At 41.2% G+C, this 72,089-nt stretch overlaps 2 protein-coding genes across 2 annotated transcripts in view; one reads left to right on the plus strand and one right to left on the minus strand.

Annotated features, from left to right (window-relative positions):
• The first annotated feature begins 2,877 nt into the window (after window positions 1-2,877).
• LOC117505888 (fibroblast growth factor receptor substrate 2-like) lies at window positions 2,878-24,839 on the plus strand. The gene is made up of 6 exons (XM_034165423.1): window positions 2,878-2,983; window positions 3,082-3,173; window positions 10,067-10,253; window positions 11,146-11,289; window positions 18,047-18,210; window positions 23,060-24,839. The coding sequence occupies exons 2-6, from the start codon at window positions 3,108-3,110 to the stop codon at window positions 24,149-24,151; spliced, it is 1,653 nt and encodes a 550-aa protein (XP_034021314.1). The 5' UTR covers window positions 2,878-2,983; window positions 3,082-3,107; the 3' UTR covers window positions 24,152-24,839.
• A 47,199-nt stretch (window positions 24,840-72,038) lies between these two features.
• LOC117505889 (nuclear pore complex protein Nup160-like) overlaps window positions 72,039-72,089 on the minus strand; it is a 160,270-nt gene continuing 160,219 nt past the window's right edge. Inside the window, 1 exon segment of the mRNA XM_034165424.1 lies at window positions 72,039-72,089. This exon segment is cut by the window's right edge and continues 169 nt beyond it. Coding sequence (XP_034021315.1) covers window positions 72,080-72,089 — 10 coding nt within the window. The 3' untranslated portion in view covers window positions 72,039-72,079.

The following is a 72,089-nucleotide window of genomic DNA, read 5'->3' on the forward strand; positions in this document are numbered from 1 at the left end:
TGACCAGGGAGGGATTAACTGGCAAGGCCATTCCTTATATTCATGCCAAATTTGGAGGTAAAATTTCAAAAAATGCAACCAGTAAAGTTGTTTTGTGGAATTTAGTGTTTGACCTTCCTGTGACCTTCCCCTTTGAGCTTGAGTTTGACCCTTTTGTGTGCGGAAAGGTATCTTCCTAGGACTGCTATATGTGAACTTGCAAGAGTCTGCGATGTAAACTGTGTGCTGCAGAGCAATTTAAAGATTAAAAATGCAATGATTACAAACAAACAAAGCATACATACTGAAGAACATATCTTGCAAAACTTAATTTTGGCAAGATAACAAAGCACTGGAAGTGAGAACACAGAGCCGCTGCATCTACGCTCTACTGCCATCTTACTACTCAAGTGACCGAAAGGCAAGTCTTACCTGCTGCCATGGAGCCTTCCATGACCTAATATCTGTCTGTGGTGCAAATTTTGTCAAAATCTGTGCAGTATTTTGATGTAGTCCTGCTAACAGACAGACAAATAAATAAATAAACACCAATGATTTTATTACACCCTCGGCATACGTAAAAACACAGACGCTACAGTTCCATCATGTGAGAGGCTGTTGCCTCAACATCTGTGATCAGTACGAAAATAATCTGTGTACGTTCCATGAAATATGCAGGACTGGTGATGACAGTGTATCTCAAACTGACAGAGACGTGTTGTCTGTGTGTGTGAAAACTGTGTGCAGGGTTTGATTTAACGCTGTCCCTCTTCAGAAAAACACATTTACTATAAATTAATAACCGACCATGCAAGGAAGGTAAATGGGGTGTATTCAGTTGTACACCGCGTTTAAACATCACAATTCACTGACTGAGTGAAGTCTTCAACAGATAAGGGGATCCAAATCCTTCACCTCTGGAGTCCCGGGGATGTCAGATATCCATTTCAGTTCCCGTTATAAAGCACAGGAACAACGCTTCTCAGTGTGTAACAGTTTAACGCTGTAGGACAATTTTGTTTAATGTACACCCACATTCATTTTCCATGATTAATTAGAATTTTACAAAATTACTGCCACTGTGTTCCGACACGTCAGTGTCGTCTCTGCTCACCTCTTCATCACCGCTGGCAGCAGCATCATGTACACTCTTATAATGCACAGTAGAGGAGCTAGCTAGCTCTTGTTACCATAGCATAAATACCATTGCATAACGTGCTGGTTTTGAACCAGCATGACAGTATGAACAAATTGTGACTCAGTGAAGTACAAAGGTGCATTTATATATTGTATCACGTAGCTGTATCCTCCATGTAAGATTTTGTCGTTACATTCCAAAGTTAAATGCCTCCGGAGTGTCGCACTGACCTTCATGCTTTTATCAAAGTTTGAAAATGTGGAAGCAGTAGCAAAGCAAGATTAATTCAACCAATGGCAACATTAAAACTGAGCCATCGACTGGTTCGTTCTACATTTAAATGGATTGAGGGGCCCGTGTATTGTTGTTGCCTTGTCTGTTACTTTAAAATCGCTTTTTTTCCCATTTGTATCTGTTAGTTATTACTCTCCTAATAAAATCCCCTTGTGGATAATGAAGTATAGATATTGTAACCCCTTGAATTAAAGGTTCCAGTCTACACTTGGGCCGGGCTGTATCACACCACCCACAGTAATACCATTGTACATTTTTATGTGAGTAAACAGCTTCAGACTTTAAAATCCGCTGACTGTTTTAAGGTGTGACTGATCCTCCACAGATGGGCCCCTCTGTGTGTACGTGTACCTGTCACACTGATCGGTTTCACCTTGTGGGAAGAGCAGCACTCGCCCAAGGTGAATTTAGAACTATCAGAAATGCACTGGCAGCACGCTGTATTGCTTGTCAGGGGGCATAGACCCCCAGATTGAAAACCTTCAGAGAGACTCCATTGAATTTGACAGTTGTAAAACTGATGTCCTTCACTGACAGCAGTGCTCTGCTTTACCCCATCAGCAGTCACATGACTTATTAGCATCAGATCATTATCGACCTAATTAATTGTAAGTCCAACACTCATCATTGCCATTCTCTTGCGCCCCAGAGAGTCACTGCAGTCTAAACAACATGGAGAAACCACATGATGACAATTGCAAATGAACATTATATGACCAAAAGGTAATTTGTTTATGCCTTTCACACCATTTAAAAGAGACTACTGCATGAGACCCTGAAAACTTGCTAAAACTATTCTGTGTCTGTTACATTTAACCTGTGTGGAATTTAATAAACTCACACCAAATTTTAGACATCTTGTGTATGTTACTCTGGAACATAGAGGACAAACAGTGCTGTAAAGGACAATAAGCAGGACGTTAAAGAGCAAACTTCACTTTCCCCCAAAACAACATGAACAGGAAGTGATCACGGCTCACAGCGATTCCCATTGAAAATAACGGCGGAACAACCTGAGCTTCTTGCACATTCACATAAAACAAACAACATACCAACATGTTAATGCTGTCCGTGTGCAGCGGTTAAAGTGCAGCCTCATCAGTTCCCAGTGTTACTGACATCTCGCAGAGCGGCGAACTCTCTGAAGTATTGCGAGAGTTTTTTTTGTGATTTGAAACCTCAATAAGGTGAATGGATGGGTGAGTCCTGCTAAACATGTCCATATTTGTGTTTTGGTCCAAACATGGAGAGCTGGGTGCCAGGCTAAGATTTGTCAAGATCATAGGCCACTGGCTTCTCTGGTTCAAGTCCATCCGCTGAGATACACTGTACTGGTTCTGTTGTCAGCACGGGTACCTGTCCTGTCCCGGCCTGTCTGACGATGTCATGCTGAATTATGACATACCACACAGGCTGTTAGTCAGTCAGTGGACTGTGACCTCGCACACGATCCTCACGCTCGCTGCGCTTTGTCCCTCTCCGCAGCTGCTGTTCATGTCTGTTGAGCGACAAAAGCATGAGTGTCCCTCGGGCTCTGAGGATGGAACCAGGGCTACTGGTGGCAAGATTTAGGTGAGTCTGCCTGAGCGGGGATTCTGGTGTTTTTGGGATTGGTGGTGTGTGCTTTTTAATTGGGGCTGTTGGTGTCACTCACAGCTTCTTTCTTTCAGACATCAGATGGTGCTCTGAAGAAGCCATGGGTAGCTGCCTAAGCTGTCCAGAGAAAGAGTCAATTCCAGATAACCATCAGAGCAAATTCAAGGTGAGCTCCTGTCTCGGCCTGTGGACACTGTAGACCTGCACCCAGATGGACATGGTCCAGAGGTCCATCAAAGGATGTCCGCTAAAATTAGGGATGCACTGATCCCAATACCAGTATTGGGTATTGACCCGATCCCGTATTCATTTACTCGTACTGGTAATCATAAAACGTCTCCGATACTCCATGACCTGATACCCCTTTACAGCAGCATGATGTCAACCTCTTAATGTGGGATTTTCACGCACGGACTCAGAAATTTCAGGATGATAAGCTGCTACATTTTTTTATACGTTTTGAACACTGCAGCTTAAACAGCGATGCGGCTGATTTATGGATTTTTACAGACTTGCATGTAATTTACTCACAAGTCGAAATAAATCCATCAATGCTGTCCATTGATTGGCTGAAAGCTGCAGTCCATCATGCGGCATAAATTCACACACACACACACACACACACACACACACACACACACACACACACACACACACACACACACACACACACACACACACACACACACACACACACAGAGTAAATAAAAAGTTTGCTTCAGTGTAATTCATCATCACACAATCGTGAAGAAAAATAATCCACAAAAAGCCTCCTGAGTTTGGAAAACATCATCTGAAAATACTTTAATTACTCGTGTGGCAAGGAAATTACATGAGGAAATTATCCCATGAGCCACAAAGAAAAAATAAAATAATGTTAAAATTACTCTGTTTTGCTTCCGTGTGTTGCAGAGATCCCACGCAACACTGTGTGCGTGTGCATGCACGCCATGCTCATCAATATTACATGTTGCACCTTCAGTGGAAAAAAAACATTTAAGGTTGTAAGTTAAAAAAAAAAGTGTGGAGAGTGAAAGGCTGTTTAGCTCAGTGTCACACATTGTAGATTAAAACAGAAACAGGCTCACAGCTGATAACACATAGAAGCTTCTTTTCATCAAAACGAATCTGCCCTCATGTTTTCAAAAAAGGCTTTTAGTCCTCACAGACATAAATAAAGTTATTAATGGACAGTTTCAGTTCTGTTCCTGGTGTTGCGTATATTTTGTCGTGCTGAAGTCCACAGGTTACATTTCAGTCAGATGTCTGCCAGTGTTGTTTGTTAAGAAACACACAGTTAAGGACAATTTGTTGAAGTCAAAAAGTGAAGTTACAGGATTTAAGTGAAATGTTTGTGAATAAAAACAAAGCTAATGATATTGGGAGCAGTTATAATCAAAATGTTAAGCCCTGGTACCACCAAATAATGAAGGGTGAATAATGAGCCACACAGCATGTTTTTTTGTTTGTTTGTTTTTTTTTTTTTTTTGCTACAAGAGGGTTTCTTCAACTATTGTGGGCTCTGAGTGGCTCTTAGAGGCATTATCTTCAGTTAATGAGGCTCCTCTCTGAGCGTGGTGCTAATTTCAAGGTGTTCAAAATTTAGCAAATTTAGCAGGTGTGAATTGCGGCACACGCAATTCCACCTGCTCTGTGCTCTGGACGCTGTATATAAAATACATATTTTGTAGCTGATTAATCATTTTCTACTAAACCTTGGATGCTGAAAACACCTCTAATTGCTTCTGGAATCACAGAGGACTGTTTCATCTGGATGCTTTTTTTCCTCTCCTTCCAGCTCCATGTGGAATGTATTTTGGAACAGCTTAATGTAACTATTTTTAATGGTTTTATAGTTTGATAAAACAGTTCCTACTTGTAAAAGTATGTCTATGGTTGATTTAATATGATGTTAATGGATCACTTGAGCTCCGCTGTGTCTGAGCACTGCACACTGACGCAGTCACTCATCACGCTCCAAAGGAACCTTTAGGCAGAACACCAGCTCACAAAAGAGTGATTTGTCACACAAAGTTAAAATTTGGATGACTGTGTGAAAGTGGCTGTGTGTTTAAAGCCACGGAAGAAATAACTCCATTGAAGCTTCAAGAAGCAGCACAGAGCTGTGCAGCAACACAGAATGGGAGCGTGCAAAAGAGCGATTTTGAGGACATAACACAAAGTTAAAAGTTGTATCACGGTGACTTGTAAGCCGCGGAAGAAATAAAGAAAGCAGGTGCATGTAATTAAAGCGGCCGCCTCACTATGTGTGCAGAACGGCAGCACATGTGCAAAAGAGTGATTTTACAGATATAAACGGACGAACACAAAGTTAAAATTGGGATCACGGTGTGAAAATTACTGTGTTTAAAGCCGCAGAAGAAATCAAGCCAGCGAGCCGCAGATGGAAAGAAAGCCAGCGAGGAGCACAGAGGTGGCTGTCTTGGAACCCGTCGTTTGGTTCTAGCTGGTCTGGTGCATTACAGGTGGACAGCAGCCTGGTGCGCGGCGCACACCCGCGGGACTGTATTGGAGCGTCTATTTTTGGACTGCTTTTAAAAAAATGTGACATCTTTAAATGCTGTTGTGAATTGAAAACCCACACTTTAAAGGGATCAGGTGTGGGAGGGCTGGAGGTTTGGACCAAACCCATACCTAAACGTGCCCCAACATTGCGTTATCATGGTGCTGCGTGGATCATATGTGGCTTGATGTGGATCATAAGCGGCAACACGAGTCACTCGAGGCTGGACAGGGCTCAAATGACAGGTCGGTCGTGGCTCACTAGAGGCACATGTGAGGGACAGAGAGGCACATAGAGGCACCTTAGTAACGGATACGTGATGGTTAAAAACGTGGATCATTCATCGCTGACACACCCGTGTGTGGCTCATTATTCATGGCTTATTATTTGGTGAGATTGAGGCTTAAGGAACAACTGATGAGTAAAACGTGTTTTCAGAGTCATCATAAAACTATAATGGTATCATAAAGTATTTGTATCGGTACTTGGTATCGAAGAGTACTCAAACGTATGTACTTGTACTCAGTCTGGAAAAAAGTGGTATCGTGCAACCCTACCTAAAATAAATTCCATAAACGTTTGGGCAATGGAAGTGCAGTTTGAGTAATATTTTATTGTGGTTACAACCTCAAACCTAATCTTGTTTATATAATACTGCGATAAATGTGATTTATAAAAAACAAAAACATTTGAAAAAGTAAACTGCATGTCTGGAAACAGCTGGTGTCCTTCAGCATGGACACGGTCTTCAACGTAGTGATCCACAAACACAGATGCCAGCGCCAAGAGAACTGGATCATGGACCCGGACAAACACACCGCACACAGACGGAGTGTCTGAGGCATTCAGGGGCACGTGTGGCACTTGCCACTACTCGCCACAGAGTTGTCACACAGTGTCAGGGTTGTCAGCATTTGCTCGAGTCTGGAGTTGGTTTTGGTCATGTTCAAAACACTGACAGTTCTCACACACAGATGCCGTGTGTGTCTCCGTGAGAGGCTGGAAAGCACCAGATTGTGCAGACACTCCAAATACTTGAAACAATGAAAGAAAGGAGGAAAAAAAGGAGAGAAAGTTAAAACACTGGCCAAGAGTACAGTTGAGTACAGGAAGTAACATCATAATATCAGCTCTCATGGCATCTAGAGAATTCAGTTCATTTATATAGTGCCAAATTACCACAGTCAAAGTCTAACCTGAGACACCAATGAAGAGGATTATTTTGACACAGAGTTTTTGAAATATGTTAAAATTCACATGAATTTATTTGTCCAAATCAGGTCCCCATGACAGAACAGAGGCTTGTATCATCTGGGACATACTTCAAAACTGAAGCCTCAAGTGTTCATTGATTTGTTCAAATCAGGGATGAGAATCTCCTGCCTATTGGCAGTTTCCTGAGGTTTGAGGTTTGTTTTAGCACCTGTCAATATCATTTCAAATTCAGTGAGGAAAAAAATTGAGGTGGAATGTAATGTGACAGTTCTCTCATTAGTCACCAGGCGTCGCTGTTACACTGAACAGTGCGGTGTGCACAAGAGGCTTGCCAGAAGTGCTGAAGAAGAAGAGGTGTTAGGCGAAGAGCTCAGCAGGTCGTGCCACAGATCGTTTGTGTCTGTAATGCAGAATATGTCCTGTAACAAGATACGGCAGCAAGCAAAAAGAAGTTTGGAAAGCTTTTGAAGAAATGCGTGTGGGACAAAAACAGTGTGAACGTCAAACTTGGTAACTTTTCTTGAACGTGGACGCCACAGGAGTTGGTATCTGCAACTTTTGCCACAAACAGACAGTGAACTATTCACAAAGAGGAAGTGCTGCCCTGAAACATCATGTTCTTACAGTGAAACACTGAACAAGCGTCCAGACAGTTTGATCGCACTGAAAATCCAGCAGCACTTCATGTCAACAAAGCAGCCAAACAGCCTGCAACCCTCCAGCTGCCTGCTGTGATGTCTGACCGAATATCTACTGCTGAGCTTAGTACTTAAGTCGGTCCCACAGAATAATAAACCATGAATAATGAGCCACGCATGGGTGCGTCAGCGATTATTCGAAGAATGACCCACATTTTCATCTATCGCGTATCCGCTATGAAGGCACCTCTATGTGCCTCTCTGTACCCCACATGTGCCACGTAGCAGCCTCTAGTGAGCCACGACCGACCTGTCATTACAGCCTAGAATGGCTCACATCAGCCATGCTAAGCCACGTAGTGCCATGACAGCGCCATGATAATGCCATGTTGCCGCACGTTTAGGTATGATGGGTTTGGTCCAAACCTCCTGCCCTCCCACACCTGGTCCCTTTAAAGTCTGGGTTTTCAATTCACAGATTCACAGCAGCATTTAAAGATGTCACATTTTTTAAATGCAGTCCAAAAATAGACGCTCCAGTACAGACCCACGGTTGTGTGCTGTGCACCAGGCTACTGTCCACCTGTAATGCACCAGACCAGCTAGAACCAAACCAAGGGTTCCTGTACAGCCGCCTCTGTGCTCCTCACTGGCTTTATTTCTTCTGTGGCTTTAAACACACAAACTATGATCCCACTTTGAACTTTATGTTTTGATACAGACACAAATTACAGAACAATTCACGGACGAATATACAAGAATTGCTGTTGGCACACAGGACAGGAGGATCGCCAGCATGAATACAACTCCCATCTCTGGATGGAGCTGCACCTTAAACAGAGAGAAAAAACAGAATCAGACATCAGAAAGACAAGAAATACAATATAATTTGTCAGCATTAAACAACAAGAAAAACAGAGAAATACTAATGTAATCGCCGGCCACTAGCCTTAAACTTCACTAAAAGACCCAGAAGTTAGGTAAAGTTGAGGCCGCAGCCCGCTCCAATTACTAATAAAATGAATTAAAAGAGTAAAAAGCATAAAACAAAACTGTACCAGTATGCTAGCCACATGAAAGGGAAAATAAATGCATCTTAAGTCTGGACTTGAAAGTCTCCACAGAATCTGATTGTTTTATTGACGCAGGGAGATCATTCCACAGAACAGGGGCACGATAAGAGAAAGCTCTGTGACCCACAGACTTCTTATTCACCCTAAACCCCTTTAAATTTTATGTTTGTCCGTTTATTTCTGCAAAATCGCTTTTTTGCGCGCGGTGCCATTCTTCATACACAGTGAGGTGGCCGCTTTATTTATATACACCTGTGGATCACTTTCAGATATATATATACTCAACAAAAATATAAACGCAACACTTTTGGTTTTGCTCCCATTTTGTATGAGATGAACTCAAAGATCTAAAACTTTTTCCACATACACAATATCACCATTTCCCTCAAATATTGTTCACAAACCAGTCTAAATCTGTGATAGTGAGCACTTCTCCTTTGCTGAGATAATCCATCCCACCTCACAGGTGTGCCATATCAAGATGCTGATTAGACACCATGATTAGTGCACAGGTGTGCCTAGATCTCTACATCATGTCCACTCTGTGTTAGCCTGATCACATCAGATCTCAGAAGCTAAGCAGAGCAGGATCTGGCTAGTACTTGGATGAACAACAACAACATGAATTAAAAGAAATAAAAATCTGAAAGTCAAAATAATGGTGTGAATAAAGTAAGTGCCGCTTTTAATATCACACATACAAACCATCATCCAGTTTTCTTCAGACAAGTCGGGATGGATACATGAACATTACAAAGTCAATGAATATGTCTCGGACTTGATTTACACCCGTTATGAAGAAATACAGACAGTGTGACACTATGATAAATCTGTGTGGAGTAGACTGTTCTCAAAAGCTGAGTGACTGTGCAAGAAGGAGAAGAGTGAGGAAAGCCACCAAGACACCCAGAGAACCCAGAAGAAGTTACAGGCTTCTGTGGCTGTGATTGGAGAAATTGTGCACAGTCCATGTTTTGCATTTTGTATCAGCTTCATGATGAAGTGGTCTAGACCAGGGTTTTATAAAAATAAATAAATAAATAAAAGTTCAACTACAATTTGCCAGAAGGTACATCAGAGATTCAAGCATAGATTTAATCTGTTTTGATGAAAGAAAATTCTTTTCTGTGCAAGTTCAATATGAAGGCATGAGTGATGATACAAAATATACTGACTGTTTGGTTTCATTATTAATGATCATGATTCATTTGGAGTGTGTGGTCACAATACATTTGATACGATTTGTTATGGATTGTCAATCATGGCCAAGATTTTAAACAATTAAAGGTATAAATAAGAGCAGTTTTTATCCACATTAAAATTTTTTAATCTGTTAAAATTCACCACAATAGCTCTTTTACAATGTGAGAAATTTGAAGATTTTGAAGATGAAGATGAATTTGAAGACCCTGGCAGTAACAGGACCAGACTTACGCTGAGCACAGTACCCGATGGCCGTGTTTTGGCCTCGGGTAAAAATGTGTGAAGGTGTTATCATTTTTTTGTACTTGTATTTTGTTTGAGTGTCTGCAGTCAGCGGGCCTTGACATGTACCAGTGTGGTCCAGGGGTGCAGTGCTCCTCACTGTCCCGCCTGTGTCTGTGTCCAGGTGATCAATGTGGATGATGACGGGAACGAGCTGGGTTGTGGCGTGATGGAGCTAACCGATGCCGAGCTGGTCCTCCACACACATCGACGGGATGATGTCAGGTGGCCGTACCTCTGCCTGCGGCGCTACGGCTATGACTCCAACCTCTTCTCTTTTGAGAGCGGCCGCCGTTGCCAAACGGGCCAAGGTACACGCCGAATCCAGCTCCATCTGCTGCCTCAGCTGTTCCACACAGTGTTTATTAATGAGGGTAGACTTGAAATGGCAGAAAAGTCATTTAGAGGATGATGATCGTGCGCTGTGACACACGGTAGCAACAGGCTCAGGCACAGTTTGACAGAAAACCTTCAGAGTATAGCCTGCAAGTGTTGAGATTCTGTGTCTGCGTCGTTCTTCTCCTGCATCAGTAACATGAAGCATGCTGGGAGAAGACTGTAGAATGAGTTTTGTATTGTTCTCTCACATATCTCTTGTTTGCCATGACACACCTTTGTTGTGCCGTTGTTTTTGGGTCCCGTGGAGGATGGTCACAATGAGGCTTCAGAATCTAGTGAGAGTTCTTTGCTGAAACTCAAGATTTTGAAGCCTTGATCACAACATGTCTGAAGACATGATCAGACACCACTCAGCTGCTCACCATCATCACCTCTCAGTGTTTGTGAGTCTGGAGATGTGTTGGTGACGTGGCTCAGCGGCGTCTTCATTTTGCAGAAGCAGCTCAGGCTCAAACGTGGCCCACGCATTTAATTCCTCAAAAAGTAACTTGCTGTGAGTCTCAAGTCCAAGAATGATGTCAGAACATCATCCTTTCACCTGCCACTGACAGCAAAACGAGCTGCAGTCATGTGACTCAGGACGAGCTGTTTCTATTATACTTTAAGTTTTTAATTTCTTTGTCTTGTAATTACATTACAATAACATTCAGTATTAATGCTGACATTTTAATCCTCCAGTTTCACATGTTCCTCTGCTGTAAATATCAGAATGTATAAGTCAGATAAGTCTTAGGCATAATTTGCTAGATGTTCTTTTTATTAAATGATGTCCATGTTGACTGAGTTGTCTTTCTGTGTTGTTAGGGATATTTGCCTTCAAATGTGCCCGTGCTGAGGAGATCTTCAACATGCTGCAGGAGGTGATGCATAGTCATAGCATCAGCGTGGTGGAGGAGGCTGTGCTGGAACCCAACCACCAGGCCGCACACCCGCCACACACTCCTGCAGGTACACACAAAGCCGATGTGTCGAAGCTCCATGCTTGTTCAGTCTATAGAGACAACAGTCTCAGCACTTACAGGGCTTTTGTTTCCTTGACTCCCCTGTACTGTGTCTCTTAGCAGGAGGACAAACGCCTTTATTTATGTGGAACTTACTTCCTGATTGGCCTGTAAAAAGTGTGTGTAAGACGTGTCACGCTTAGCTGCAGCACTCATGATCTCAGCTGCTGGTTGTTAACTCTCTGTCTGCTCTGAGCTTATCAAACAAAGCCAGGCTGACGTGCACTGTTAATGATCTCTGGTTCTCTTTGACTCCCAAATGGGAGCGTGCTGTCAAACCTAGTTAGAAAATTATGTATTGAGCTTTACTTTAGGCCACCAAAAAGGCAGGTCATTGGGTCTCCAGATGAGGAGTATTCTACATGGATTCTGCTGGAGCCAAAAAATCAGAAGGCATTGCTTTGGTAAATATAGAGGCAAAAAAATTTGATCAGCTACAGCATGAAGTTATGGGAAATACTAGTAGAAACTAGGCTTAGAAAAAGAAGATCGGTGAGGAGCAATATGGTTTCATGCCAAGAAAGAGCACCACAGATGCAGTGTTTGCTCTGAGCATTCTGTTGGAGAAATACAGAGAAGGTCAGGAGGAGTTACATTGTGTGTTTGTGGATTTAGAGAAAGCTTAAGACAACGTGCCAAGAGAAGAGTTGTGGTATTGTTTGAGGAAGTGGCAGAGAAGTATGTGAGGGTAGTCCAGCACGTGTACAAGGACAGTATGACAGGGGTGAGATGTGCAGTAGGAATGACACTCATTCAAGGTGGAGGTGGGATCACACCAAGGATCAGCTCTGAGTCCTTTCTTGTTTGCAGTGGTGATTGACAGGTTGACGGATGAGATCAGACAGGAGTCTCCATGGAATATGAAGTTTGCAGGATGACATTGTGATCTGTAGTGAGATTAGAGAACAGGTTGAGATAACTCTGGAGAGGTGGAGATATTCTCTGGAGAGAAGGGGAGTGAAAGTCAGTAGAAGCAAGACTGAGTACATGTGTGTGAATGAGAGGGAGCCCAGTGGAATAGTGCAGTTACAAGGAGTAGAAGTGGTGAAAGTAGATGAGTTTAAATACTTGGGGTCAACTGTCCAAAGTAATGGAGAGTGTGGCAGAGAGGTGAAGAAGAGAGTGCAGGCAGGGTGGAGTGGGTGGAGAAAGGTGGCAGGAGTGATTTGTGACCGAAGAATATCAGCAAGAGTTAAGGAGCTTGGTTTCAGTGCAGAAGGTCTCAGGTTCAAATCCCACCCCTGCCACATTTCTCCATGTAATGTGGAGCTGCGTCAGGAAGGGCATCCGGCATAAAACCTGTGCCAATTCAACATGCAGATCCACCTTGGATCTGCTGTGGCGACCCCAAGTGCAAACAAGGGAGCAGCCGAAGGGACTTACTTACTAGTGAGACCAGCTATGTTGTACGGCTTAGAGACGGTGGCACTAACAAAAAGATAGGAGGCAGAGCTGGAGGTGGCAGAGCTGAAGATGTTGAGATTCTCTTTGGGAGTGACAAGAATGAACAAGATTAGGAATGAACATATCAGAGGGACAGCTCAGGTGGGATGGTTCGGAGACAGAGAGGAGAGACTGAGATGGTTTGGACATGTGCAGAGGAGGGACCCAGAGTATATAGGGAGAAGGATGCTGAGGATGGAGCCACCAGGCAGGAGGAGAAGAGGGAGACCAAAGAGGAAGTTTGTGGATGTGCTGAGGGAGAACATGCAGGTGGTTGGTGTGACAGAGGAGGATACAGAGGACAGGGTGAGATGGAAACGATTCATCTGCTGTGGCGACCCCTAACAGGAGCAGGCGAAAGATGAAGACTGTGACAAGAGAACGCCGGCTGTTCTTGTTCTTCAGGTAGAATGATAGTCATCAGCTGTGTTCCAACCCCCACAATTTCCATTTATAAAATCGGTTAATGACATTTTGTGAATGGATTCAGAACTGTTCATGTCCACATCGTGATGCATCCAAGAATGGATTTTTTATTGTTGTTCTCTCTCTCCCCCAACCTGAATAGGTGAGTTTTACACATGGAGCACTACTTATCAAGGTCAAAGGACATTTGGCTTGTGTCTATATTTTTTTACTTTAAAGGACATGTGGCACCAAAACTGTAACAATTTAGATGTAGGCTGTTAGTGTCCATCTGATGATCCACCAGGATTACTTTGTGCACTTCCATGACCAGTTTCAGAATATACGGCATTCATAACAAACAGCTACGGAGATGTCCAAAAACAGAGTACTCGTGTTTTGGACAATGGTAGCGTTGCTTTTAGAGATGTCCCAGCATGTGCTTGAATGGAATGTAGCTGCTAACATTAAGAACTGAGGCAGAGATTAAGTCCAAAGTTGACATAAGTGCGATGTTGTGTTATGATGACTCATTTTTAAGTGATAAATGTTAATTTTGATACAGTCACAGTAAAAGCAGCAGCCACGAGAAGGTTTAATGCACCTGCACAGCCACGAGTCATAAACAGCGTCTTAAAATCTAAACAAAACGCTTATAAGTGTTGTATATAACTATGAAAATCTAAAGAATATATTTGTGTGATCAGGCAGCCTGAGAAAAATGTTGAGACACTAAACATCCACGCTCGCAGCGACAGTAACACAGCTGAGATTTTCACATGAACACAGCATGATGCACTGCACACACACATTAAGATGCAAATTCCCATAGTCTCTCTCAAAGTAAAATAAAAATAACGCCTATCAGCTGCACTGAGAACACTACAAAAGAGGAAAAGTACATGTCCAGGTCCACTGTAAGTCCTCACTCACTTATCGTTGGCCATGTCCGACTGCAGCAGTGGCCGCTGCTGGTCTTTCAAAGAGAGGAAGCTCATTGTCAGCTTGTGCCCTAAAATGTGTCAGTTTATTTATACTAGGGATGTCCCGATCAGGTTTTTTTGGCCCCAATCCGATTCCGAGTCATCTAATTTTGAGTATCTGCCGATACCGAGTCCCGATCCGATACTTTAAAAACTGAATGAACAATGAACAAATGCTAAATATATAATATTTTCATTTTAATCACCTTATTTTATTCTTTATCACTTAAACACTGCACTTCTCCTTGAGGTAGCTTGAACAATCAAGTAATAATCTACCAGCCTTAAAAAATGTACAAATTTCCATGTTATTTTATTTGTCTAAAAATAAATGTCCAAGGTTCCGTATGTTAAACAAGAAATGATCTAATCTGAAATAACAGGTGGTTTTAATTTATAGATGAAAGGTTTCTAAAGAACCATTTATTGATTTAGCTATTTTAATTACAAGTGTTCTAAACTTTGTTTAAACAGTAATCAGAAATTTTGAGGTAACAAACAACAAGAAATATTTCCAAGGATTTTTCTTCAGAAAACTGCTCTATAAATGAGCAGTCCTGTGACACATTTCTGTTTTGTACAGATCAGTGGTTTCTGCCACTAGTCTTCCGTGTTTTGACCTGACGCATTGTTCCTGTTGGACAGCACAAAGCTGTCACAGCTCAGAGCATCGAAAGTTGGATTGGGTTGAACTTATGTTTTTCTTTTGTTCAATAAAAAAAAAAACTTCAAACATCCAGGCATCAAACTTCCCTGGACTGAATAATCCTTGGAAGTGCAAACTTTCCAAATTTGAAAAATGCAGAGGAATCTGCTCCATGAGATTATTGAGGATAGTCACAAATAGATTTCTGTAGCACTCCTGGGGATCCTGGAGGTGGGCTTATCTGGTGTCTCAGATGTGAGACCTGCTGCTTTGGCATAACCAGCTTGGAAAGCCCCTCCGACCTCTTTGACAAAAGCCAGAAGAGACTCAGTTCTTTTATTGCAGCAAAGAAGATCCACGGCCATCTGCTGGACGACATCAGAGACCACATCAGTCTCTGAGAAGATCTGTTCATAGGTGTAGAACATGAAGACAAACTCACAATCCTCCAATTTCATTACCAAACCTTTGGTACCGTCTAGTGTGTTGTCATCCATCATCTTATCTGCAGCAGGAGGCCGTCATAGTTCCTCACTCTCCGTGAGGTGAAACTCTGTGGAGTCGGAGTGTTTCTGGGCAGCCTCCAACAGCCTGCAGATTCCAGAAAAGACATCCTCTTTGTGGATTTGGAGAAAAATGTGTCAAACCCAGAGAGTGATCTCTTCTGCACCCAGACAAGCGTGTAGCCCCCTGTGACAGTGCAGTGCACAAACATTCTACTGGGGGCCGCTGCCTTCACTTTGGCCTGCAGACCACTGAGGGCTGAAGCCATGAGAACAACCTCATTGTATGTCTGTGCCACAAGTTTTTCCCTCAGATTGTAGTCCTGTATGTTTTCATTTAAACACACTGAGCATTTCAACCCTCATAAACATCAATAAACATTAAAGTGCTCCAGAAATACACCTGCTAACGCTCAGAGTGAGAGGAATAATTATCAGTAACATACATCAGCGATCACTAATTATTAGAGACTTACAATCATGAGTACTTCTATCGGGGTTCAAGCTACGGTGGGCTGCTCCGGGTGGTACTGCAAATTTCCTCCCGGCTCTCTGGCTCAAATTTCCTGTCCCGCCCGGCATGGATTTTCCAAAAAATGAACTGAAATGTTGCTTAAAAATGTCCCAGTTTGACCATATTTCAAGTTTATAGTGTTGTTCTTTTGTTTTATTTTGCAGTTTCAACCAAATAATTAAAGAAATAAGAAATATATTTCTCATTTTCTTCATATCTTGACCACAAACAGCAGATCAGCAGACAGATTAGCAGCGCTCACTGAAAGCAGATCAGAATGGAGACAGAGCATCTTTCTCCACTCTGACTTAAAGGGAAAAAACTCCATTAAAATGTTTCATTAAAATAATCCAGTGTCAGTGTTCGTAGATGCTGATACATTCAGAAGTTTACGATTTATTTTGCAGTTTAAAGGCTTATGTTTCCAAAAAGTTTGGAGAAAAACCGTGAGAGTGGGGGGGGGGGGGGGGGGGGGGGGGTGTTGAAGAGCAGGAGAGACGGAGGGGAGACGAGCCTCATTCTGCTCTTGTTCAAACAATACAATTAATGGTTATATTGTTTTTTTTGTTGTTTTGTTTTTTTAAGTAATGCAATCCTTTTATTCTGTGCTTTATTTTGTGCTTGTTTCTTTTAGAATAAATGTCTCCATGTTAAGAGGTGAAGCAGGAACATAGCAGAGTCTGTGTGGGTGATAAACAAAGACAGCATCAGATTAGTCAAACGTCCTGCTGGTCCAGTCCTCAGCTGCTGCTTCCACTGTTTTAACTTCTATGGTTGATTGAACTCCATTTTGTACTTAGAGCCATCAATACAGGCACAATTCTCACTTATATATGGCTGTCTGTGTCACATTCCCACCCCTATCATTGGACCATTAAATCACAAGCAAATGTGTCTCCACCCCAGCACGCAAAAGTTTGGATTGACTGTGCGAGTTAGTACTCATTATTTGGGATCTTAGGGCCCAGTCACATGGCACACGGCGATAGCTGAGTGAAGAGAAAAAAAAGTCACAAATGTTTGAGAAAAAGTGGATGAATGAGCCGTCACTTCTCCCATCACCGAAAAGCCTGCGAGTCCAGAGCATATAAATGACTGAAACAAAACCGAAAGTAACAAAAGAAAAATGAAAGAAACGCCAACCTTGACACTTTAAACAAAATCAAAACAAAACATTTATGATGACGTGACTTGACAGCTTGTATCAGACAGAGCACCGGCCTGTGATCACTTCTGCGCCCGGCCTGTGATCACTTCTGTGCCTGGCCTGCGCTCTGCACAGCACCTGCAGATGTGAAATTTGGTTGTCTTGATAACAGGTTTGTCTTCACAGCTGCAATGTGTGTAAATAGTTAAAGTAGTTTATCAAATGTTCTTGCCGCTTTTGTTTCTGGATGAAAAACGTTGCTTTTCATCCCACACATGGACGAGTTACGTTCAGCTTATCGGATCTTTATTGATCCATTCTGATATCGTCGATGTTTGTGCAAGACGTTGGACTTGGGAGGTTGGATGATGTCAGATGACAATCAAACAGAATGCTGACATTACGAGAACTACACAAATGATAGGAACCGTCAAGACAGAAAGCAAAATGGAATACGAATGAATTGTGGCTGTCGTCAGGATTCGTTCACATTTTTCTGATGAAGCAGCAGTTGCAGGAACGAAGCTGGACGATGGTTAAACAATGTCCCCGAAAGTCAGTGTAAGTCCAGATTGGCTTCGGTGTCAATCGTTAGTGCCGTGTGACTGGGGCTTAAGTCATTCAGGCCCTTTATCTTCACCAATGTGAACACAGAGTGCCCCCTACTGGTTATGTCCCTGAATACACTCTGAGCTCACAGATTTGTCTGGTGTTACGCACGCGCTGTTATTGTCCTCTGTCACTTGACAAAATCCATAAAAAAAAACCTGGAAACTGAGAAATTCAAATGTTGGTGCTGAAGTCAGGGGGACTCCACACATCTCATCGATTTTACTCTGCCAGCTTTGAGCCTGTCATGAATCCAGAAAAACAGCAAAAACAAAGACGGGTCACCAGGTTCACCAGGGACAAACTACAGTCAGCCAAACACAAACCTCACACTGCTGTTGGAGTCCATCAATAAGGAAACGTTTTTAAAAAACAGAGGTGTGTGTGTGTGTGTGTGTGTGTCTCTCTCCTGTGGTTAAAGTGTGTCTCTCTGTGTTTGTTGTCTTGGGGACAGCTCTTGGTTACTCTGTGCCCTCTGTGCCAAATGGGGTGACCAGGATTCCCTCTGTGGGTGAAGCTCCGTCTCACCCCTCCACCCGACACCCGTCAGTGGCAAGCACCCGCCTGCCGTCTGTGGGGGAGGAATCCACACACCCTCTGCTGGTGGCTGATGAAGCGGTGAGTTCTCAGCAGCACTGACACGCAGTACGGAGCGTTCTGTGTGTTTTCTCCTGCAGGGTTTGATATGAGCTGTGTGAGTGTGCGCGCGCGTGTGTGCGCGCGCGCGTGGTGTGTGCGTGCGTGTGTGTGCGCGCGCGTGTGAGTGTACGCGCGTGTGTGTGTGTGTGTGCGCGCGTGTGTGTGTGTGTGCGCGCGTGTGTGAGTGTGCGCGTGCGTGTACGCGTGCGTGCGTGTGTGTGTGTGTGTGTGTGTGAGTGTACGCGCGTGTGTGAGTGTACGCGTGCGTGCGTGTGTTAGTGTACGCGTGTGTGTGTGTGTGTTGAGCGGACAAAGAAGCCACTCTTCCCGTCTGTTGAACTGAGTTCAGGTGCTGTTCCTGGTCCTAAGTCTGAGTCCAGCTGGCCTCGTCTGGGGAAGCAGCCTGTGGTGACCCCGCACTGCTTCATGCCACAGATACTGGACAGAACAACATGGGCCCTGTGGGCCTCAGGGCCAACGTAGGACTTACTAGATGTTGAATAACACCTGCAAGCTGAAATTTCGGAGGGGGGGGGGTAGGAATCACTGTCTGTCCATCCATGAACTGAGCGAGTGCAGCTGAAACTCAACCAAACTGAACCGATGGGTTGATTTTGGTGAAAACTTGCACAGTGGCAGCACCACAGCAATGAAGCAGCTGGATCTGCCAGCTGCCATCGTCACGCCCAATGACGTTCCACAGTCAATCAATCAATTTTTTTTATATAGCGCCAAATCACAACAAACAGTTGCCCCAAGGCGCTTTATATTGTAAGGCAAGACCATACAATAATTATGTAAAACCCCAACGGTCAAAACGACCCCCTGTGAGCAAGCACTTGGCTACAGTGGGAAGGAAAAACTCCCTTTTAACAGGAAGAAACCTCCAGCAGAACCAGGCTCAGGGAGGGGCAGTCTTCTGCTGGGACTGGTTGGGGCTGAGGGAGAGAACCAGGAAAAAGACATGCTGTGGAGGGGAGCAGAGATCGATCACTAATGATTAAATGCAGAGTGGTGCATACAGAGCAAAAAGAGAAAGAAACAGTGCATCATGGGAACCCCCCAGCAGTCTACGTCTATAGCAGCATAACTAAGGGATGGTTCAGGGTCACCTGATCCAGCCCTAATTATAAGCTTTAGCAAAAAGGAAAGTTTTAAGCCAAATCTTAAAAGTAGAGAGGGTGTCTGTCTCCCTGATCTGAATTGGGAGCTGGTTCCACAGGAGAGGAGCCTGAAAGCTGAAGGCTCTGCCTCCCATTCTACTCTTACAAACCCTAGGAACTACAAGTAAGCCTGCAGTCTGAGAGCGAAGCGCTCTATTGGGGTGATATGGTACTACGAGGTCCCTAAGATAAGATGGGACCTGATTATTCAAAACCTTATAAGTAAGAAGAAGAATTTTAAATTCTATTCTAGAATTAACAGGAAGCCAATGAAGAGAGGCCAATATGGGTGAGATATGCTCTCTCCTTCTAGTTCCCGTCAGTACTCTAGCTGCAGCATTTTGAATTAACTGAAGGCTTTTTAGGGAACTTTTAGGACAACCTGATAATAATGAATTACAATAGTCCAGCCTAGAGGAAATAAATGCATGAATTAGTTTTTCAGCATCACTCTGAGACAAGACCTTTCTGATTTTAGAGATATTGCATAAATTCAAAAAAGCAGTCCTACATATTTGTTTAATATGCGCTTTGAATGACATATCCTGATCAAAAATGACTCCAAGATTTCTCAAAGTATTACTAGAGGTCAGGGTAATGCCATCCAGAGTAAGGATCTGGTTAGACACCATGTTTCTAAGATTTGTGGGGCCAAGTACAATAACTTCAGTTTTATCTGAGTTTAAAAGCAGGAAATTAGAGGTCATCCATGTCTTTATGTCTGTAAGACAATCCTGCAGTTTAGCTAATTGGTGTGTGTCCTCTGGCTTCATGGATAGATAAAGCTGGGTATCATCTGCGTAACAATGAAAATTTAAGCAATACCGTCTAATAATACTACCTAAGGGAAGCATGTATAAAGTGAATAAAATTGGTCCTAGCACAGAACCTTGTGGAACTCCATAATTAACTTTAGTCTGTGAAGAAGATTCCCCATTTACATGAACAAATTGTAATCTATTAGACAAATATGATTCAAACCACCGCAGCGCAGTGCCTTTAATACGTATGGCATGCTCTAACTAATGAAAATAACTCAGACAGAACAATCGGAGAGAAAGAGTCTAACCAAATACCGGCATCACTGAAAGCAGCCAAAGATAACGATACGTCTTTGGGATGGTTATGAGTAATTTTTTCTCTAATAGTTAAAAATTTTGTTAGCAAAGAAAGTCATGAAGTCATTACTAGTTAAAGTTAATGGAATACTCAGCTCAATAGAGCTCTGACTCTTTGTCAGCCTGGCTACAGTGCGGAAAAGAAACCTGGGGTTGTTCTTATTTTCTTCAATTAGTGATGAGTAGAAAGATGTCCTAGCTTTACGGAGGGCTTTTTTTTATAGAGCAACAGACTCTTTTTCCAGGCTAAGTGAAGATCTTCTAAATTAGTGAGACGCCATTTCCTCTCCAACTTACGGGTTATCTGCTTTAAGCTACGAGTTTATGAGTTATACCATGGAGTCAGGCACTTCTGATTTAAAGCTCTCTTTTTCAGAGGAGCTACAGCATCCAAAGTTGTCTTCAATGAGGATGTAAAACTATTGACGAGATACTCTATCTCACTTACAGAGTTTAGGTAGCTACTCTGCACTGTGTTGGTATATGGCATTAGAGAACATAAAGAAGGAATCATTCCTTAAACCTAGTTACAGCGCTTTCTGAAAGACTTCTAGTGTAATGAAACTTATTCCCCACTGCTGGGTAGTCCATCAGAGTAAATGTAAATGTTATTAAGAAATGATCAGACAGAAGCGAGTTTTCAGGGAATACTGTTAAGTCTTCTATTTCCATACCATAAGTCAGAACAAGATCTAAGATATGATTAAAGTGGTGGGTGGACTCATTTACTTTTTGAGCAAAGCCAATAGAGTCTAATAATAGATTAAATGCAGTGTTGAGGCTGTCATTCTCAGCATCTGTGTGGATGTTAAAATCGGCCACTATAATTATCTTATCTGAGCTAAGCACTAAGTCAGACAAAAGGTCTGAAAATTCACAGAGAAACTCACAGTAACGACCAGGTGGACGATAGATAACAACAAATAAAACTGGTTTTTGGGACTTCCAATTTGGATGGACAAGACTAAGAGTCAAGCTTTCAAATGAATTAAAGCTCTGTCTGGGTTTTTGATTAATTAATAAGCTGGAATGGAAGATTGCTGCTAATCCTCCGCCCCGGCCCGTGCTACGAGCATTCTGACAGTTAGTGTGACTCGGGGGTGTTGACTCATTTAAACTAACATATTCATCCTGCTGTAACCAGGTTTCTGTAAGGCAGAATAAATCAATATGTTGATCAATTATTATATCATTTACCAACAGGGACTTAGAAGAGAGAGACCTAATGTTTAATAGACCACATTTAACTGTTTTAGTCTGTGGTGCAGTTGAAGGTGCTATATTATTTTTTCTTTTTGAATTTTTATGCTTAAATAGATTTTTGCTGGTTATTGGTGGTCTGGGAGCAGGCACCGTCTCTACGGGGATGGGGTAATGAGGGGATGGCAGGGGGAGAGAAGCTGCAGAGAGGTGTGTAAGACTACAACTCTGCTTCCTGGTCCCAACCCCGGATAGTCACGGTTTGGAGGATTTAAGAAAATTGGCCAGATTTCTAGAAATGAGAGCTGCTCCATACAAAGTGGGATGGATGCCATCTCTCCTAACAAGACCAGGTTTTCCCCAGAAGCTTTGCCAATTATCTATCTTCACAGTGTGAACGAAGCCACAGAAGCAGGGGTCATGTAGCAGCTGGCTCCGAATGACTGTTGCTGTTTAATGAGCAGATCATTTTACGTGCAGATGGAACTGAGTTTTAGTGGAGAGCAGCAGCAGCCGAGCGGCTGAGAGCACAAGGCCATCTGCTGCCACCCTCAGGCCTGAGCGCGTCCACATCATCACCGTGGGATGTGTGCTCGGAGACTGAGCGCTGTCCTCCCACAGCACAGTTGCTGAGTTTAGTCCTGTTCAGGTGAGACGGCTTGACATGAGGAGGTGAAGTCTTGACATCTTGATCACACCTCCGTGGGACAAGACACAAACTCGTACCCTGAAAGAGACCGGGCTTCTCTACTTTTTCTCTGTGTCAGCTCTGGATTCATCTCTGCGTCATTTTCTCGCATGTTCTCCCTCTTTATTTTTGTATTTATTTTTTGCTGTGTGCACTTTTCGTGTTTCTTGTGGCTGAAGCAGAGCAGGTGGTCTGACCACCTGACAGACGTGTCCTTTTTGTTTTTTGTCTGCATGCAGTGCACAGACTGAACCGCTGTTATGTGCGCCACAAACCTGGTGAACCAAAGATGCACCGTGTGTTTTACAAATGTCTTGACACGCATGATTATACAAACAGCAATTTACCTTTCACCACGGAGTCGAATGTTGATGAGGCTCGTTCCTGTTGTTTATACTAATGAAGCAGAACGAGTCAACAGTCAACTTGAAGTGTAGCGGCTTCAAACAGGAAGAGGCTACCTGAATAATCACTTATTTTAAAATGTCGTGCTTCATTTGCTGAGGTAAACCTGCACTTAGACCTCAAGGTTGAAACATGTCCTGTCTAACTGAGTTGAGCCTTTGATGGAGTTTTACTGGTTTGTGTTAAAGGACGAGCTTTAGGTTTCAGAGATGTTTCTGACTCTGCTGGTGTTTTTGTCTGTTGTTCTGATTCAGGTTCACACCTACGTCAACACCACGGGACTGCTGGAGGACCAGCCCAGCCCCCTCACAGTCACCACCCCGCTGGAGAGCCCCGGGTCTCCCCGGTCCCACTGTCCGCCGACCCCCCCACCTCCTCTGAGGGGCCGGGCAGAGCTACCGGCCCCACCGGCCTATCCGGAGCCACAGGTGGTTCTGGAGCCCCAGGGCGTGCGTTTCGTGCTCGGCCCCACTCCCGTTCAGAGGCAGCTCATGGCCAAGGAGAAGGAGAAGCAGCAGCAAGAGGCAAAAGACACCGAGGAGCGAAGAGAGGCTGCCGGCCCGAGAGACACTGAGCTAAGTGTTCAGGAGGCTCCTGCTGAGGCGGAGCCGACCCCCACACACTCCAACGGCTCTGCCTCTTCCAATCCTGTTACAGCTCTCCGTCGGCACCGGCCGCCACCGCTCACCCCCGACGTTCAGAATGTCAATAACTCGGCCCAGCGGCGCACTGCCCTGCTGGACTACGAGAACCTGCCGGCGCTGCCGCCTGTCTGGGAGGCGCGAAAGCCGAGCTCTGAAGATGAGGAGAACAGTGCCTGTGTTTTGAAGACGCCGTCTCTTAATGGCTACAACCACCACCACGGCCTGCTGCACCACTCCTATTCCCACCCGCTGTCGGGCCACCCGCTGTCCGCCGCCTTGGAGTCCTCACATAACTACGTCAACACAGAGAATGTGACCGCACCGCTCAGCGCCCACCGGCCTGACACGGCCCGGCGCCGCACAGACGGACCCACAATCTTTAACTTTGACTTCCGCCGGCCGCCGCTTCCGGGCCACCCTGAGTCACCCAAGACTCTTAACTACATTGAAGTGGAGATGGACAGCAGTGGCGGGGCGGCAAACAAAGGCACCTCTGACGGCAGCAACCCCCACACGCCACAAAGCCCGATATCGCCGCTGCCCCCCACCACGCCCACACGCCGCACAGAGCTCTACGCACTCATTGACATTGAGCGCACTGCCGCTATGTCCAACCTGCAAAAAGCTCGGCCACGTGATGACGGCACATCGCGCAAGACCCGACACAACAGCACGGAGCTGCCCACCAAAAGCACTGTCTGACGGCGCACCTTCTATTAACCTTTGTGTTTTTGCAGATGCGGTGCGTGACACCTTTATATTCCTGAGACGATACGAGACTCCACATGAGAGAAGTCTTAAGATAGGTTAACAGACTTATTATTGTCTGTGGTTTCCTGTTAAAGAATCCAGGTTACACCCCCCAAAAAAAGAAAAAGCAAGAATGAAAAAAAGCCTGTAAGTGTAGGTACTGGGCGTATCCCCCTGTTGTTGCTATGGTAATGATGTAATACCTCCTTTATATGGTACAAGTCAGTATTACTGAACAGAGCATTCCATTTAGCCTTTGTACGGTTCACCACATGCTGCTGTGCGTTCAGTATGCGAAGACGCCGCGGTACGCCACCTCATCCTTCTGTGTACAGTCCCATCTGCCACAATAAATGTCCTCTTTTATTTGTACTTTGTCCCTCTGCACCTTGTCTCTGAGTCTCTGAGACCTGACTCGCTGGTCTCCCATGGCAACGAGCATCTGCCAAAAGGCTGCAGGTGGTGCTCCTGTCATTGACCTTTGACCTCACTGCGGAGCAACGTTTGAACCCGACAAGGATCCAAACCGCTGGCGAGCGTGTCTGTGTCATGAGGCTGAAACTACAAGTACTCTGAAGTACTTTTTAGAATTACAGATACTCTCATTTTCACTGAAATAAAAGATGCAAATTTGTTCTGTGAGCGCAAGCGGTTTATTTCTACTTCAGTTAGTTCAAATCTGTTGATGAAAATTTCACCTGCCCGCCTGTCAGTGCGCCACATCACAGAAATGCCACACTTACAGGCCGCCGTTCAGCCGCTCAGCCTCTGCCAAAATGTCACACCCCAGGGTGTGAGTTTTAGCCCCTCCCCCCAAACCCAGTGCCCAATCGGGGCCTGACGACAGGTGTGATCTGGTAAAGGTGGTGTTGTAGAATGTTTGTCCTCGTTCACAAACCTGTTCTGACTCCACACTTAAAATAATTTTGTATGCAAAATCGCCGCCGTGCGTATGTTTGTGCAGTCTGCATATGGCCACACCTCTATTTCTCCATACAAGGCCATGTGTTTGGTGTTTGATGACGAGAGCTCAAAGATTCAAAAGCTGATAACGGCACATGAAGGCGTGAGCTGTTTGGCAGAAGGCGGATCGCTCTGTGAGGTTCAGGTGTTTGAGATCAAAGTCATCAAAAAAAGACAACGTTAACGTCGTGGTTTTGTGATAATCCGCCAAAAACCGTCACTCGGGCGTCACCAATTTAGAAATAAAATGTCTTCTATAACAAGTGCAACTCAACCAGAACGTTGTAATTATTTACAGTGTTACTGCTTAAATAAATGAAAGAGTATCATTTTTATTCATCTGCTACCATTTAACTGATTAACATCTACTACGGTGCCAATTAAAGAGAGCAGAAACTGTTAGGAGTCATCGATGAGTTATTGATCAGTAATTTAATGAAAGACAAATCTGTCACTTTGAAATGGACAGTCTGATGAAGTCTGTCAGTACAACTTTAATGAAGAGTCTCAAAATTCACCTTTGCTTCATACAGATTTGATCAATATTATTAATAAATCCAGAGTGATCGTTAAACAGCAGCAGCCAAACACTGACGTCGGGACACTGTGATGCACGACAACTTCACAGTCTGCTGTCGCTCGTAATGTTCAGAGGTGACGTTTAAGGTCTGGGCCTGAGGGCGGAGCAGAGGGGGGGGTTTTGGGCGGAGCATGCGGCAGCACATTAGAAGAAACGAGCACAAACTGCAAACTTTCCACTTAAACATTCAACAGAAATATTTGATTAATTTCTTGCTTTTTAATGGCCACATAGGGCACCACAGTCTCTTTTGAACCCTGCGTGATCTCGCGGGATTCGACCCTTTGCAGAGACAGCCTGCCGTTGCACAATGCAAACACAGACAAAAGGTGTGCTGTTTTGTTTTCGTCTGCAGTCACAGAAGCAGTCGTGAACAGTGCAGTTTTTTCAGTACCCAGTAGAGACGGAAAGACGTCGTGTCTGTAAGTGTTAGTCTATGCAGCTACCCAGAGTAGCTCCGTTCTCTCACCTGCAAAACCGCCTCAACATGTTTGAGCTCCAGGTCATTAGCACACGTGCAACACGTGTCCACTTTCCACCACATCCTCACTTTTTCTTTGCCCAAAAACTCAAGAGAGGGCTGCCTCCAGATGTAGGATTATTGTGTCATATTTTAGCCCTTTAGCGCCCGCCCTCGAACAAGACTATGCTGCCCAATAGATCCTGATTCTGTCGTGCTTTACTCGGTCGGAATGATCTCTGAGTTTTCAGCCAGTCATTGCCCAGTGTTCAGGCTCAAAGGTTCGTGGCTTCCAGAGGGAGGGGCCAGATGATGGAAACTAATCAACAAGATTAAATGGACAAACGTCACGTGGCTAATGGCTGATGTGACTTCTCACATTCCCGTGTCTCTTGTTCTTGGTGTCTTCTGTCTCTGGATCGAATTTTTAGGCTTTGGATGCTGTTGGACAGGGTTTGGGTTAGTTTCTGTTCCACCCCTCAGTGTCAGTCCTCATGACACTCAGCCTGGCCTTTAACGTCTGTGCCTCATTGTCCGTGACAGTGAAGTATTCAGTCAGTGTCAAAACAGCACAAGTCCCCCCCACGGGGCCATCTGAGTACAGCCTCGTGTCACCCTCACCGTGAGCGAGTGTGTCGGTGACGGTAGTTTTTCTAACAGGAAGAAACCTCCAGCAGATCAGATGTTTGGGTGAACAGATGTTATGTCGCTTCTGACAGGATAAAAAACACAAAATATGAAATGTTACAGCTGAACACGTGGAGTCCAGTGTCTGCAGTGACGAGAATCAGTGAATGGACACGAAGAAGATGGAGGTTCTGGTGGAACAGACGGCCTTCAGGAGTGGGTGAGTGATGTCGGTCAGCTAAACCAAGGCTGCAGCCCTGAAGTGAACACGGGGGAACAAAGTCTACCACAAGGCCTGTGGGACCCTCCCAGAAAAAACAAAAACTTGATAATGTTTTGTAAAATTGCTTAAAAAAATAAATTCCTGTTTAATTATATGTGAATTGAATTTTGAATTGAATTTATTAGGCACCGATGCTTACAAAAAACCCCACTAATTTACAGACCACAAAATCAATACAAAGAAAAAACAAAACAAAAGTTACAGGAAAGAAAGTACAAGAAAACAATGTACATGGTGCCCAAAAGGCAGAAGCAACGCTTATCAACGCCTCCACCCACCGTACAGTAAAATCAACCCAAGCTATGTGCCAGTTCATGCATGTTCATTTCCAACAAATTCTGAACAGTAGCAGCTCATAACCAAAGCTGAGGGAGGTCAGTATTTCACAACAGCTCCTATTTCGTAATAGTTACCACGGCACATATTCAATAGTAAGAATTCAAATGAAGCAGATTCTTCATACAACACAAGATACATATCCAGAGAACACCACTGCTTTGTATAAATATTTAAACCGGTTGATATTTGGACATCGTTTGAGTTTCTCAGGTAGCTTATTCCATTTTTGGGGCCACAAATAGAGACACAGAAGCATTTCCTGGTCGTCCTCACACCAGCAATTTTAAAATGATACAAACCCCTTCAATTATATATTCCATAAAATATTCTTGAATTCTAAATGGTAATTGCTTATTTTTCACTTTATACATCATTTGAACAGTCTTAAACGAAATCATGTCATAGAGATTTAATAAACAGTTAGTATGATCCGATACCCTGCACTGTGAATTATTCTTAATGCCCTTTTTTGAAGGATGAATAATGGTTGCACTGTAGTTTTATAGTTATTGCCCCAGACTTCAGCACAGTAAGTCAAATAAGGTGAAATCAATGTCCAATACAGAAGATGTATTAATTTACCATCAAGAATGTGCTTTGCCCTATTTAATACTGCAATACTTTCTTTTGAATATGTTGGAATATGAGCTTTCCAGTTAATTCTATCATCGATGATCACACCTAACAACTTGTTCTCTCTGACACATACTAGGTTTACCCCCTGTATGTTTAACTGTATTTGTTCATCGTTTTTATGGTTTCCAAATAACATTTTAGTTTTAGACCAATTCAGTGACAATTTGTTCATATTGAATCATCTCTTCAACTTTATCATTTCAGATCCCAAATCAACTAATAATTGTTGCAAATTATCTCCTGAACAAAATAGGTTTGTGTCATCTGCAAAGAACTGCTTTAAACACATCCAAGACTTTTTATAAATCATTGATATACAATATAAATAATTTTGGTGCCAAAACAGAACCCTGGGGAACCCCACAAACAATGTCCAGATGCAAAGAACAGCAGTCCCCAAGTTTAACAAACTGTTTCCAGTTTTGTAAATAGCTTTTAATCCAGTTCAAAGCCACTGCTCTATAATATGTTGTGATTGATTGTGTCAAAAGCCTTTTTTAAATCAACAAATAATTCTATCACTATTTTCCTTTGGTCCACATGTTTATTAATCTCTTCTACTGCATTGAACAAAAACAGCGCTGTGGACCTTTTTGCTCTAAAACCATACTGACTGTCATAAGGCAAGTTGTGTCGTTCAATAAATTTATCCAATCTTATTGTAAAGTTTTTCCAATAGTTTTGAAAATTGTGGCAATAAAGACGCAGGACAGTAGTTAGTAAAAAGATGCTTGTCACCAGATTTAAATAAAGGTATCACTCCAGTTTGAAATGATTTGTTAAATACAGTAGTGTTCAGAATAATAGTAGTGCTGTGTGACTAAAAAGATTAATCCAGGTTTTGAGTATATTTCTTATTGTTACATGGGAAACAAGGTACCAGTAGATTCAGTAGATTCTCACAAATCCAACAAGACCAAGCATTCATGATATGCACACTCTTAAGACTATGAAATTGGGCTATTAGTAAAAAAAAAAGTAGAAAAGGGGGTGTTCACAATAATAGTAGTGTGGCATTCAGTCAGTGAGTTCGTCAGTTTTGTGGAACAAACAGGTGTGAATCAGGTGTCCCCTATTTAAGGATGAAGCCAGCACCTGTTGAACATGCTTTTCTCTTTGAAAGCCTGAGGAAAATGGGATGTTCAAGACATTGTTCAGAAGAACAGCAGAGAGGGGAAAACTTATACGCAGGTGCAAAAAATTATAGGCTGTTCATCTACAATGATCTCCAATACTTTAAAATGGACAAAAAAAACAGACACATGTGGAAGAAAACGGAAAACAACCATCAAAATGGATAGAAGAATAACCAGAATGACAAAGGCTCACCCACTGATCAGCTCCAGGATCATCAAAGACAGTCTGGAGTTACCTGTAAGTGCTGTGACAGTTAGAAGATGCCTGTGTGAAGCTAATTTATTTGCAAGAATCCCCCACAAAGTCCCTCTGTTAAATAAAAGACGTGCAGAAGAGGTTACAATTTGCCAAAGAACACATCAACTGGCCTAAAGAGAAATGGAGGAATATTTTGTGGACTGATGAGAGTAAAATTGTTCTTTTTGGGTCCAAGGGCCACAGACAGTTTGTGAGACGACCCCCAAACTCTGAATTCAAGCCACAGTTCACAGTGAAGACAGTGAAGCATGGTGGTGCAAACATCATGATATGGGCATGTTTCTCCTACTATGGTGTTGGGCCTATATATCACATACCAGGTATCATGGATCAGTTTGGATATGTCAAAATACTTAAAGAGGTCATGTTGCCTTATGCTGAAGAGGACATGTCCTTGAAATGGGTGTTTCAACAAGACAATGACCCCAAGCACACTAGTAAACCAGCAAAATCTTGGTTCCAAACCAACAAAATTAATGCCTCGCAGATGTGAAGAAATCATGAAAAACTGTGGTTATACAACTAAATACTAGTTTAGTGATTCACAGGATTGATAAAAAAACAGTTTGAACATAATAGTTTTGAGTTTGAAGCATCAACAGCAGATGCTACTATTATTGTGAACACCCCCTTTTCTACTTTTTTTACTAATAGCCCAATTTCATAGCCTTAAGAGTGTGCATATCATGAATGCTTGGTCTTGTTGGATTTGTGAGAATCTACTGAATCTACTGGTACCTTGTTTCCCATGTAACAATAAGAAATATACTCAAAACCTGGATTAATCTTTTTAGTCACATAGCACTACTATTATTCTGAAAACTACTGTAGTTGCTTTGACAACTATTTTTAGGTGAGTGTTTTAATTCACTTGGGAGGAACTTGGAGTCGAGCCGCTGCTCCTCCACGTCGAAAGGAGTCAGTTGAGGTGGCCCGGGCATCTTTTCCGGATGCCCCCTGGACGCCTCACTGGAGAGGTGTTCCGGGCACGTCCCATTGGGAGGAGGCCCCGGGGAAGACCCAGGACACGCTGGAGGGACTACATCTCTCGGCTGGCTTGGGACCACCTTGGGGTTCCCCCGGAGGAGCTGGGAGAGGTGTGTGTGGATCGGGAGGTCTGGGTAGCTTTGCTTGAGCTGCTGCCCCCGCGACCCAACTCCGGATAAAGCGGAAGAAAATGGATGGATGGATGGATGTTTTAATTCAAATCAAATGTATTAATTTATATAGCGCCAATTCACGATGAACTCGTGCTTCACACAAGATAAAACAAAAAAAAAACTGAATTAAAAATTTGAAACACAATAAAAAGATGACCATAAAAGAATACAAGAATAAAAACACAACACTAATGATAAAACAGGGAAAACAAATGAGTCTTTAAACGTGACTTAAAAGTCTCCACAGTATCCGACTGCCAAATGTGTGCCGGGAGATCGTTCCACAGAGCTGGGGCACGGTAGGAGAAAGCTCTGTGACCAACAGACTTTTTATTCACCCTGGGAACACACAGAAGTCCTGCACCCTGAGAACGCAGGGCCCGAGCTGGTACATAGGGCTTAACCAGGTCAGCCAGATAGGGAGGAGCAAGTCCATGAACAATTTTATAAACTAATAACAGTACTTTAAAATCCGATCTTGCAGCGACTGGAAGCCAGTGAAGAGACGCCAAAACGGGTGTAATGTGGTCAAATTTTCTGCTTTGTGTCAAAAGTCTGGCAGGAGCATTTTGAACCAGTTGAAGACCCCTAATCCTGCACTGCGGTAAACCAGAAAATAGAGCATTACAATAGTCCAATCTAGAAGAGACAAATGCATGAATCAAAGTCTCAGCATCAGCCATAGACAGGATGGGACGAATCTTCACTATATTTCGCAAATGGAAGAAAGCAGTCCTCGTAATGTCTCTAATGTGGAGGTCAAAGAACAACGTAGGACCAAAAATTACCCCAAGATTTCTCACTTTATCCATATGATGTATAACACACGAACCTAAGCTAAGTGCTAGCTGATCAAATTGATGCCGATACCTCGCTGGACCAAGAACCATAACTTCAGTCTTATCAGTCTTAATTAGATTAATTAGATTAGTCATTTCTCATCATAATTTATTTATATATATTACTAATCGCAGTGGCTTGTGCACTTGGTTTCAGTGCTGAAGGTTCATCTCGTGTACAACTTGTGCCAAATCAACAAGTGGATCAACCTCTGATTAGCTGTGATGATCTTGAGTACAAACAAGGGAGCAGCTGAAGGGACTTAGTTTACCTTTTGTCTCAATGGCAAGTGTTTCAACTCTGATTGGAATTATACAGAATTATCAATAATCAATACATTCATAAAACTCAGAGAGACTGAGGAACATATTGTTACCATGGACACGTCTGCTGAAGGTGGCTTCCATCAGCTCCCGTGTCAGCAGTCTGTGGGATCTTTGACTTAAGGTCTTGGCTCACTTTGCTCCACTGAAATATGAATCTTTTATCACCTTCAAAACAGAAGAAATATTGTTAAAAATAAAAACAGCTAAAGTGTAAAAACCACAAGCAATTCCATCTGGTTTTATTGATAAGTGACACACACATCAATCAGAATGTTTTCAATTTTCGTGTGTGTGTTAGTTATCCTGTCACTGATTATGAACAGGATGTCAACCACAAATAACACGGTGAACATAAGATTCTACACACTAATTCTATTTTAATATATATATATATACATACACACAAAAGTCACTATCAGTTTTTACTAGCAGATAATGCACATAATAATTACACCCAAATGAATTATACTGTTGATCAGAAATTTATATTTTGCACAACACAGGCCATGCACGCTGCCATAGCATCACAACACACACGCCAGAGGAAAAAAAATGTCGTTAGTATCACGACTGTGACTGTGCGCCGGTCAACCATTTAGAATTAATATCTTCTCAGCTAAACTGATCAATAAATAAATATTCTGCTTTAGAAGTTCACCTCCTGTACAGTTGTCCTCTCGTTTGTCTCAGTGCTCATCGTGACCACAGTCGGCTCTATTTTTCTGACTGGGGCTTACCTCACATTTATATACTGACTGAAGTCAAATATCATCGGGATCACAGTGTCCTTCAAAACGTTTTTTTGTTTAGAACGCATGAGCTCTGCTTGAAAATCTCTTTCACAGCAGTCCCACTCAGAATGGCTGCAACACACTTTGGAGAAGCTGGTAACAGGAGGGTCCTTCAGTTTCATCGCACAGCCCGAGCCGTTCCTTATTTTTTTCAGCACGTAAAATCCACAGGAGAGACGACAGCACGCGAGCTTGGTTAAAGATTAATCCAGGTTTTGAGTATATTTCTTATTGTTACATGGGAAACAAGGTACCAGTAGACACCCCCTTTTCTACTTTTTTTTTTTACTAATAGCCCAATTTCATAGCCTTAAGAGTGTGCATATCATGAATGCTTGGTCTTGTTGGATTTGTGAGAATCTACTGAATCTACTGGTACCTTGTTTCCAATGTAACAATAAGAAATATACTCAAAACCTGGATTAATCTTTTTAGTCACATAGCACTACTATTATTCTGAACACTACTGTATAGTGATGTCATAAAACCTCTCACCAATCACATGTGTTCTTTATCAGTTTTTATTTTATCAATTCATGTGCCAATTCAACATGCAGATCCACCTTGGATTTGCTGTGGCGACCCCAAGTGCAAACAAGGGAGCAGCCGAAGGAACTTACTATTAAGCATAGAGAAAGGTGGAAAATGCATCTTTTTAGTATGTTCTATCAGATCAATCAATCAATCAATCAATTTTTTTATATAGCGCCAAATCACAACAAACAGTTGCCCCAAGGCGCTTTATATTGTAAGGCAAGGCCATACAATAATTATGTAAAACCCCAACGGTCAAAACGACCCCCTGTGAGCAAGCACTTGGCTACAGTGGGAAGAAAAAACTCCCTTTTAACAGGAAGAAACCTCCAGCAGAACCAGGCTCAGGGAGGGGCAGTCTTCTGCTGGGACTGGTTGGGGCTGAGGGAGAGAACCAGGAAAAAGACATGCTGTGGAGGGGAGCAGAGATCAATCACTAATGATTAAAAGTGCATCATGGGAACCCCCCAGCAGTCTAAGTCTATAGCAGCATAACTAAGGGATGGTTCAGGGTCACCTGATCCAGCCCTAACTATAAGCTTTAGCAAAAAGGAAAGTTTTAAGCCTAATCTTAAAAGTAGAGAGGGTGTCTGTCTCCCTGATCCGAATTGGGAGCTGGTTCCACAGGAGAGGAGCCTGAAAGCTGAAGGCTCTGCCTCCCATTCTACTCTTACAAACCCTAGGAACTACAAGTAAGCCTGCAGTCTGAGAGCGAAGCGCTCTATTGGGGTGATATGGTACTATGAGGTCCCTAAGATAAGATGGGACCTGATTATTCAAAACCTTATAAGTAAGAAGAAGAATTTTAAATTCTATTCTAGAATTAACAGGAAGCCAATGAAGAGAGGCCAATATGGGTGAGATATGCTCTCTCCTTCTAGTCCCCGTCAGTACTCTAGCTGCAGCATTTTGAATTAACTGAAGGCTTTTTAGGGAACTTTTAGGACAACCTGATAATAATGAATTACAATAGTCCAGCCTAGAGGAAATAAATGCATGAATTAGTTTTTCATCATCACTCTGAGACAAGACCTTTCTAATTTTAGAGATATTGCGCAAATGCAAAAAAGCAGTCCTACATATTTGCTTAATATGCGCATTGAAGGACATATCCTGATCAAAAATGACTCCAAGATTTCTCACAGTATTACTAGAGGTCAGGGTAATGCCATCCAGAGTAAGGATCTGGTTAGACACCATGTTTCTAAGATTTGTGGGGCCAAGTACAATAACTTCAGTTTTATCTGAATTTAAAAGCAGGAAATTAGAGGTCATCCATGTCTTTGTCTGTAAGACATTGCTGCAGTTTAGCTAATTGGTGTGTGTCCTCTGGCTTCATGGATAGATAAAGCTGGGTATCATCTGTGTAGCAATGAAAATTTAAGCAATGCTGTCTAATAATACTGCCTAAGGGAAGCATGTATAAAGTGAATAAAATCGGTCCTAGCACAGAACCTTGTGGAACTCCATAATTAACCTTAGTCTGTGAAGAAGATTCCCCATTTACATGAACAAATTGTAATCTATTAGATAAATATGATTCAAACCACCGCAGTGCAGTGCCTTTAATACCTATGGCATGCTCTAATCTCTGTAATAAAATTTTATGGTCAACAGTATCAAAAGCAGCACTGAGGTCTAACAGAACAAGCACAGAGATGAGTCCACTGTCCGAGGCCATAAGAAGATCATTTGTAACCTTCACTAATGCTGTTTCTGTACTATGATGAATTCTAAAACCTGACTGAAACTCTTCAAATAGACCATTCCTCTGCAGATGATCAGTTAGCTGTTTTACAACTACCCTTTCGAGAATTTTTGAGAGAAAAGGAAGGTTGGAGATTGGCCTATAATTAGCTAAGATAGCTGGGTCAAGTGATGACTTTTTAAGTAATGGTTTAATTACTGCCACCTTAAAAGCCTGTGGTACATAGCCAACTAATAGATAGACTGATCATATTTAAGATCGAAGCATTAATTAATGGTAGGGCTTCCTTGAGCAGCCTGGTAGGAATGGGGTCTAATAGACATGTTGATGGTTTGGATGAAGTAACTAATGAAAATAACTCAGAACAATCGGAGAGAAAGAGTCTAACCAAATACCGGCATCACTGAAAGCAGCCAAAGATAACGATACATCTTTGGGATGGTTATGAGTAATTTTTTCTCTAATAGTTAAAATTTTATTAGCAAAGAAAGTCATGAAGTCATTACTAGTTAAAGTTAAAGGAATACTCGGCTCAATAGAGCTCTGACTCTTTGTCAGCCTGGCTACAGTGCTGAAAAGAAATCTGGGGTTCTTATTTTCTTCAATAAGTGATGAGTAGTAAGATGTCCTAGCTTTACGGAGGGCTTTTTTATAGAGCAACAGACTCTTTTTCCAGGCTAAGTGAAGATCTTCTAAATTAGTGAGACACCATTTCCTCTCCAACTTACGGGTTATCTGCTTTAAGCTACGAGTTTGTGAGTTATACCACGGAGTCAGGTACTTCTGATTTAAGGCTCTCTTTTTCACAGGAGCTACAGCATCCAAAGTTGTGCTCAGTGAGGATGTAAAACTATTGACGAGATACTCTATCTCACTCACAGAGTTTAGGTAGCTACTCTGCACTGTCTTGGTATATGGCATTAGAGAACATAAAGAAGGAATCATATCCTTAAACCTAGTTACAGTGCTTTCTGAAAGACTTCTAGTGTAATGAAACTTATTCCCCACTGCTGGGTAGTCCATCAGAGTAAATGTAAATGTTATTAAGAAATGATCAGACAGAAGGGAGTTTTCAGGGAATACTGTTAAGTCTTCAATTTCCATACCATAAGTCAGAACAAGATCTAAGATATGATTAAAGTGGTGGGTGGACTCATTTACTTTTTGAGCAAAGCCGATAGAGTCTAATAATAGATTAAATGCAGTGTTGAGGCTGTCATTCTCAGCATCTGTGTGGATGTTAAAATCACCCACTATAATTATCTGAGCTAAGCACTAAGTCAGACAAAAGGTCTGAAAATTCACAGAGAAACTCACAGTAACGACCAGGTGGACGATAGATAATAACAAATAAAACTGTTTTTTGAGACATATTCATCCTGCTGTAACCAGGTTTCTGTAAGGCAGAATAAATCAATATGTTGATCAATTATATCATTTACTAACAGGGACTTAGAAGAGAGAGACCTAATGTTTAATAGACCACATTTAACTGTTTTAGTCTGTGGTGCAATTGAAGGTGCTATATTATTTTTTCTTTTTGAATTTTTATGCTTAAATAGATTTTTGCTGGTTATTGGTGGTCTGGGAGCAGGCACCGTCTCTACGGGGATGGGGTAATGAGGGGGTGGCAGGGGGAGAGAAGCTGCAGAGAGGTGTGTAAGACTACAACTCTGCTTCCTGGTCCCAACCCTGGATAGTCACGGTTTGGAGGATTTAAGAAAATTGGCCAGATTTCTAGAAATGAGAGCTGCTCCATCCAAAGTGGGATGGATGCCGTCTCTCCTAACAAGACCAGGTTTTCCCCAGAAGCTTTGCCAATTATCTTTGAAGCCCACCTCATTTTTGGACACCACTCAGACAGCCAGCAATTCAAGGAGAAAATGCGGCTAAACATGTCACTCCCGGTCTGATTGGGGAGGGGCCCAGAGAAAACTACAGAGTCCGACATTGTTTTTGCAAAGTTACACACCGATTTAATGTTAATTTTAGTGACCTCCGATTGGCGTAACCGGGTGTCATTACTGCCGACGTGAATTACAATCTTACCAAATTTACGTTTAGCCTTAGCCAGCAGTTTCAAATTTCCTTCTGCTCTGGCCCCCGGAAGACAATTGACTATGGTTGCTGGTGTCGCTAACTTCACATTTCTCAAAACAGAGTCGCCAATAACCAGAGTTTGATCCTCGGTGGGTGTGTCACCGAGTGGGGAAAAAGTGGGGGTTGGCGGTGTACACGGGGCTTCTGTTTAGGGCTACGCTTCCTCCTCACAGTCACCCAGTCGGCCTGCTTTCCTGGCTGCTCGGGATCTGCTGGGGGACAGCTAACGGCGGCTAAGCTACCTTGGTCCGCACCGACTACAGGGGCCTGGCTAGCTGTAGAATTTTCCACTGTGCGGAGCCGAGTCTCCAATTCGCCCAGCCTGGCCTCCAAAGCTACGAATAAGCTACACTTATTACAAGTACCATTACTGCTAAAGGAGGCCGAGGAATAACTAAACATTTCACACCCAGAGCAGAAAAGTGCGGGAGAGACAGGAGAAGCCGCCATGCTAAACCGGCTAAGAGCTAGTAGCTGCGCTAAGCTAGCGGATTCCTAAAAACACACAAAGTGAATAATGTGTAAATAATTTAGAGGTGATTCAGCAGAAGGAGTGCTTTAGTTAAGGCACGTAAAGATTACACTGGGAAACAAATCGTAATCTAGATAACTAGATCAATCTAACTGCGCAGATTAAACAGCTAACAGATACAGAAAAACACCGCTGTGCTCCGGAACAGGAAGTGATACAATACCGCAGTGAAAGCCAACCACCAGAATAAATAAGGTAAATCATGTTCTCGATTTCAAAGCACTTCATACTCTGTATTGTTCATTGGTTGCCCCCTACTTGACTTACTGTGCTGAAGTTTGGGGCAACATTTATAAAAGTACACTTTAATCATTATTCATTCACCAAAAAAGAGCATTAAGAACAATTCATAATGTAGGTTATCGAGATCACACCAATTTATTGTTTATTAAATCTATAATATTAAAACTTCATATGATTACGTTTAAAACTGTGCAATTAATGTATAAAGTGAAAAATAAGAAACTGCCCCTCAGAATTCAAGAATGCTTCACAGAGAGAGAGGGAAAATATAATTTAAGGGGCTTGTATCATTTTAAAATTGCTGGTGCTCAGACGACCAGGAAAGGTTTCTGTGTTTCTACTTGTGGCCCAAAAATATGAAATAATGTGACAAAGGAACTCAAGCGATCTCCAAATGTCAATCAGTTTAAACGACAATATAAGGAACTGATGTTTTCTGAACATGTGAAAATTGTCTAAATCCTCTGTGCTGTTATTGGTGTGGATATGATGACGAGTTTGAGTTTGATTATTTGAGATGTCTGTGTTTGCTGTTCTGCTCGCTTAGTTTTGTTTTGTTGGGATAAGTAAAAGTTTCTGAGGTCAAAGGGGTCGGTGTATATAACCTACACCCTTTTGGTTGCTTGGGTTGACTGGCTGAGAAATCAGTTTTATTTTATTTTGTTTGTGTTGCAAAGTTCTTTCCTTGAACCGAATAAACTTGAAGTGTCGCTTGAATGAAGTTCTTGTTGATTTTAAATCGTATTCAGGACAAAACGTGATGATACTGTTGATAAGAACAGACTGTCAGCAACTGAGGTGGAAAATCACAGTCAATAATAATTAATTATTCCTAAAATGTGTCTAAAAATACAATAAAAGTACACATCACTCGTCATTTAAAAAAGCATCATAGTAAAACTCCAGGTTCTTTTGCTGAACAACAAAACTCATTAAGAACAATTCACATTTTATTTTTAGTCGTGAATTATTTCAATATCACTGAGGTATGACACAGTTGATACGATGAAATATGTATATTTATTTCAGTCCACACAAATCAAAGAAAATATGAGAGGCCTCATGAAGGACCTGAAACCTGCCTTCAGTTTCTATCAAGCTGCCAAAACTGGAAAAAATCACCAGCAAGCCCAGCGGGTTTGTATATTACATGATTTAAATTGACATGAAAGTTTTGCAGTTTCAGAAATGTGCACATTGTTAGTTCTTGTATCATGCCCCTCCCTGAGCCTGGTTCTGCTGGAGGTTTCTTCCTGTTAAAAGGGAGTTTTTCCTTCCCACTGTAGCCAAGTGCTTGCTCACAGGGGGTCGTTTTGACCGTTGGGGTTTTACATAATTATTGTATGGCCTTGCCTTACAATATAAAGCGCCTTGGGGCAACTGTTTGTTGTGATTTGGCGCTATATAAAAAAATTGATGGATTGATCTGATAGAACATACTAAAAAGATGCATTTTCCACCTTTCTCTATGCTTAATAGTAAGTTCCTTCGGCTGCTCCCTTGTTTGCACTTGGGGTCGCCACAGCAAATCCAAGGTGGATCTGCATGTTGAATTGGCACATGAATTGATAAAATAAAAACTGATAAAGAACACATGTGATTGGTGAGAGGTTTTATGACATCACTATACAGTAGTGTTCAGAATAATAGTAGTGCTATGTGACTAAAAAGATTAATCCAGGTTTTGAGTATATTTCTTATTGTTACATGGGAAACAAGGTACCAGTAGATTCAGTAGATTCTCACAAATCCAACAAGACCAAGCATTCAAGATATGCACACTCTTAAGGCTATGAAATTGGGCTATTAGTAAAAAAAAAAAAAGTAGAAAAGGGGGTGTCTACTGGTACCTTGTTTCCCATGTAACAATAAGAAATATACTCAAAACCTGGATTAATCTTTAACCAAGCTCGCGTGCTGTCGTCTCTCCTGTGGATTTTACGTGCTGAAAAAAATAAGGAACGGCTCGGGCTGTGCGATGAAACTGAAGGACCCTCCTGTTACCAGCTTCTCCAAAGTGTGTTGCAGCCATTCTGAGTGGGACTGCTGTGAAAGAGATTTTCAAGCAGAGCTCATGCGTTCTAAACAAAAAAACGTTTTGAAGGACACTGTGATCCCGATGATATTTGTAGCCAAGTGCTTGCTCACAGGGGGTCGTTTTGACCGTTGGGGTTTTTCTGTAATTATTGTTTGGCCTTGTCTTACAATATAAAGCGCCTTGGGGCAACTGTTTGTTGTGATTTGGTGCTATATAAATAAAATTGATGATTGATGATGATGATGATGATGTCCAGGATATCAGGGATCAACCGCGAGGCCTCACAGGTGACAGGAGACCAGCAGCTGACTGCTGAGTGAAGCAGGTCTCAGTCTGGTAACGTGGAGCGCCGTGTTCCCTCAAACGAGTATTTAGAGTAAAACAAAAATCATCACTATTTACAGAATTGAGTTAATTTTGTAAAATCGATATAAAACAGAAAGGTGATATATATTACACACACAACTTACACGGGGATATCAATTAAATAAAACAGGTACAAACTGAACAGAGAACAATAACATCTCAATAAATTTAAATAAAGAGCAACTGTATCCTTGTAGAAGTGTTGAAAACAAATTGAGCACCATGTTTTGGACATGAAAATAATGGATTAGAAGATAAGTTCATCTTTTGGACCAGAAACCACATTAAATAAATAAGAAGGTGAAGCGATCGTCTTCTCTTAGCTGACTGAATAAACTGAACTTTAACTGTCGTTTAAAACTTGCCTTGTTGCAAATTGACTGCAAGTTCTACATTTTTCTTTTTTTAGATATATTTGATCTGAATAGTTCCTGACATGTGGGACACGTGGGTTATATCGTCATCTTTCAGCTGAACTGTTTCTTTGCAGATCTTCACAGCAATAACAGATGAAGCATTTTTATTTTGAGAGCAGTGTGACTGAACGAGAAATCAGGCTCAGTAAAATATTCAGATTAATTGATCAAAACTTTTAACCTTAGTTTGTGATGTTTAATATCATCAATTCCCAGCAGAGTTGATAAAACCTGTGACAGAAGCGCTGCACAGCTAAAGACCAGAAGTGAAGAAGCCAAACTCCTCTCACGCACGCGCGGCCCAGCCTCAGCGCCACACTCACGAGCGACACGAGCTCACTTTAAATGAGAGCAGGGAGGATCTGGTGTTCCATCTCTGCTTCTATGGTACAAACCACGGAAGCAAACAGCCGCCATCTTACCACTCACACGTTCTGTGCATCGCACACAGACGGTTTGTAAAACTTTTCACACTCTGGGAACGCGCATGGAAATTCAGTAATGTATATCTTATATATTCTAATTCTAAGGTGGTATACAAAGGAATATCTGCATGCACAACCAGGTCGGTTCAAAGGTCCAGAGGTGTATAAACGTAAACAGACACGCGTCAGTCATGTGACAGCGTCTAAATCCACAAGAAACATCATTTTACAGACACTTATAAGAAGGAGTGAAAGTGCAGTTGTTACCAAGACATTACTAAATAAATATTAGAAACGCTTTCTTCACCCCATGAAGTGCCCAGTAAAAGCTGCTGGTTTGAGAGCAAATGATGAATTATTTTAATGTAAGGTGGCGTCCAGCGGGTCCCGTTGACCTGGTGAACTGTGCGGCAGTGTGCAGGTTAAATGAGTGGAGTCCTGCCGCTCTTATCATCCGGGTCGGGGAATGATTTACTGTGGTCATCTTCGCAAAGGGCAGCGTGATCTGTCACCGCTCTGTTGTGTTACAAGTCAGTGTGTTTGATCCCACCTGTGTTCATTATTCACTGATCCAAGTCACAGACACACGTGTCGAATAAATAACAGCGAACATGCAGGGAAATAACGGACCAGACAGATTATTTACTAAAGACACCATTCAGCAGCCAGATCCATCATTCATTTTATTTTAATCTGTACGAAGAACACTTGGAAATGTAGTGCACAAGGTTTACAGAGGTCCACAAAGACAAACAGCGATCAGCTGATTCTGTGTTTCTGAATAGACTCTGTCTGGGTCGCAGCGGGTCGAGTAGGACAAAACCTGACTTTTCAGTTTTTCTTCCTTGGTTTTCACACAAAATCTTTCCAGGAATCAAAAATGATCAAAGTCTCTGTCGTTCTCGCTGCCCACACAGTCAGTCATGATGCCTGCATGGAGGTGGGCGGATCAATCCTAATATCGATAATAGATACCAACACTGGTATTGATATTGAACAATCCTCGTGTAAAAAGATCAATACTCAAGCTTTTTTTTCTCGCCCACACGCACTGACTGCTGCACACACAGATTCATCAGAGTCTGCTCTCTGTCTGTAAGAGCAGCGCTGCACTGTCACACAACACGGAGCGGCGCACCCTCCCCCCTCTGGTCTTTGGTTATGCACCTTAACGTGGCTCAGCGGCGCCAGCCAACAGCCATGCAGGTGGGCTCAGCCTGGCCCACCCACTCAGCGCTCTCCTCGAGTCAGCCCTCTACCTCAGGAGATTTTAAGTCATGTTGAGTGATATTTTTTAAACAAAAATGTTGATGGTGATGATAAAATATTTTGTTGTCACATACAATGTTTGGTGAAATTCTATCCTAGGTCTTTTGGATCCTTTGGATCTATGAAGCTTAAATATGAAAAAGTATCAGCAGCAATATCGGCAATACTGGGCCTGTATTTACTTGGTATCAGATCAATACCAAAATTCCCAGTATCGCCCACCTCGAGCCTCCAGACTACACCTCTTGCCCTTTGACCTCGCGCGTTAGACCTGGAAGAGAGCGAATGTGTGAAAAGGTTTATGAGAACGTCAACAATTTGGAGTAATAACTGAGCTGATTGTCTCATTTCCTTATTTCTGTTCTCCAGTTAATGTAACCTTCATCCCTCCTAATCTGTGTGCCATGATTAGATAATTGATTTATTTCCTTTTCTTTCTCTTAGTACTTTGACACTTTCTCCCCAAATACTCAATTCAAAAAAAGGTTTATTGCTTAATCATCAGCACGCTTTTATTTATATATATATATATATATATATATATATATATATATATATATATCAATCAATTTTATTTATATAGCACCAAATCACAACAAACATTTGCCCCAAGGCGCTTTATATTGTAAGGCAAGGCCATACAATAATTATGTAAAACCCCAACGGTCAAAACGACCCCCTGTGAGCAAGCACTTGGCGACAGTGGGAAGGAAAAACTCCCTTTTAACAGGAAGAAACCTCCAGCAGAGCCAGGCTCAGGGAGGGGCAGTCTTCTGCTGGGACTGGTTGGGGCTGAGGGAGAGAACCAGGAAAAAGACATGCTGTGGAGGGGAGCAGAGATCGATCACTAATGATTAAATGCAGAGTGGTGCATACAGAGCAAAAAGAGAAAGAAACAGTGCATCACGGGAACCCCCCAGCAGTCTACGTCTATAGCAGCATAACTAAGGGATGGTTCAGGGTCACCTGATCCAGCCCTAACTATAAGCTTTAGCAAAAAGGAAAGTTTTAAGCCTAATCTTAAAAGTAGAGAGGGTGTCTGTCTCCCTGATCTGAATTGGGAGCTGGTTCCACAGGAGAGGAGCCTGAAAGCTGAAGGCTCTGCCTCCCATTCTACTCTTACAAACCCTAGGAACTACAAGTAAGCCTGCAGTCTGAGAGCGAAGCGCTCTATTGGGGTGATATGGTACTATGAGGTCCCTAAGATAAGATGGGACCTGATTATTCAAAACCTTATAAGTAAGAAGAAGAATTTTAAATTCTATTCTAGAATTAACAGGAAGCCAATGAAGAGAGGCCAATATGGGTGAGATATGCTCTCTCCTTCTAGTCCCCGTCAGTACTCTAGCTGCAGCATTTTGAATTAACTGAAGGCTTTTTAGGGAACTTTTAGGACAACCTGATAATAATGAATTACAATAGTCCAGCCTAGAGGAAATAAATGCATGAATTAGTTTTTCAGCATCACTCTGAGACAAGACCTTTCTGATTTTAGAGATATTGCGTAAATGCAAAAAAGCAGTCCTACATATTTGTTTAATATGCGCTTTGAATGACATATCCTGATCAAAAATGACTCCAAGATTTCTCACAGTATTACTAGAGGTCAGGGTAATGCCATCCAGAGTAAGGATCTGGTTAGACACCATGTTTCTAAGATTTGTGGGGCCAAGTACAATAACTTCAGTTTTATCTGAGTTTAAAAGCAGGAAATTAGAGGTCATCCATGTCTTTATGTCTGTAAGACAATCCTGCAGTTTAGCTAATTGGTGTGTGTCCTCTGGCTTCATGGATAGATAAAGCTGGGTATCATCTGCGTAACAATGAAAATTTAAGCAATACCGTCTAATAATACTGCCTAAGGGAAGCATGTATAAAGTGAATAAAATTGGTCCTAGCACAGAACCTTGTGGAACTCCATAATTAACTTTAGTCTGTGAAGAAGATTCCCCATTTACATGAACAAATTGTAATCTATTAGACAAATATGATTCAAACCACCGCAGCGCAGTGCCTTTAATACCTATGGCATGCTCTAATCTCTGTAATAAAATTTTATGGTCAACAGTATCAAAAGCAGCACTGAGGTCTAACAGAACAAGCACAGAGATGAGTCCACTGTCCGAGGCCATAAGAAGATCATTTGTAACCTTCACTAATGCTGTTTCTGTACTATGATGAATTCTAAAACCTGACTGAAACTCTTCAAATAGACCATTCCTCTGCAGATGATCAGTTAGCTGTTTTACAACTACCCTTTCAAGAATTTTTGAGAGAAAAGGAAGGTTGGAGATTGGCCTATAATTAGCTAAGATAGCTGGGTCAAGTGATGGCTTTTTAAGTAATGGTTTAATTACTGCCACCTTAAAAGCCTGTGGTACATAGCCAACTAACAAAGATAGATTGATCATATTTAAGATCGAAGCATTAAATAATGGTAGGGCTTCCTTGGGCAGCCTGGTAGGAATGGGGTCTAATAAACATGTTGATGGTTTGGATGAAGTAACTAATGAAAATAACTCAGACAGAACAATCGGAGAGAAAGAGTCTAACCAAATACCGGCATCACTGAAAGCAGCCAAAGATAACAATACGTCTTTGGGATGGTTATGAGTAATTTTTTCTCTAATAGTTAAAATTTTGTTAGCAAAGAAAGTCATGAAGTCATTACTAGTTAAAGTTAATGAAATACTCAGCTCAATAGAGCTCTGACTCTTTGTCAGCCTGGCTACAGTGCTGAAAAGAAACCTGGGGTTGTTCTTATTTTCTTCAATTAGTGATGAGTAGAAAGATGTCCTAGCTTTACGGAGGGCTTTTTATAGAGCAACAGACTCTTTTTCCAGGCTAAGTGAAGATCTTCTAAATTAGTGAGACGCCATTGGCATTAGAGAACATAAAGAAGGAATCATATCCTTAAACCTAGTTACAGTGCTTTCTGAAAGACTTCTAGTGTAATGAAACTTATTCCCCACTGCTGGGTAGTCCATCAGGGTAAATGTAAATGTTATTAAGAAATGATCAGACAGAAGGGAGTTTTCAGGGAATACTGTTAAGTCTTCTATTTCCATACCATAAGTCAGAACAAGATCTAAGATATGATTAAAGTGGTGGGTGGACTCATTTACTTTTTGAGCAAAGCCAATAGAGTCTAATAATAGATTAAATGCAGTGTTGAGGCTGTCATTCTCAGCATCTGTGTGGATGTTAAAATCGCCCACTATAATTATCTTATCTGAGCTAAGCACTAAGTCAGACAAAAGGTCTGAAAATTCACAGAGAAACTCACAGTAACGACCACGTGGACGATAGATAATAACAAATAAAACTGGTTTTTGGGACTTCCAATTTGGATGGACAAGACTAAGAGTCAAGCTTTCAAATGAATTAAAGCTCTGTCTGGGTTTTTGATTAATTAATAAGCTGGAATGGAAGATTGCTGCTAATCCTCCGCCCCGGCCCGTGCTACGAGCATTCTGACAGTTAGTGTGACTCGGGGGTGTTGACTCATTTAAACTAACATATTCATCCTGCTGTAACCAGGTTTCTGTTAGGCAGAATAAATCAATATGTTGATCAATTATTATATCATTTACCAACAGGGACTTAGAAGAGAGAGACCTAATGTTTAATAGACCACATTTAACTGTTTTAGTCTGTGGTGCAGTTGAAGGTGCTATATTATTTTTTCTTTTGAATTTTATGCTTAAATAGATTTTTGCTGGTTATTGGTAGTCTGGGAGCAGGCACCGTCTCTACGGGGATGGGGTAATGAGGGGATGGCAGGGGGAGAGAAGCTGCAGAGAGGTGTGTAAGACTACAACTCTGCTTCCTGGTCCCAACCCTGGATTGCTGGTGTCGCTAACTTCACATTTCGCAAAACAGAGTCGCCAATAACCAGTTTGATCCTCGGCGGGTGTGTCGCTGAGTGGGGAAAAACGGTTAGAGATGTGAACGGGTTGGCGGTGTACACGGGGCTTCTGTTTAGGGCTACGCTTCCTCCTCACAGTCACCCAGTCAGCCTGCTTTCCCGGCTGCTCGGGATCTGCCAGGGGGTAACTAACGGCGGCTAAGCTACCTTGGTCCGCACCGACTACAGGGGCCTGGCTAGCTGTAGAATTTTCCACGGTGCGGAGCCGAGTCTCCAATTCGCCCAGCCTGGCCTCCAAAGCTACGAATAAGCTACACTTATTACAAGTACCGTTACTGCTAAAGGAGGCCGAGGAATAACTAAACATTTCACACCCAGAGCAGAAAAGTGCGGGAGAGACAGGAGAAGCCGCCATGCTAAACCGGCTAAGAGCTAGTAGCTACGCTAAGCTAGCGGATTCCTAAAACACGCAAAGTGAATAATGTGTAAATAATTTAGAGGTGATTCAGCAGAAGGAGTGCTTTAGTTAAGGCACGTAAAGATTACACTGGGAAACAAATCGTAATCTAGATAACTAGATCAATCTAACTACGCAGATTAAACAGCTAACAGATACAGAAAAACACCGCTGTGCTCCGGAACAGGAAGTGATACAATACCGCAGTGAGAGCCAACCACCAGTAGAGGCAAGCAAGAGTTTAGGGTTTTACTCATAAACAACTAATTCTGGACAGTTTGTCGATATTAGAGAGAAAAAATAGCACACAAATAACTTATCTTTTAAAGGAATGCACTAAATTCTGAAGGTTTGCGCTTCAGCAGCCACACTTGCTGAAAGGCATTATGGGAAAATGAGTCTCCTTCAGTGGTTGGTTTACTTGTAAATACTGTACTTCCTCCTGGTTCTTTTTGTAATATACTGCCCCTTACAAAGAACAAACGTGTTATATTCCTCAGTTTGAATTTATTGAGAGTCACGCTGAAAACCAGGCCCGGGTCCTCAGAGACACAGCCCACACACGGACTCCATCTTCTGAAAGACCTCGAATATGGCCAACAAAATGCTTTTGTACAATGTAGGCGGTACGGTGGGTGGGCTTTAGTCTCACAAACCTAATCTTACTGGCTCCTCACAGACAGGGGGAGCCCTCCCTTTATCTGAAACTTTCACATGTGTGATGGAAATGAAACTTAACTCTTCTGTTGAGACCTTCAAACTTTGATGTTTCAACGAGGCCCTGACTTACTGCGTGGGCGCCGTAAGGGAACATCAGGATGGGGTCAATTGATGGTTGCCTATGTGCTTACATGTTTGGCAGAATATTGATTTGATTGGAATATTGGATCATACATGATCTTATACACAGGACCAGTACAGGTACTGCTAAAGTCAAGTCAGTTTGAATTAAATAAAATCAAGGTACCAGCCCAGCCACCCGCCAACATGTTCTCCCCAACTCTGTCAACTATTAGATTATTGATACCAAATTCATAGCCAATCCCTCAGCAAGTCTTTTGTCCATCAAGGCTCTGGTTACAGGGCCATCAAATACTATATTGTTTGGAATAAATTTACAACACTCTTAACCAAATATGTGGGATATTAGTTGTTTTTTTTTAACTATAATAAATACATGAGCCATCAATGAAATGGCTGTTAATTATTCATATAGTCCAGTAACAGTGTTTCTGGTCAGATTATTCATTGCACATTGAAGTAAACAGAATTGATTCCGTCCACTTTTTTTTTTTTTTTTTATTAGAACCACCAATTTATATTCATCAGGCACCCTCCTAAGTACTGAATTGGCATATTTTTCAAATATTATATGTAAAATACTAACAGGCCTCCTTTTTACTCTATAATCCCTAGAATACTGAATTAAGTCCCTTCCTGTCAGATTAACAGTACCTAATGGAGCAATATGTCTTAATACATGTCCTCCTCAATACCAATATAAATCAGCACAAAGCTTCACTAACTTGGTGGTATAATCCCCATGGAGTTCCATCCATTATTTTGTTGTACCAAGATAAATGTCAGCAGGGTACTTTTAAGCATCCCCGATGATTTTGAAATCGTAATACTATTGTGCTATAACAATCATCGAAATAAGTCCCACAAATTATGTCTATTGTAAGATCAGTGAAGTGAGCATATTATAGCCACAAAAAATATAATCTGGATTATAGGGTTTAGCTATCGATTATTTTAGTAATTGAGTATTCTATCGATTATTCAAGTAATCGGATTAAAGTACTTTTGCATTTTTAAACAACATCAACAGTCCAGGGCTCTCCCTAAGCAATGGCACAATGTCACTGCGCCATCAAGCAGATTGTCAAATTTAGTGTATCCCTTTCTGTTTTCCTGGGTAATTATGCCCCCTGCGGGTTCGGGGGACCTGGAGAATAGGCCCGCTGTATTCCCTGCATGTCGTAAGAGGCGACTAAAAGGGATGGTCTGTTTGCCGTGAACTGTGACCCGTGTCGGTGGAGAAGGGGGTCCTGATGATTGAGTGAGGTGTGGCTGTGGTCCTCCTGAAGCAACACATCATTTTGGCCCTGGATTCACTTAGTTGGGAGGTTTATACAAGCCTGGTATAAACCAATTGGCTGGTGGTGTCTAGCCCTGGGATACCAATTACATCTCCTATATACTCGATCTGGCATGTTTTTGTTTTTGTAGAGCTTTTATATTTTCATCTAGCTCACTACCATCTGATGCTGGGGCTTGGGTGCTCCCAGGTGCCCACTTATCAGTAGTTTAATTTTTAGGTTATTGTGGGAGCCGTGTTGGCTAAAAACAAACAAACAAAAAAGCTACTTTCTTTTAACCCCATACTGATATGTGGCCAATATCACCCAAGTCATCCAGAGGCATACATTTTTAACTCATGGTTCAAATTTTAACCAAACTAATTTCAGACAAGTTATTTAAATTAATGTCATGTCTGAAGTTTTACAAGGTGAAAATATCAGATATATGTTTTAGTTTTAAAGTAATGTGCTAATTTTTAAGGTTTTAGTGTGGACATGCTGTGTCCAGGTGCATTATGGGTGATAGCGTAATCTCAGTACGTTTACGACAGGAGAAATGCATTTCAGACACTCTGATCAGGACAACAGCATTAAACTCTAGTGCCTAAAACTCTCGTGAATATATTCTCTGGGTTTATAGACGTTGTTATTGTGTTTGCGTTTATTAAATTTCATGCATCTTAAATGTAGCAAGTAGCAGCACAGATTATCTGGAATTTTGTTTTGGCAAGTTTTCAAGGTCTCTACTGCCATCTACTAGCCAGTAGTGTTCATGGCAGTATTCAAACTGAAGCTGGGCTGATATTTTCAGTCACTGTACTCGGTTCCAACTCAAACTGTACCACAGAACCGCACGGTTTAAAAGTTCAGAGCACATGATTAATGTTCTCACACACATTGTACGTTCAAAAACACACGTTGGACTTGTGTTTCCAGAAGCAAAATGTAAACAGAAGCTTTTTTTCAAACTTAATTTACAAAAACTGTTGATGGGAGACATCAAAGTTAAAAAAAAAACAAAAAAACATTACAAGACAGCTCTGCGGTGTTTGCACAGGCACAGTACGAGAGGTTGGACGCTTGTAGCGCTTCAGCAGCGGGATACCCTCACGACGGCCGACCAGAATATCAAACAGGTTTGATTTTCATCTGACCATACGATTGGCGATCAGGCGGTGGTTGTAAGATGTTAAACGCAGCTCGTTACTCCATGTATACTAAACAATGCAGGACGCGTGATTAACCTGAAACTCTGTGCGATCCAAAAAATTCTTGCGCCAATGAAAAATCAGCTGAAAAAGGGCCAAAACTCACACTGGCACCAGTAGATCATGGCAGCGTTCTATTTATTTTGACACCAGTTATATCAGACGGTTATCTAATTACAACTTGGCTTTTTTTTTACAATAAAAAAATTGAATATTTACAAAAGCGCATTATCTGTAAACACCAACACACGTCACATTAACATGTTGGTTGAGTCATTCATTATGTAAACCAATCAGTTTTTAGCAGAAGAGGCACATTTTACCCAGAATCCTTTGCCATCTGTCTGTGTTTTTTACAAACTTCAGAATTAGTGCTTTTATTCAACATGTAAAGATATATGTTATATTTAACTTTGTACAAATGACAGAATTGACATTAATGGAGTTATTCTATCAGTATTCATTTTATTTATACACCAACCATAACTCAGCACTGTTTTATTTTCCAAGACCTCTGCCTGACAGCAGCGTTGTGACTGAGCAAAGTGAACTTTGTGGTTCCTCTCAGCTGTGTTTGTCTGGAAGCCATGTAGTAAACAGGAGCTTCCAGCAGGGGGCAGGACGCTCAAAAACAGAATTGCTGATTCATTGTTTGGGTCTGTCGTCACCTTTGATGCTTTCAGAAGTGATCGTGGTGTTAAAACTCAAAATCAGCTTGTTAGTAGTTGCAAGTGTACTGGAGACAAAAACTGAATTTATCGATTATCTGAACTTCTGATACATTTTTGGGTGGTTTATCGTTTTAGCTTATCAAGAAACTTTCAGTTATCTGATATCCTGGTTTATTGAAGTTAATTTTTTGGTTATCTGTGCCCACCACTGAACTTACACCAGAAATTTTTCTTACCACACGTGTACTGAAGCCCACTGTGATCCATGGTCATCACAAACACAAATGGGCATGCGAGAGTTTTTTCACGCCTGTCGGTTACGTCATTCGCTGTAGGCAGTCTTGAGTGAGGAGTCGTCCACCCGCTGGGTCGATTTTTTTTCATTGTTTAGGAATGGCTCAGAGACTGTTGCTTTGTTTGATAAAATTTTTTTCAAAAACTGTAAGGCACAACTGAAGTGGACACCATTCAATAAATTCAGCTGGTTTTCGGTAAAAATTTTAATGGCTGATGAGAGATTTTGGTCTGGTAGTGTCGCCGTAAAGGACGGTCCACGGCGCCTGACGGCGATCTGCGCTTCGAGGCGGCAGCGTCTCGCCGTTTCAAGTTGAAAACTTCCACATTTCAGGCTCTGTTGACGCAGTAAGTCGTCAGAGAACAGAGAAGAAGTCAGCATGAGGAGTTTATTCGGACATTCCATTGTTAAACGGACATTTGTAATGAAAGAACGTGCGGGCAGAGTCGCATGTCTGGCCGGACCCGACCGCGGGGGGTCGCGGCAGGAAAACACCTCCGTTGGAACCTAACGGGCAGTTGAACATGCCCAAGCTGTTAAACGATTTCTCAGTTACTCACTTGTTGAAAGCCATCAAAAGCCGCCTTGAATCTACAAATGGTTTTCAACACGGAGGTGTTTTTCCTGTCGCGGCGCACACAGATTTGCCAATTCATTTCCGTGACGACTCGGCGAATCTGTGTGGTTGGTTTACACCTCCACAGTTATCACAGAGATACTGTGCTAACTTGGAGGTGTTCACAATCATCCCGTCAGTGATATAACCTGGATTCGATCCTGTTATAAAACCACACAAGTTATGATTTTCTTATTCATAATATCCCCGCAAAGAAATAAAAACTATCATGTTTAACTATCATATCCACTTAAGACTCCTAGAGGTCACATGATGTGATCTGTCCTTCTCTTTTGTAAAAACCAAAAAGCTCATTGTTTTCTTCTTCAAGAAACTCATTCTAATGAAAAGGAAGAAAAGTTCTGCTCTAATCAGTGGGGTGACAAAAATATAACACTCAACAAAAATATAAACGCAACACTTTTGGTTTTGCTCCCATTTGTATGAGATGAACTCAAAGATCTAAAACTTTTTTCACATACACCAATATCACCATTTCCCGCAAATATTGTTCACAAACCAGTCTAAATCTTGTTGATAGTGAGCACTTCCCTTTGCTGATAATCCATCCCACCTCACAGGTGTGCCATACCAAGATGCTGATTAGACACCATGATTAGTGCACAGGTGTGCCTTAGACTGTCCACAATAAAAGGCCACTCTGAAAGGTGCAGTTTTATCACACAGCACAATGCCACAGATGTCGCAAGATTTGAGGGAGCGTGCAATTGGCATGCTGACAGCAGGAATGTCAACCAGAGCTGTTGCTCGTGTATTGAATGTTCATGTCTCTACCATAAGCCGTCTCCAAAGGCATTTCAGAGAATATGGCAGTACATCCAACCAGCCTCACAACCGCAGACCACGTGTAACCACACCAGCCCAGGACCTCCACATCCAGCATGTTCACCTCCAAGATCGTCTGAGACCAGCCACTCGGACAGCTGCTGGAACAATCGGTTTGCATAACCAAAGAATTCTGCACAAAACTGTCATAAACCGTCTCAGGGAAGCTCATCTGCATGCTCGTCGTCCTCATCGGGGTCTCGACCTGACTCCAGTTCGTCGTTGTAACCGACTTGAGTGGGCAAATGCTCACATTCGCTGGCGTTTGGCACATTGGAGAGGTGTTTCTCTTCACGGATGATGCGAAGGAGATGTGTTGCACTGCATGAGGCAAATGGTGGTCACACCAGATACTGACTGGTATCCCCCCCAATAAAACAAAACTGCACCTTTCAGAGTGGCCTTTTATTGTGGGCAGTCTAAGGCACACCTGTGCACTAATCATGGTGTCTAATCAGCATCTTGATATGGCACACCTGTGAGGTGGGATGGATTATCTCAGCAAGGAGAAGTGCTCACTATCACAGATTAGACTGGTTTGTGAACAATATTTGAGGGAAATGGTGATATTGTGTATGTGGAAAAAGTTTTAGATCTTTGAGTTCATCTCATACAAAATGGGAGCAAAACCAAAAGTGTTGCGTTTATATTTTTGTTGAGTATATTTTAGTCATGGCAGCAACAGGTCAGCAGGTGTCGCTATACTCATGAACAATTTTCCGGGGAAGATGCTCCTTGTATAATTTGTGTGTTTTGTATTGATGAGAATTTCATTGTCCTGGGGAATGTATGCGGGTACAATTCTGCCACCCTAAACAAAGTGACGTTATCTAAATGATCAACTTCTCTTAGAGAACTAAGTCAGAGAGATTCTACACAGAACATTACAATCGTGAGTTTTAATATGGTGGAAAATGAATGGTGAGACACATCTCCTCAGCATTCAGAATCATTTCTAGAATCCAGTGCTCCTGTGAGTGTTAAATTTAACTGATGTGTGGCGACGCGATAATCCTGATGTACGAGGTCTGTTAGAAAAGTATCCGACCTTTTATTTTTTCAAAAACCATATGGATTTGAATCACGTGTGATTGCGTCAGACAAGCTTGAACCCTCGTGCGCATGCGTGAGTTTTTCACGCCTGTCGGTTGCTTCATTCGCCTGTGAGCAGGCTTTGACTGAGGTGTGGTCCACCCTCTCATCTATTTTTTATTGCGAATAAATGTCTGAACAATTTGGAGCTTTGCTGCATCAGTTTTTTTCCAGAAACTGTGAGAGACCTCCAGGTGGACACCATTCGGAAAATTCAGATGGCTTTCAGGGACGATTTTATGGGGATTAAACAGATTACGGGGTGTTACTGCTACTTTAAGGACGGCCCACAACTGCTGAGAGCGCGGCGCGCTCCCAGCCCCCATCGACAGGCTGACACCCCGCTGGAACAACCAGATCATTTCCAACGTGAAGGCTTTGTTGATCCAGGACCTTGTCTGACTTTCACAAAAAGGCAGAAGATGTGGACATCAGCACTTTTTCCGGCACATTCCACTGTTACAGGAGTTTTTTTCATGGAAAGAAAAGCGGAGGGACGCGCCACGGCTCCGTTCATTATGCAGGACAAAGCCACCTCGGTGTTGGTCTCTGGTTTAAACCTTTGTTTGGTATCAGAAAATAGACATTTTGTTTCCAAAGCTAATGTTTCTGCTGCACCACTAACAGATCATTGTATGATTTCACTCATTATTCAACTCAATAAAGCTTGTCCCAGGAATAAAGGTTAATGGAACTTTAATTCTGACCTCTTAAAGGATAAACAGTTCTGTCAAGAAATCACTACTGTAATCAGTGAGATGAGTAATGATCAGCATTTCAATACCCACAGAGACAAATGGGAATTTTGAAATTTCAAGTTACGTCAGATTTCTGTTACTGATGGAAAAAGATTTACAGGGAAAGTAAACAAAAGGAGATGGAAATTGTCAAGGAAATTAACTCCATCTGTCACAAACCTGCACGAAATGAAGGTGATAAACAAAAGCTCATCGTATTACAATCCTCCCTGGACAATATTTACATCACCAAGGCCAACGGTGCATCTGGAAGATCTAGAGCAAGATGGGTGGAGGAGGAAGGAGAAGGTCAGCTTACTTCTGTAGAATGGATAAAAGAAGGCAAGAACGAAATTAATGACAAAGAATGCACAGATTCAGTTCTACAGTGAGCTTTACTCCTCTTCTTACCTTCCATGATGCTGATGGCTTTTTGACCATATTAATGATCTGGTTCCCAAAGAGGATGATGTCTTCAGAGAGCTTTGTGAAGCAGAGTTCACTATGGAGCTATAAGATGCTTATCTTTAGATAAACCTCTGGATCAGATGGTGTGACTATTAATTTTTATCGACACTTTTGGGAACACCTGAAAGACCTTTTTTCCCAGTATTAAAAAAGATTTCTAATTCATAGACTCTTCCAACTACCATGAAACAAGGTATCATCACCCTCATCCCTAAACTGGGGAAAGACTCTACATTAATTGATAGGCCGACCCTATTCACACGGCAGCTGTGTCCATAACTCTCATTTCACTACTCGCACGGCAAGACTCTGGTGGCAAAACTTGAAACTACTTGTATAAACAAACATCTGCATTCAAGATGTCATAACTCCTTAAAACCTCAGGAAATATGATTTATTACCAATACATGGCTCCTCGCCGACAGTTATTTACAACATCTCTGTAAACCTGTTGTGAAATATCTTGGTGTTCACATCAGCAAAAACACCAAATCAGTGGAAGAATTGAACTTTTGGAAAACTCTAGATAAGTGTAAGATCAATTTAAATTTGTGGTCTCAGCATGACATTTCTACAACCCCTGACAAAAATTATGGAATCACCGGCCTCAGAGGATGTTCATTCAGTTGTTTAATTTTGTAGAAAAAAAGCAGATCACAGACATGACACAAAACTAAAGTCATTTCAAATGGCAACTTTCTGGCTTTAAGAAACACTATAAGAAATCAGGAAAAAAAGATTGTGGCAGTCAGTAACAGTTACTTTTTTAGACCAAGCAGAGGAAAAAAATATGGAATCACTCAATTCTGAGGAAAAAATTATGGAATCACCCTGTAAATTTTCATCCCCAAAACTAACACCTGCATCAAATCAGATCTGCTCGTTGACATTGACCCTATGTGTCTTTTTACAAGGAATGTTTTCACAGTTTTTGCTCTATGGCAAGATGCATTATCATCTTGAAAAATGATTTCATCATCCCCAAACATCCTTTCAATTGATGGGATAAGAAAAGTGTCCAAAATATCAACGTAAACTTGTGCATTTATTGATGTGTAATGACAGCCATCTCCCCAGTGCCTTTACCTGACATGCAGCCCCATATCATCAATGACTGTGGAAATTTACATGTTCTCTTCAGGCAATCATCTTTATAAATCTCATTGGAACGGCACCAAACAAAAGTTCCAGCATCATCACCTTGCCCAATGCAGATTCCAGATTCATCACTGAATATGACTTCATCCAGTCATCCACAGTCCACGATTGCTTTTCCTTAGCCCATTGTAACCTTGTTTTTTCTGTTTATGTGTTAATGATGGCTTTCGTTTAGCTTTTCTGTATGTAAATCCCATTTCCTTTAGGCGGTTTCTTACAGTTCGGTCACAGACGTTGACTCCAGTTTCCTCCCATTCGTTCCTCATTTGTTTTGTTTTACATTTTTCGATTTTTGAGACATATTGCTTTAAGTTTTCTGTCTTGACGCTTTGACGTCTTCCTTGGTCTACCAGTATGTTTGCCTTTAACAACCTTCCCATGTGTTTGTATTTGGTCCACAGTTTAGACACAGCTGACTGTGAACAACCAACATCTTTTGCAACATTGTGTGATGATTTACTCTCGTTTAAGAGTTTGATAATCCTCTCCTTTGTTTCAGTTGACATCTCTCGTGTTGGAGCCATGATTCATGTCAGTCCACTTGGTGCAACAGCTCTCCAAGGTGTGATCACTCCTTTTTAGATGCAGACTAACGAGCAGATCTGATATGATGCAGGTGTTAGTTTTGGGGATGAAAATTTATTGGATGATTCCATAATTTATTCCTCAGAATTGAGTGATTCCATATTTTTTTTTCCTCTGCTTGGTCTAAAAAAGTAACCGTTACTGACTGCCACAATTTTTTTTTCTTGATTCTTATAGTGTTTCTTAAAGCCAGAAAGTTGCCATTTGAAATGACTTTAGTTTTGTGTCATGTCTGTGATCTACTTTTTTTTTCTACAAAATTAAACAACTGAATGAACATCCTCCGAGCCCAGTGATTCCATCATTTTTGCCAGGGGTTGTATTTTGGCAGAATTTTTCCTTACAAAAATGGAATGTCTCTCAAGATTAATTTATCCACCATATTCCATGTCGTTCCTTAAACCTGCAATTAAAGCTATAAACCAGACTAATTTTAACTATATCTGGAGAAATAAAGGAGCAATGATTACAGAGTATGAGGATGGAGGTCTTAAAGCCATAGATTTTGAGTGTTTAGATTGTACAATTAAAATGAATTATCTTAAATATTTTCTGAAAAATGAAAATGGATTTTGGTTTCATATCCCCTCAAAAATTTTTATGGATTTAGGAGGTATTAACTTCCTCCTTAAATGTGATTTTGACCCTAAAAACCGCCTATTAAACTTTCTTCCTTTCATCAACAAGTGTTACTTTACTGGAAATGAATATTTAAGGACAATTTTAATCCCCACAACACCCCACTCTGGAACTCCGATATGTGTTCTTTTGAAACAAATCTTTACTTTACAGGAATTGGTTGGATCGAGGTATTTGATCATTGATGAATTTCTTGATGATTCTGGAAATGTTTTATGACATTTTTTCTTCTACATTTATGTTAAATGACAGAAAACAACACTAATCAAAACACTTCCTCAGCCATTGATACTATTGTCATATAATTTATTCCTCAATCATGTTCAGATGAAGCTTCCTTCTCTGTTCTTTAAGGGACAATCTATCACTAATCCAAATCTGACCAACACATTCATACATTGTCAGAGAATTGTATCCCAAATCATCTCGCAGAAATCTGAGTTCTAAACACTTTTCCAAAGAGGAAGTGAACAAATTAAGATGTAATATATAAAATTTCCTATATCTCCAAAAATAAAGGAAGTTCTTTTCAAAATGATAAATGACATATATCTTTCCAAGGAATTTCTGAGACTTCGATTTGGTTTTGAAGAGAATTATTGCACCTTTTGTGAATGTGAAACTGTGACTGTTGATCACTTGTTTTTTGACTGTGTATTTGTGAATGTTTTCTGGGAGGACTTCTGTTTCTGGTGTTTATCAAAATTTGCATCTCCATCGCATTTGGGCAAAGAGAATGTCTTATTTGGTACAGCTGTAGATGATAGACTGCAAGATTTAGCTTTGAATGGTTTGTTAATGGTGGGGAAATTTTTCATTCACAAAAGCAAATATATCATATCAAATCAATTTTATTTATATAGCACCAAATCACAACAAACAGTTGCCCCAAGGCGCCTTATACTGCAAGGCAAGGCCATACAATAATTATGTAAAACCCCAACGGTCAAAACGACCCCTGTGGGCAAGCACTTGGCTACAGTGGGAAGGAAAAACTCCCTTTTAACAGGAGAAACCTCCAGCAGAACCAGGCTCAGGGAGGGGCAGTCTTCTGGGGACTGGTTGGGGCTGAGGGAGAGAACCAGGAAAAAGACATGCTGTGGAGGGGAGCAGAGATCGATCACTAATGATTAAATGCAGAGTGGTGCATACAGAGCAAAAAGAGAAAGAAACAGTGCATCATGGGAACCCCCAGCAGTCTACGTCTATAGCAGCATAACTAAGGGATGGTTCAGGGTCACCTGATCCAGCCCTAACTATAAGCTTTAGCAAAAAGGAAAGTTTTAAGCCTAATCTTAAAAGTAGAGAGGGTATCTGTCCCTGATCTGAATTGGGAGCTGGTTCCACAGGAGAGGAGCCTGAAAGCTGAAGGCTCTGCCTCCCATTCTACTCTTACAAACCCTAGGAACTACAAGTAAGCCTGCAGTCTGAGAGCGAAGTGCTCTATTGGGGTGATATGGTACTACGAGGTCCCTAAGATAAGATGGGACCTGATTATTCAAAACCTTAGAAGTAAGAAGAAGAATTTTAAATTCTATTCTAGAATGAACAGGAAGCCAATGAAGAGAGGCCAATATGGGTGAGATATGCTCTCTCCTTCTTGTCCCCGTCAGTACTCTAGCTGCAGCATTTTGAATTAACTGAAGGCTTTTTAGGGAACTTTTAGGACAACCTGATAATAATGAATTACAATAGTCCAGCCTAGAGGAAATAAATGCATGAATTAGTTTTTCAGCATCACTCTGAGACAAGACCTTTCTGATTTTAGAGATATTGTGCAAATGCAAAAAAGCAGTCCTACATATTTGTTTAATATGCGCTTTGAATGACATATCCTGATCAAAAATGACTCCAAGATTTCTCACAGTATTACTAGAGGTCAGGGTAATGCCATCCAGAGTAAGGATCTGGTTAGACACCATGTTTCTAAGATTTGTGGGGCCAAGTACAATAACTTCAGTTTTATCTGAGTTTAAAAGCAGGAAATTAGAGGTCATCCATGTCTTTATGTCTGTAAGACAATCCTGCAGTTTAGCTAATTGGTGTGTGTCCTCTGGCTTCATGGATAGAAACATATGAAGACCAAAACAAACTTTGATGTTTTTCACAAAGAGTTTCGTCTATTTTTCAATCATATAGATTTCTGAAGACGAAAAATGATATAAAATTATATAATTTTGTTAAAGACTGTAAACTTAACTGTTCTAATTTCTTTTTTCCTTCCCCTCCCAGCGTCTGGGAAAAGATGTGATCTAAAAATCAAAGAATAGACATATTCCTTGATGCCTCGGACTGCCGCTGCTGACCTCTGAACTCTACACTGATTGGAGCTGACGTATCAGCCGGCTGCCATCTTGGATGGGTCCCTATTGCGCCCCCACTCTATTTATTTGTACTGAGGAAGGTGAATCCCCAACTACAATGATCCATAACTCCTCAAATTTTACCCGATTTTCCCACGGTTTGGTTTGTTGGAAACAGCAGAAATTCAGTTACGATTCAGGATGCTGCCACACATTAAAAATATGTACTTTCATGCTAAAAGACTATGTCTTATGCTCTTTAACAAAAACATATGGTATGGCATATAGACAAATCTATAAATTAATTTATAATTTAGTAAATAAACATGTCTGGATTGTTCATTTGAATTTATTTCTCTCTCACACACACAGGATATCACTTTTTTCTCTGCTTTGTTCACCTGGTTTTGTTACAAATGTAGCGGGATGAAAGTCCCGGGTCCCAATTGAAAAGATGTTCCCGCTAGCTTGGCTAATGGGGAGTTCCCCTTTGGCTGACTGGTAGAGGAATGGTCTTTTGTGCGAGCCGCGTGGGTTCGATACCCACCATCATCCCGTCCACGAAGGTCCTGCTTCATAAAGATGAACTTTTTTCAAGGCCAGGAAAAGAAAGTTCCAGGTCATTCCAGGGTCTTAAAGTACCTCATTAGTCTTTTGACTGGGCTGGAGAGTTAAAAGCCTTGAATAAGAACTGTGTTCCTTTTTGTGTGCTCGGTCCCACTGAATAATGAAGCCTGAAGAAGAAGCCACGCATGGGTGTGGGGCGATTATTCAAAGAATGACCCACGTTTCATCTATCACGTATCCACTATGAAGGCACCTCTATGTGCCTCTCTGTACCCCACATGTGCCACGTAGCAGCCTCTAGTGAGCCACAAACCGACCTGTCATTACAGCCTAGAATGGCTCACATCAGCCACACCAAGCCATGCAGTGCCATGACAGCGCCATGATAATGCCATGTTGGCGCACATTTAGTCATGAGTTTGGTCCAAACCTCCTGCCCTCCACACCTGGTCCCTTCAAAGTCTGGGTTTTCAATTCACAGATTCACAGCAGCATTTAAAGATGTCCTTCTTTTCTTTTTTTAAACGCAGTCCAAAAATAGACACTTTGTCACAGTTCTGCAGTTGTGCGCTGTGCGCCAGGCTGCTGTCCACCTGTAATGCACCAGACCAGCTAGACCCGAACCACGGGTTCCTGGAGAGCCGCCTCTGTGCTCCTCGCTGGCTCCGCGGCTCTCTGGCTTTTCTTCTGTGGCTTTAAACACACCAAACTTTGTTTGTCCGTTTATTTCTGCAAAATCGCTCTTTTGTGCGTGCGCTGCTGTTGTCCTTTCATGGACACCCGTCTCTCTGCTCTTGTGGCTTCCTTTCCATCCGTGGCTTGCTGGCTTTATTTTTTCCTTGGCTTTAAACACAATCATTTTACAACATGAATCCACTTCTAACTTTGTGTTCGTCCGGTATTTCTGCAAAAGCACTCTTTTGCGCGCGCACCGTTCTGCATATAGAATGAGGTGGCTGTTTTATTATATACACCTGTGGATCATTTTCAATATTATATAATATATTATATATATATATACGAGGGCTGTCATAAAGTAACGGTCCTTTTTATTTTTTTCAAAAACTATATGGATTTCATTCATATGTTTTTACGTCAGACATGCTTGAACCCTCGTGCGATGCCTGAGTTTTTCCACGCCTGTCGGTGACGTCATTCGCCTGTGAGCACTCCTTGTGGGAGGAGTCGTCCAGCCCCTCGTCGGAATTCCTTTGTCTGAGAAGTTGCTGAGAGACTGGCGCGTTGTTTGATCAAAATTTTTTCTAAACCTGTGAGACCATCGAAGTGGACATGGTTCGAAAAATTAAGCTGGTTTTCAGTGAAAATTTTAACGGCTGATGAGAGATTTTGAGGTGATTCTGTCGCTTTAAGGACTTTTCACGGTGCGAGACGTCGTCAGCACTCTCAGCCGCCGTCGTCAGCCTGTTTCAAGCTGAAAACCTCCACATTTCAGGCTCTATTGATCCAGGACGTCGTGAGAGAACAGAGAAGTTTCAGAAGAAGTCGGTTCAGCATTTTATCCGGATATTCCACTGTTAAAGGAGATTTTTTTAATGAAAGACGTGCGGACGGGTCCGCGCGTCGGGACGAAGCCGCCGCGACGCTCCGGCACAGGAAAAACACCTGTTGAAAGCCTTAAGGACAAGTTGGAACATGTCCTGCCTGTTAAACAATTTCTCATATACTCACTCCACTGAAAGCCATCAAAAGCCGTGTGGATTTTACAAATGGTTATCAACACGGAGGTGTTTTTCCTGTGCCGCCGCACCGCGTCGGCTGCGTCCCGACGCGCGGATCCGTTGCACGTCTTTCATTAAAAAAATCTCCTTTAACAGTGGAATATCCGGATAAAATGCTGAAACTGACTTCTTCTGAAACTTCTCTGTTCTCTCACGACGTCCTGGATCAGTAGAGCCTGAAATGTGGAGGTTTTCAGCTTGAAACAGGCTGACGACGGCGCCTGAGAGCGCAGCGCGACGTCTTGCACCGTGGGAAGTCCTTAAAGCGACAGAATCACCTCAAAATCTTCATCAGCCGTTAAAATTTTCACTGAAAACCAGCTTAATTTTCGAACCGTGTCCACTTCGATGTGTCTCACAGGTTTAGAAAAAATTTTGATCAAACAACGCCAGTCTCTCAGCAACTTCTCAGACAAAGGAATTCCGACGAGGGGCTGGACGACTCCTCCCACAAGGAGTGCTCACAGGTGAATGACGTCACGACAGGCGTGGAAAAACTCACGCATGCGCACGAGGGTTCAAGCATGTCTGACGTAAAAACATATGAATGAAATCCATATAGTTTTTGAAAAAAATAAAAAGGACCTTACTTTATTGACAGCCCTCGTATATATATATATATTTTTTTTTTTTCTTTACTTCCACAGCTTACAAGTTATCATGATAAATTTTAACTTTGTGTTATGTCTTCAAAATCGGTCTTTTGCACGCTCTCCACCTGTGTTGCGGCACAGCTCCTGCTCTTAGCTGCTCCACTGGAGTATTAGCTTCCATGGCTTTAAACAACATCCACTTTCACGCCGTACCCAAATTTTAACTTTGTGTTCATCCAATATTGATTGAAATATCACTTTTGTGAGCTGGCGTTCTGCCTAAATGCTCATTTGAGCGTGATGATGAGTCACTGCCTCAGTGCGCACACAATGGAGCTCATGTGATCCATAATTCCAGAAGTGATTAGAGGTGTTTCAGCATCCAAGGTTTGACAGAAAATGATTAATCTGCTACAAAATAATTATTTTATATAGAGTCCAGCACACGAGCAGGTGGAATTGTGTGCGCAAAGGAGGAGAGCTGCTCCAAAAACAGCCTCTCAGGTCCTGCATCAGTGTGCACACACAAAGGAGCTCATGCGATCCATTAACAAGATATTAAATTAACATACTTTTACTACAACAGACATCAACATACAGACATACTTTTACAGCAAGGAACTGTTTTATCAAGCTATAAAAAACATTAAAAATAATTACCTTAAGCTGTTCAAAATACATTCCACATGGAGCAGGAAAGAGGAAAAAAAAAAAAAGAGTCCAGATGAAACAGTCCTCTGATTCTAGAAGAGGTGTTTTCAGCATCCAAGGTTTGACAGAAAATGATTAATCCGCTACAAAATAATTATTGTATATAGAGTCCAGCGCACAGAGCCGGTGGAATTATGTGCGTAAGAGGAGAGCTGTTCCAAAAACAGCCTCAGGTCCTTCGAAGGTGCCAGGCGCACGGATAATGGACTTTTTGCAGACTCGTAAGCACACGCAAATGCCTCTAAGCCATCGCAGTAAGTCGAACACAAACTGCGCCACGCTGTTGTTGCTGAATTTTGAACATCTTGAAATTAGCGCCACGCTCAGAGAGGAGCCTCGTTAACTGAAGATGAGCCTCTAAGAGCCACTCTGAGCCACTACTGCCATGATAGCTCACGAAACAACAACAACAAAAAAAAAAAACAGGGTGCGTGGCTCCTTCTTCATCCTTCATTATTCGGTGGGACCTAACTCCGGTGGAGTTAATTTTGTGATGTGGTGCAGCTTTACTTTGTCAAACACAAACACCACATCTTTTTATTATTTGTCATCATCATTATTTGTTATTATATAGTAGTATATATTTACTATGGTATTATTATATAGATACTGTCATTACGTTTGGATCATTCATTTGTATTAGTATTAGTGGTATTATATTTACTATGGTATTATTATTATAGATTACTGTCATTTATTTTATACTGTTATTACTTTTGGATTAGTCATTTGTTTATTATTAGTAGTAGTATTATTTACTATTGGTATTATTATATAGATATTGTCATTACTTTTGGATTAGTCATTTGTTTATATTAGTAGTATTATTATATTACTATTGGTATTATATACTGTTATTACTTTTGGATTAGTCATTTGTTTATTATTAGTAGTAGTATTTTATATTTACTATTGGTATTATTATACTGTTATTACTTTTGGATTAGTCATTTGTTTTATTAGTAGTGGTATTATTATAGATACTGTCATTACTTTTGGATCATTCATTTGTTTTATTATTAGTAGTATTATTATATTTACTATTGGTATTATTATTATAGATATTGTCATTACTTTGGATTAGTCATTTGTTTATTATTAGTAGTGGTATATTATAGATACTGTCATTACTTTGGATCATTCATTTGTTTATTATTGTAGTGGATATTTACTATTGGTATTATAGATACTGTCTTACTGTGGATGATCATTTGTTTATTATTAGTAGTAGTAGTATATTTACTATTGGTATTATTATACTGTATTACTTTTGGATAGTCATTGTTTATTATTAGTAGTAGTATTATTATATTACTATTGGTATTATATACTGTTATTACTTTTGGATGAGTCATTTGTATTAGTAGTAGTATTATATTTACTATTGGTATTATACTGTTATTACTTTTGGATTAGTCATTTGTTTTTATTAGTAGTAGTATTATATTTACTATTGGTATTATATACTGTCATTACTGTGGATGAGTCATTTGTTTCTTATTAGTAGTAGTATATATACATTGGTATTATTATACTGTTTTATTTGGATTAGTCATTTGTTTATTATTAGTAGTGGGTATTATTATAGATACTGTCATTACTGTTGGATGAGTCATTTGTTTATTATTAGTAGTAGTATTATATTACTATTGGTATTATTTTAGTATTGTCATTACTTTTGGATCATTCATTTGTTTATTTTTAGTAGTATTATTATATTTACTATTGGTATTATTATACTGTTATTACTTTTGGATTAGCCATTTTTTTTATTAGTAGTAGTATTATTATATTTACTATTGGTATTATATACTGTTATTACTTTTGGATTAGTCATTTGTTTATTATTAGTAGTAGTATTATTATATTACTATTGGTATTATTATACTGTTATTACTTTGGATTAGTCATTTGTTTATATAGTAGTAGTAGTATTATATTTACTATTGGTATTATTATACTTTACTATTGGTATTATACTGTATACTACTTAATATATTACATATTTACGACTTGGTATGATTATTCTGTTCTTACTTTGTGATAAACCATGGCTGACAAAGGGAATAAAAAATGCTTGTGCAAAGAAAAACTATTTATACAGTGCTTTTTAAAAATGCAAACAAAGGAAACAGAACCAGATACAAAAATAAAAAAACTATTGACATAAGGAAACAAAAAAAAAAAGATTTATAGTGAACAATTAAATAAGAGTAAAGATATATGAGGGCAACATGGGGAATTATAAAATGTGATTGAAAGTGGAGCGAAAACAACTTTTCCAAATTACTTTGTCAAAGAAAATAAACAGATATTGACATAAAAGAAGTGGCAATGGGTTTAATGATTATTTTTCAAATGTAGGATCAAGTCTGGTGGGAAATAAACCATAGTAGAAGATACATTACATACACTTGTAAATACGGTCAATAGTATTTTCCTGGACAATGTGGAAAAAGATGAAATAAAATATTGTAAAAAACTGTGTAAGCAAAAGATCACTGACCATGAAGATTTAGACATGATGACTGTAAAAAGTATAATAGAAACTGTTATTGAACCATTTACTTATATTTGCAATCTGTCTCTGTCACAGGGATTTTTCCAGATGAAATGAAAATTGCTAAGGTAGTCCCATTATATAAAAATGGAGACAAACATAAATTCTCTAATTACAGGCCAGTATCATTGCTTCCACAGTTCTAAAATTATGGAAAACGTTTTTGTGACAAGGTTGGACAAATTCACTGAGAAACATTATATTTTAAATAATGCTCAGTATGGATTCAGAACAAAACATTCAACAGCTATGGCAATTATGGAATTAATAGAGAAAATATCAACAATAGAAAATAGGATTATTTTGTAAGTATTTTTATTGACTTGAAAAAGCTTTTGATGTTATTGACCACTCAAGATTGCTTCACAAGTTACAACAATATGGAATAAGAGGGATTGCACATCAGTGGGTAAAAAGCTACTTAGAAAAGAAAACAGTTTGTTCAGATAATATATCAAATCAGAATTGTGTAATATTGCTTATGGAGTACCACAAGGATCAGTACTTGGACCCAAACTGTTTATTTTGTATATCAATGATTTTGTGAATGTATCTAATGTGCTTGGTAGCATTTTATTTGCTGATGATACAATGCTGTTTTACTCTGGATCAGATATACAGGAAGTAGCACAAGTGATAAAAACGAATTGGAAAAGGTTAAGCATTGGTTTGATATAAACAGACTGTCACTAAATATTAATAAGACAAATTTCATATTGTTTAATGACAGAGCAAAAAAATAACGTGTCATTACAAATAGATGGAATGGATATACAAAGGGTAAAAGAAATGAAATTTTTAGGAGTCATAATTGATGAAGATCTTACATGGAAGTCACACATAAATTACATAAAAGGAAAAATAGCGAAAGCCATTGCTGTTTTGCATAAAGTAAAATATTCATTAATAGTTATGGTTTATCATTGTACACTTCATTGATTTTCCCATATTTAACTTATTGTGTAGAAATCTGGGGATCAACATATACAACTTATATACAACCTTTGTTTATTCTGCAGAAAAGGGCTTTAAGGGTGATTAGCAACAGTGGTTTTAGAGATCCATCTAATCCATTGTTTATTAAGTACAGGGTACTTAAATTTCGTGATTTGGTCGATTTGAAAATATTACAAACAATGCACCACGCAAATAAATACTTTACCAACAAACATTCAAATATGTTTGAGAAAGAGTAAGTAGTTATAACTGAAAGGAATAGAAGTCTTTAGAAAACCAAGATACAGAGAGTAAAAGAACGGAGTATTGCAGTAAATGGTGTAAAATTATGGAACAATCTCAACAAAGAAATTAAAGAATTAAGGTCGCTTAAATTATTTAAAAAACGTATTAAACTAATGTATTAAGTAAGTATGAAACTATAAAATAAGTCAGTGGGCTGTAAGGAAGTTAAAAAAAATGTAATTTATTAATAATGTATAAAATGTTTTAAGTTTAAAAATGTAACCTGTCGAGATGTATCTATTTAATAATGGTCATAATTATGAAATACGTCAGTGGTATGTGACAAGTTAAAGAAATACAATCTGTTAAAAAATGACACTGGATATTGAAAGATTGTATTGTAAAAAGGGCAGAAAATAAACTTGTTCTTCTCTTTGCTCCTTTTCATTCTGGTAATGGGATGCTTTATTTCTGCTTTTCTGTTTTTTTTTTTCTTTTAAATGAATGAAATAAATAAATAAATGAAAATGAAATGAAAATTAATCATTGTTTATTATTATTAGTAGTATTATTATATTTACTATTGGTATTATTATTATAGATATTGTCATTACTTTTGGATTAGTCATTTGTTTATTATTATTAATAATAATAACAAACTTGTCTCAGAGTGATGCTGAAAAACTAATTCATGCATTTATTTCCTCTAGGCTGGACTATTGTAATTCATTATTATCAGGTTGTCCTAAAAGTTCCCTGAAAGCCTTCAGTTAATTCAAATGCTGCAGCTAGAGTACTGACGGGGACTAGAAGAGAGAGCATATCAACTTCAACTTTTTTTTTATATAGCGCCAAATCACAACAAACAGTTGCCCCAAGGCGCTTTATATTGTAAGGCAAGGCCATACAATAATTATGAAAAACCCTAACGGTCAAACGACCCCCTATGAGCAAGCACTTGGCTACAGTGGGAAGGAAAAAGTCCCCCTTAACAGGAAGAAACCTCCAGCAGAACCAGGCTCAGGGAGGGGCAGTCTTCTGCTGGGACTGGTTGGGCTGAGGGAGAATCAGAAAAAGACATGCTGTGGAGGGGAGCAGAGATCAATCACTAATGATTAAATGCAGAGTGGTGCATACAGAACAAAAGAGAAAGAAACACTCAGTGCATCATGGGAACCCCCCAGCAGTCTAAGTCTAAAGCAGCATAACCAAGGGATGGTCCAGGGTCACCTGATCCAGCCCTAACTATAAGCCTTAGCGAAAAGGAAAGTTTTAAGCCTAATCTTAAAAGTAGAGAGGGTGTCTGTCTCCCTGATCTGAATTGGGAGCTGGTTCCACAGGAGAGGAGCCTGAAAGCTGAAGGCTCTGCCTCCCATTCTACTCTTACAAACCCTAGGAACTACAAGTAAGCCTGCAGTCTGAGAGCGAAGCGCTCTATTGGGGTGATATGGTACTACGAGGTCCCTAAGATAAGATGGGACCTGATTATTCAAAACCTTATAAGTAGAAGAATTTTAAATTCTATTCTAGAATTAACAAGAAGCATATCTCACCCATATTGGCCTCTCTTCATTGGCTTCCTGTTAATTCTAGAATAGAATTTAAAATTCTTCTTCTTACTTATAAGGTTTTGAATAATCAGGTCCCATCTTATCTTAGGGACCTCGTAGTACCATATCACCCCAATAGAGCGCTTCGCTCTCAGACTGCAGGCTTACTTGTAGTTCCTAGGGTTTGTAAGAGTAGAATGGGAGGCAGAGCCTTCAGCTTTCAGGCTCCTCTCCTGTGGAACCAGCTCCCAATTCAGATCAGGGAGACAGACACCCTCTCTACTTTTAAGATTAGGCTTAAAACTTTCCTTTTTGCTAAAGCTTATAGTTAGGGCTGGATCAGGTGACCCTGAACCATCCCTTAGTTATGCTGCTATAGACTTACTGCTGGGGGGTTCCCATGATGCACTGAGTGTTTCTTTCTCTTTTTGCTCTGTATGCACCACTGCATTTAATCATTAGTGATTGATCTCTGCTCCCCTCCACAGCATGTCTTTTTCCTGGTTCTCTCCCTCAGCCCCAACCAGTCCCAGCAGAAGACTGCCCCTCCCTGAGCCTGGTTCTGCTGGAGGTTTCTTCCTGTTAAAAGGGAGTTTTTCCTTCCCACTGTAGCCAAGTGCTTGCTCACAGGGGTCGTTTTGACAGTTGGGGTTTTTCTGTAATTATTGTATGGCCTTGCCTTACAATATAAAGCGCCTTGGGCAACTGTTTGTTGTGATTTGGCGCTATATAAATAAAATTGATTTGATTTTGATATCTCATCTAAAACAATTCTAAAATTTACCAGTAATAAAACTATAAAGATAACTGAAGTTTTAAGAGTGGCCATAATAAATATTTAGGAAACTTAAAGTTTATGAGAAACGTCACCTGTTATTGTTCAACACATTGTAAACATCGTCACGATGGAGTTTGATGCTGAAGAGTTCAGAAAGATACAATCTGAATGTTTTGATGACCATTTACAGTTGGAGATGAAAGACTTGGGTGTTAACTTGGTGTTAAAGTCAGTGTTGTGGGCTGCTGAAGAGGAGGTACTGCTGGCCCACCACCACCAGAGGGCGTCCTGCTTGGAGTGTGGGCTCCAAGCACGAGCACCAGACCCAGAGTGACAGCTGTCACTCATCGCACCAGCTGTCACTCATCTACACCAGTACATAAGCTGGACTGCAACTCCACCTCCCCGCCGAGAAATCAACTACCATTGGAAAGGTAATTTCTCTGCTGACAGACACTTTGTGTGTAATAACCTGAACTTCTGTTGCAGCCGTTTTCCTGGAGTGTTGCCTTATCTGGAGGACTGGCGTTTGGTGTGACAGCGACGGCTTCGCCTCACACCCCAACTCAGATAAGTGGTTAATCAGGAGCTGCACGAGTGTGTGATTGGAGGTGGAGGTGCTCCCTCCTGTGTGCAGACTGTGAATTACTGAGTGGTGGACTCTCACTCATTCATCTGGTCTTTGCTTTCTGCCAGCAGTACCAGGTCGACAGCCAAAGACAGAGGCCACCTGGGATTCGGGACTTGGCGGCTCCGGTGTTCTTCAGACTGTTGGTGGTGGAAGCCGTGTGGGACGCGGCTTCTCTCTCGTCGGGGTCTTCTATCTTCGAGCCTGCCCACACGTCACCTGGTGTCAATTGACTGTGCAAATTCTGTGAATTTAGTTGTGTATTGTCACAACATTAAATTGTTACTTTTTGGCATATTCATTGTCCGTTCATTTGTGCCCCCTGTTGTGGGTCCGTGCTACAACACCTTCCCAACAGTCAGAACAAGAAGCTGCACTGAAAGAGATCAATCTGGGACAAAGACACATTCTGGGTGTTGCAGAAAACCGAGTGACACTGAGCAGGATGGACCTTCTTTTTTGAAACATGTTGCAGGCATCCATTTCAAAATGAGCAAATATTTGCACAAAAACAATGAAGTTTATCAGTTTGAACATTAAATATCTTGTCTTTGTGGTGTATTCAATTGAATATAGGTTAAGAGGATTTGAAAATCAATGGATTCTGTTTTTATTTCTTTCTTCCTGTTACAGGGGGTCGTTTTGACCGTTGGGGTTTTTCTGTAATTATTGTATGGCTTTTGCCTTACAATATAAAGCGCCTTGGGGCAACTGTTTGTTGTGATTTGGCGCTATATAAATGAAATTGATTTATTTACATTTCCCAACTTCATTGGCATTGGGGTTGTATAAATCAGTCCCCCTGCCTTCACTGTGCATGCGTCATTAGCCGCCGTTCACTGATTATCACCTCGCTTCTGCTTCAAACTGCCTCATCTGTCTCAGTGACAGATATCTGAAGCTTTTCTACAACAATCATTTACACATAAATTCAGCATTATTTCATCATAAAAGACAGAAGTGATCAGAGCGCAGCAGCTACACAAGCTGCGGTGCAAAGTGCAAAATCGCAAAAGAGCGATTTTGCACTTTGAAATGACCGGCGTCCACCGTGCGCCGGTCATTTCAAAGTGTCAAGGAGTTTTGCAGAGTTTCTGTTTAAAACAGCCTCGTTTTTGCTTCAAGCTGACTTGAGAATGATTTAAGAGGTTTTACTTTGTCATCTGATGGTTAATAATCACATTTATCCATTTGATCGCTTTGGGTGAAGAGACTCAGACCAGCTGCTGAGCTCTGAAATGACGCATGTGCAGTGGAGGCAGGGCGGACTGTTCGGTCTGTGACACCGTGCTGCTTGTCTTCTGTCGTCTAAATAAGACTCAAAACCACAAGTACCACTGAGTAGATACCAAAGTAAGCACCAGGTGTCAGGTTACAGGAAAAAGAGTTCCTCATCTCATAATTACCACATAAGGAGCAGTTTGGTTTTTTAATCCAGTGAATGCAACGCGCCTCCATACAGAAAAGCAAAGAAGTTGACTCGAGTCCACGTTCCAGGAGAGGGGACAGTTTCCGTTAGAACTGTGGGACTCTCTGTAACTACATGTTGCCTTCAGCATGAAGACTGGGAATATGAGAATTTAGCAGGATGGAATTAAAAGTTTGGAAATATTGGACTTTGTGAAGATGATGAACATTACAGCTTTAAGACCCTTTAATTAAATTCACTGAACCTGAAAACCTGAGATTTTACACCCACTTTGTCTTCTTATGACGTAGCATTTTTTTTTCCGTCAAACAGCTTGAACTTGGCTTTGTACAGGCAACTCTGAAAATATTTCACAATGTCATCTTCAAAAACAAAAGAAGCTTCTGGGTTCTACCTGCAAGGACCAACAGGACTCAGTGACTGGAGTACACCGGGGTCACATCCAGTAAGTAGACTGGATTTAAGCTCCGTGAGCACCAACTGAATGAGAGCCTAAAGACCGGGAACGCTTCGTTCAGGTTCCCCAACATGTTGCTGGACACCACTGGCAGCCTCCAGACAGCAGACATGAAGTTTTCTTGAGGTGATCCAGCCTCAGGTGCCTCAGGATGGAGGACAACAGCACTTTGAAAAACTAAGGGCACGACCACATGTGCACTGGCTGTGGTGGACAGACGTCTGTCTTTCAAGAACCCTTAGATTCTGGCATGCAGGACTCAAGAGTTCCACCGTCTGGTACCAGCACATGCTCCAGGTCCAGACCTGAATGAAGACTAGATCAGATAATGTGGCCCAAGAAAGATATTTTTATTGACTTTAAAGTCCTCTTCCCGTTGTTTCTCCTCCTCTCCTGATGGTGGCAGTGTGGCTGACCTCACACTCGGTCCAGTTTCCTGCCTCTTGATACATTTCAAAGTTATGAAACATGGCGGTGTCATTTCCGCCACACTTGTGTGAGTGGTTTATGGTTGGTTGTGGAGCTGGACTGATAGGCCACGCCCCTGCAGTGTGTCATGTGCAGCAGCGTCTCCACAGGACACAGTGGAACAGACAAAAAACTTTAATCTCTTTACAGCCTGATGACATCACAAGTAC

Source organism: Thalassophryne amazonica, unplaced genomic scaffold (assembly GCF_902500255.1).
Source record: "Thalassophryne amazonica unplaced genomic scaffold, fThaAma1.1, whole genome shotgun sequence".
NCBI classification, from domain to species: Eukaryota; Metazoa; Chordata; class Actinopteri; order Batrachoidiformes; family Batrachoididae; genus Thalassophryne; species Thalassophryne amazonica.

What these genes read in the sequence shown, in the direction of transcription:
- LOC117505888 (XM_034165423.1), top strand. Translation starts at nt 3,108, where the DNA reads ATGGGTAGCTGCCTAAGCTGTCCAGAGAAAGAGTCAATTCCAGATAAC. An exon ending in CCGTTGCCAAACGGGCCAAG is followed by an intron (nt 10,254 to 11,145) that starts GTACACGCCGAA and finishes CTGTGTTGTTAG; the next exon opens with GGATATTTGCCTTCAAATGT. An exon ending in TGCTGGTGGCTGATGAAGCG is followed by an intron (nt 18,211 to 23,059) that starts GTGAGTTCTCAG and finishes GTTCTGATTCAG; the next exon opens with GTTCACACCTACGTCAACAC.